General features: G+C 36.6%; 3 protein-coding genes across 3 annotated transcripts in view; 2 read left to right on the top strand and 1 right to left on the bottom strand.

The window, feature by feature from the left end:
* The window catches only part of LOC132549867 (death-associated inhibitor of apoptosis 2-like), a 6,143-nt gene extending 3,425 nt beyond the window's left edge, over positions 1 to 2,718 (top strand). Inside the window, exon 3 of the mRNA XM_060213835.1 lies at positions 1 to 2,718. This exon is cut by the window's left edge and continues 285 nt beyond it. The gene's annotated coding sequence lies outside the window, so the exon portion shown is untranslated.
* Positions 2,719 to 11,214: 8,496 nt separating this feature from the next.
* Positions 11,215 to 19,589, top strand: LOC132549863 (uncharacterized). The gene is made up of 3 exons (XM_060213832.1): positions 11,215 to 11,285; positions 15,897 to 16,575; positions 19,219 to 19,589. Exons 2-3 carry the CDS (start codon positions 15,921 to 15,923, stop codon positions 19,587 to 19,589), a joined length of 1,026 nt encoding a protein of 341 aa, XP_060069815.1. The 5' UTR covers positions 11,215 to 11,285; positions 15,897 to 15,920.
* Positions 19,590 to 43,433: 23,844 nt separating this feature from the next.
* On the bottom strand, positions 43,434 to 55,817 carry LOC132549860 (FACT complex subunit SSRP1-like). The gene is made up of 6 exons (XM_060213828.1): positions 55,716 to 55,817; positions 53,557 to 53,627; positions 53,271 to 53,340; positions 50,154 to 50,462; positions 46,277 to 46,360; positions 43,434 to 45,524 (listed from the first exon to the last, which is right to left on the bottom strand). Exons 1-6 carry the CDS (start codon positions 55,815 to 55,817, stop codon positions 45,354 to 45,356), a joined length of 807 nt encoding a protein of 268 aa, XP_060069811.1. The 3' UTR covers positions 43,434 to 45,353.
* Positions 55,818 to 72,089: the final 16,272 nt, after the last annotated feature.

Genomic DNA, 72,089 nt, shown 5'->3' with positions numbered 1-72,089 from the left:
TAAGAATATTTTCTCATATTTATTCAGGATGTTTGCTGTTTGTGACAACTTTGGGTTATTAATGGTCATTTTAGATGATAATCATGATTTTAAGCTCACCTAGTCCTTCAAAACCAGTGAGCTTAAAGCCATATAGCAGGCATCTACTATTCATCCATACCTCATCCATCTGTCAACTATTTTTTCCAAATTGCTGTTTGTTGTAAACGATTAAGCAGATTTTGACCATATTTTGTCAGAAGCATTCTTGGGGGTAAAGCAAGTAAATTTGGTATAAATGGTGAATCCCTAAGTGGCCTGAGGGGTAAGGCCCAAAAGGGGAAACAGAGTAAATGCTTTAAAAATCTTTTTCCTCCTGTAGGAAAGATTAAATTTGTCCCAAATTTGGTCTGGAACATTCTTGGGAAAAGGGGAATTAATTTTGTACAAACTGTGGGTCTTTGCCCCTAGGGGCAGGAGAGGCAGGGCCCAATAGGGTAATGAGCATATTAATTAAATTTATTCTTCTGTAGGAATGGTAGAATTCTGTCTCAATTTGAAATGAAGCATGAATGGTTTTGCTGACCCACTAAGGAAATTGTTTATGCTGTGTGCTGGAAATTTAGACTTAATAGTCCTTTAGTTTGGATGGAGCAGTTTCAGCCAAAGCCTGGTGAGCGATACAGGCCTTCAGGCCCAATGGGCCTCTTGCTTATATGTTGCTAGCATCTTCATGCCAGGCTTTGATTTGACTTTACAGTAGTTCACCTATGTTGCTTGACACTGAAAAAGTTTAGCAAATGTTTTGTAAAATGTCAGTTGTTTAATAGTTATCTTTGTTACTTACTAGTAGATTCATGTCAGATTTTCAAACAGTTTTGATTGGCAATTTTTGTTTTTTGACTCACCTGCTCGAATTGCAATAAGCTTGGCAGAAAGGTCTATCTGGCATAAACCTTTCCTTTCATACAACTTTTTCCTCAGTAACTAAAAGGCCAAGGGTACTGATATTGGGCCCTTAGCATTATATTAGGCTACTATGTTTCTCTTATGGTGTCCTACAAAGTTTGCTAAAAGAAATGACCTTGACCAGTCTTCAAAGTCACAGGGGTCAAATGTGTTAAAACGTTTAAACAATTTCTAATGAAATATAGAAAATCCTAGAATCATTATATTTGGCCAGTATGTTCCTTTTATGAAGTCTAAGAAAGTTTGCAAAACAGAAATGACCTTGCCCCATAGTCAAGGTAACAGGGGTCAAATGTGTTAAACCTTTAAATTGCATTTTCTGATGATCCAAAACATCTAGGATAGTGATATAATTCCAAAATAGGTTCTCAATGATGCCTGGTAATATTTGAGACCAGAAATGACCTTGACCCATATTCAAGGTCACAACAGTCAAATGTGTTAAACCTTTGAACAACTTCTGATTAAGCTAAAGGCTTAGGATCATAATATTTTTCCAAAACGTTCCCTTAATGGTGCCCACATAGTGTGTGAAAAAATAGCTTGACCCATAATGATATTTATGGTCATTGGGGTTAGATTTGGTAAAATAGTTAATCAACTTCTTCTGATTAGCCAAAAACCCATCATATTTGGCCATTAAAGGCTTATATACAAATGACTTATTTTGGACTACTAAGGGACAGAACCCATATGGAGTAATTTGTCATATTGCTTTAAGCATCTACTGTGGAACATATGCACAGATATTGTACAGTTGGTCATAATGATCCAGGTGAGTGATACAGGCCCTCTGGGCCTCTTGTTATGTTAACAGATACATGTATAGGATCAATGAAGTAGTAATGACAGTACAGATACGTATATTTTCAAATTTTCATATATCTTTTCCAGTAATTTGCAACCAATGACATATTTGACCAAACTGTCATTATTACCTATTAGATATATGATTGTGGCTTTCTTTATACCCCCATGCAATGAAGTTGGAGGAGGGAGGGGTTCTACTGGAATCATCTGTCTGTCTGACTGTCTGAAGACAAAAACACACTTTAGCTGGCATTCACTCAGTTTACAATGGAAATTTCTTGATGTGCCCCTTAAAATGACCTTGTGTTTTCCCCCCTTTCAGAGAGTTATATCCCTTTTATTTAAAAAATGAGCACAGTTTTTTCCCCGGATGTGTATGTTGAGAAATAGCCAATTTCAGAGCACTCATTCACAGAACAGTACAATTTAACATATTATACAGGCTTTTTCCTTGTTTTTTTTTTCCTCTGGTAATATAGGTTGTCATGGTAACAGGTAACTGTAAACAAGTTTTACTATAAATAGCCATTTCTCCTTGGTAATACAACTGATTTTGTTATTTGACTACGGTCAAACCAGTAGTTGGATACATAACATGTTTCAGAAATGATTATCATGGAAGCACAATCCCACTCTCTGATCGGTCAAAATTTAGATGATATCTGATTTTGACCAATATTTTGTATATAAGAGTATTAGGCTATGCAAAAAATTAATGTTCAAATTTTTGTTTTGTTTTTTCTTTCTTGTTTTTCCCTAGTTTTTTTGTGGAGTTTTTTTTATATAGAGGTCTTTACATCTCGGCAGTGGGGGGATGGGGGTAACATCATGCAAGATATCTGATTCATATTTAGCTGATAGATATCGACATGCAAATTTTTAAGTTTATTAAGAATTCACAATCAAGAAACATGGAAACTTCGTAACAATTGTGAATGGAGACTTATTTTCAAATGATGACAGTGATTTTTTTTTAATAATTTGTTAATTTCTTAATGTGTAATAATTACAATTGTTTGTTATATGTAATAATTGCAATTGTTTGCTATATGTAATAATTGCAATTGTTTGTTATATGTAATTGCAATTGTTTGTTATATGTAATAATTGCAATTGTTTGCTATATGTAATAATTGCAATTGTTTGTTATATGTAATTGCAATTGTTTGTTATATGTAATAATTACAATTGTTTGTAATAATTACAATTGTTTATTATATGTAATAATTACAATTGTTTGTTATATGTAATTACAATTGTTTGTAATATGTAATAATTACAATTGTTTGTTATATGTAATAATTACAATTGTTTGTAATAATTACAATTGTTTGTTATATGTAATTACAATTGTTTGTAATATGTAATAATTACAATTGTTTGTTATATGTAATAATTACAATTGTTTGTAATAATTAATTATGTTATTACAATTGTTTATTATATGTAATTATTACAATTGTTTGTTATATGTAATTAAAATTGTTTGTTATATGTAATTACAATTGTTTATTATATGTAATAAATACAATTGTTTGTTATATGTAATAAATACAATTGTTTATTATATGTAATTACAATTGTTTGTTATATGTAATCATTACAATTGTTTGTAATAATTACAATTGTTTATTATATGTTATTACAATTGTTTGTTATATATAATTACAATTGTTTGTTATATGTAATAAATACAATTGTTTGTTATATGTAATTACAATTGTTTGTTATATGTAATAATTACAATTATTTATTATATGTAATTACAATTGTTTGTTATATGTAATAATTACAATTGTTTGTAATAATTACAATTGTTTATTATATGTAATTACAATTGTTTGTTATATGTAATAAATACAATTGTTTATTATATGTAATTACAATTGTTTGTAATAATTACAATTGTTTGTAATAATTACAATTGTTTATTATATGTAATTACAATTGTTTGTTATATGTAATTACAATTGTTTGTTATATGTAATGATTACAATTGTTTGTAATAATTACAATTGTTTATTATATGTAATTACAATTGTTTGTAATATGTAATTACAATTGTTTGTTATATGTAATAATTACAATTGTTTGTAATAATTACAATTGTTTGTTATATGTAATAATTACAATTGTTTATTATATGTAATTACAATTGTTTGTTATATGTAATCATTACAATTGTTTGTAATAATTACAATTGTTTGTTATATGTAATAATTACAATTGTTTATTATATGTAATTACAATTGTTTGTTATATGTAATCATTACAATTGTTTGTAATAATTACAATTGTTTATTATATGTAATTACAATTGTTTGTTATATGTAATTACAATTGTTTGTTATATGTAATAATTACAATTGTTTGTAATATGTAATTAGATTGTTTGTTATAACATATGAATTGTAATCTTGTAACCCCAATTGATATTCCTTGTAACTTTGTATAATTTCAAGTGGCCATCTTTGATTATGACTAATTAAAGTTGGCTATTGCTGTTTTAGGTCACCTTAGAAGAAGTCTCAAGATGCCTTTATTGGATCGCCTTTCGTCCATCCCCATCTATCTGTAGACAATTGATACTTTCAACTTCTTTTTAAAAACCCTATACCAATTTAATGATATTTCACATGGCCAAACGTGATCAATATTGTGAATTATGTGGTCCCATTCCCCAAGGGCTTAAAATGTTGAACCAAAACGGGTCCAGTTGTGGCCTCCTTTCCAAGGACTTGTGGTAATGGACCAAAAGAGGTCAAATTGTGGTCCCCTTCCTCAAGGACTGAAGTACTGGGCCAAAAAGAGGTCAAATTTATTTTGTATCAGTAAGTTAGCTATAGGTGATAAACAAATGTACGAAACTTAGTTTTAAGCATCACTTGTCTCATTTGTTTGATATCATTGGAAGCAATAAAAACTGGTTTGGTTAGGATTCTGAGGAAAGAATGAGGAACATGTAATGTAGTTGAAGTCATCTTTACTAACTATGTGATTTCTGTGATTTAAGTCAGTTGACCACTTAGGTCCTTGGTCCTGTTGTCTTCAGAAATAATACCTGGTATGAAGCTTTCCTTGTAATATGTAGATTTCCTTTTATCCCTTGCTGTGCCTTTTTCAGTCCACTTCATGTTTGTAACAATACAAGGACCAGGTCTTACTTATATTAAGGTACATCAATATTTGTCCAGATTTACATACCGTATCAGCCTATCTTTTTATTTGTCATTTGTAGCTGAAGACTTTCAGGTGTGGTCCTAAACAGTAACATATTTACTGGTGACTTGATATTTAGTGATATTTGTTACACTCTAGCATTCCATGTGCTTATATAATATAAACCTGTGAAATAGCATTTTACGGTTGTGAATGTTTTTTTTTTTTTTTTTTGTTTTTAGTGGCTCAGATATTGGAGTAGTGCACTTTGCTACCCAAGGTGAACTACTTGTGTTTCTGAGGAAGCAGAGCTCACATAACCTCCATGTGTCATTGTGGTTTTGTCCTTGGAAGATTGAAAAAAATAACGTTATTTCATAGTTAGTTTTTTAATGTTAAACTCACATGAGATGAGCACGTATGATAAAATAATGTTAAAATCGTGTTGAAATTTAATGTTATTTTAACATTCAATGATCTATTTTAATGCTAAGATAAAGTAATGTTGAATTTTTTAACGTTTATTTAGTGTTAATCTAACTTTGAAAATATTTTAACATTATTGAACATTAAATCACGGACTTATATACACATGTGTATATAAGTCCGTGATTAAATTAACATTTTACTTAACATATCATATATGACAACTGACTACTTGTTTATGGGGATATCAATTGAAATGCAGTGTTTTAGAATCCGGAGTTAACTTTACAACAATTTCCTAATCTGGTAGTCGCAACTACCTTCACAACATCTATTTCCCGCTCAATCCAAAATGGCTGACAGTCAAACATTCGGTTCAAATGAAATTATTGAAATAACATTTAGTCACTTACCTTTCTTATTATCATTTGTGAATTTAAGTCGAAATTATTAAAAGTGTGACATTATTTCAGCTTACGGTATTCAAAGAACACAGGGATATATATATATATTTCTTTTTAATGTGTTGCATGTAAAATTGCATCCCCTATGCCCAGTAACGATATTCATGCGTGAACACAAACCCATTTGGATCGATAATACCACGGACTTATATACACATATGTGTATATAAGTCCGTGATAATACATATATGTAGGCAATATATTTTTCTAAATAGTTCGTAATGTTTCACTTGTAACCATTTACAGTCGAAATAAAAACACAAAACAACATTAAAACGGTCTTTTCCCTCCCCGATCCTGTATGTAGTGAATGTGTATCCTTAATACACTGGTGTGTGAGCGAAGCAGCGTATATCATTCATGTTCTCGTTATATGTTAACGCATGCGCAGGGATAATAAAGCAGACCACGTTGGTGTTATGTTGAACCTTTGATGGTGTTCGGTTTGTCTGTGGGTTTGATCCCGTTACCAGCACAGAACGGTGCTACACTGTAAATCGTCTAACTCTATTTAGAGACCTTACTTTCAAAGTTGAAATATAGTTCCGTATTAAAATGACAATAAATCGCCGTTTTCATAACATTATCTCTCTATACCCTCACTATAATCTTTTCACGTACTGCTCATTTGTTGTATTATTTGCGAGAAGACCACTATGTTTTAACTAAACGCTCTGTCGTTTCACTCTGCACCCCTGGAACATGTCATAGCAAAATTGAAGGTTCTATGTGCGACACCTTGTGGACCACACGAAAAGACTAGTTTGATCCTCTGTTGTACATCAGTCGAATCTCGAGGTCACATAACGGTATATTGTAGTAGCTTTGAGGTGGCGTGTCACTCCTTTATAGTCTTCAACAGGAGTGTATCAGCCTGTCATTGGTCAGTTTTTTTTCTCTTGGAACCAACAGAATTACTTAGCTTCCAGGGGTGCATGCAGAAAGCGAAAGTGGTCGTAACTCCTGAAGTATCGAGGATGATGTATCCTGATCTAGCATTTTTCAAACAATATTACAATTCCCATGCTATATGTTGTCCTTTAACATATGAACAAGCGAGGAATTCTTTCGTCTAGTCATCATCCGTTAAAATAGGAATACCATCGCCCATCATGCGAAACTTTATCAAGCCTATGTTTTTTTACTTGTTTTGATTTTGTGTACATAGACCCACCCCGAGATCTATCAGTCTCGTCTTTAAGTATGTCTGTCTAATGTGGAACATTTCATATTTTTGCAAACCCAACGTATACAAGATATTTTTATTCAAGAAGCCACCTAGAAAATTCTTCCAAATGTTGGCTGTATAAATACATTGTAGATCATTTTGACGTGCAATTCTATCTCACCAAATCTTGAACTTATGAGTGTAAAAATATCTTCACTAAGTATAAGTTACCATCCCATGTGTGAAGTATAGAAACAGATTGGTAAAATGGCATTCCAATGGCTCAACTGCAGTGTCCCCTATGCAGTAGTAATTACATCGAGGATGAAATCTAATTTTGTTGTGCCCAATCTGCGCGGAGCTCCGAACAAAATATATCAAACCTTATTATTTTCATCGTCCATCATTCAAATTAACTCAATTATTCTCATGTAGAAATGTATAATATATACAAGAAACAGACAGTGACAGAACCGTATGATATTACCTGTTCAGTGACAGAACCGTATATTACCTGTTCAGTGACAGAACCGTATGATATTCCCTGTTGAGTTCCAGGGATAATTATTCATCTCCACAAATTCTTAACGTTATTTTTACGCTTACTCAACTGTTCCGGTTGTTTTAATAATAATACATTTCGAATATAAGTTGAACCCCTTACGAGAAGTGCTACCGCTTTTTATTTTGTGGACAATTAACCTCAACAAAACGCCAACTTTGTAGACTCTTCATCACAACGTTTGTAAATTAACCTAAGCAAAACTCCTACTTGTAAACTCTTTTATCATCACACATTAGATTCTGACTTGGATTTACATTGCCAGTATTCTCGAAAAAGCAGGAAACGCTTACCATTTTGACACCTGGTCTTATTCGTCTATTTATAATGTTGTCCGTGTAATTCACCTTTGAACTGAATTGTTTTTATATGTGTAATATGAGCAGAATATATATCATACTCTCAATTGTGACGTCATCTTAGGATAAAATTTAGGATGACATCATTACCATTTGATAGCCCTTAATACCATAATAAACATCTGACGATCTGCTTAAGTTCTTTTAATATATTATCCTCACCGTTGTGTACGAAAGGAAAGTACTTTGCTTGTGATTTCAATTTTGCGATACTTACGTGTTCCTGGGGTACAGAGAGTGAAACTGATTGTAAACCCTGGAGTGTCGAGGATGACATTCTTATGCTGTTATTGACTATGCTAAATGATCATAGTCAATAAAAATGGTAATATCTGAAACAGTACAATAAATGGGAATATTGACATTAAATTATCATTTTAGAGACAGAAATTTTCGTTATGTTGCTATGTCTCAAACGGACTCACGTGTAGGACGAGACTGGAACGATAACTCTAGTGGGTGACAGTTTGGTATACAGTGACGTGACAAAAGTATTACAAAAAAACATGGCCAATTTTGGTACATTTCATTTGCGATTTTTGGACAGAAATAATTTGACTATCGCCATGAAACTCGGCAAGAACAAATTTTAGGGGGTGTAATTTTACTTGGCACCGGAATTTTGTGACGTCATGTTAAAAAAATCTGAAATAGCAAAATTATTAGGAATTCATCGATCCACCGTCGGACAAAAGAAAATTGAAACAACCGGAGATGTAGACAAGAGGCCCAAGGGGCCTTAACGGTCACCTGAGGAATATATGTCAATAATCTTGGGATTTTAAAATGTTGCAAAAATGTAACAACACTCGTGCAGGGCCGTGTGTAAAACATCTGTACCAAGTTTGAACATGATCCACCCAGTGGTTCTTGCGAGGAAGTCCAAAATGTCTTAGCCAAACAGAGGCCAGGGTGGCCATCTTGGATTTTGAATCACCCCAAAAAATTAAAACACTTGCCATAAGTTATAAGGTACAGGGTTAAGTTTATTGCACCCGCAGATGCTTAAAAAGAAAGAGCAAACAACACGAAATGCGTACGTGACAGCTACATAAGATACCCCACCGCTGGCTTATGGCTAAGTCTACTGCCTATACATTATTCGAAATGCCACAGAGGGACACTGACCCCCCAACCCCACAGACGAAAGAGACAAGAGTAGGAGAGAGAAGTGAGCCTACCAGCAGGTCAGTGCTAGCGCAGACTGAAGTTTACTGTCGATGTCCGGACTTAAATAGGCTTTACATAATAGAGTGAGATCAACCAATGAGAAGCCCCGTTACGTAAGGAAGGAAATTACCAACATGAAGGTAAAGGAAGTGAATAAATTTAGACGCCCGGATGACAGCACAAGCCATAGACTTCGATTAGGCTACACCAAACTCGGTCATAACATCAACCGTATTAAAAAGGAAGTCAGTCCATATTGTCCAAACTGTGGTGAACCGGAAACCATAGAACACATTCTGTTCGAATGCACCATCCATGACAACTTTAGATCAATTTTCCAAAACCAAATTGAGCATATAGACAATATGAAATTCGATTCCAAAACGGTACTCAACCCTCCAAAACAACATAGAAAATATGTATTCGACCAATTAACCTCAATTATGAGTCCACGTCCAGCATAGAATAAAAACACAAATAGGTACTACTTGTAGATCGTACAACCACTGCTTACTATAACTGGATAAACAGTGGACGTATTCGAATCTACATGTGCCCAATGGGTGTTCAGTAACCTATGGTAGGTAGGGAAACCAGGATACACAGCCCTCTGTAATTGACTTTACAGGGAGGTGTATTCAACACTGGACACAGGACTATAATTTCACCACCTCACACATACCAACAATACCCTTTAATACATGCCAATAACACACACCACATCCCTTAGCAGGGGACACTGTAGAAAAACAGTAAGACCCCCCCCCCTTTTTTTTTTTTTTAAGTAACCATACCCACAACACCACATACATACACAAAAACATCACCTACATAAATACAACATACACTGGGCCGAGACCCAAAGCCAACAACCTTTACAAAATCTCTTCCACTCTTCCTTCCACCTTCTAATATACAAATCCCTGCTCTAGTAGGGTAGACATGTAGACGATTATACACAGTAATCTACAGTCTCCCGAACGACATCGTTTGTATAATAATTCACATTAATTCTCACTAATCCCAAAAATCTACGCTAACCCAATTGCAGCACATTCTTTACATCACCCCATCACATCCACTCTCATAACTGAACTTAATAACACAGTTCCCCACTTTTAAAATCCACTCTAGACCAGCATGACTAACCTTGTCAAATGGTGGCTAGTAATCCCATCTACAAATAACAAACCTACACCAGCTAACAAGCTAAACCTATTTTCCAATTTCCGACTTTCCCATACGCTCTCTCCCGCTATCTTCTAAAACTTCTTGTCCTTCGGAAGGGACGTTAAACGGGGGTCCGGTGTACAGTGAGTCACGCCGTGCACGTTAAAGAACCTCTGCTAGTTTTCGAAAAAGAGAAGGCTAATTGCTAGCCGCCACAGAGCATAGGTTTATAATAGGGAAATATAAAGTGAGACTAGAGTAGGACTAGGCATTTCTGTGACAGTCCAAAATTTCCCCAGTTTTTTTTTTTTTTTTTTTTTTTTTTAGACGTTAGGGTATAGATTTAGTCAGATCTGTCCTCCCCATATTAGACCTGTTTGGTGATTACTAAAAAGCGAAATTGCACACCCTAATGCCTCGGCTCTACCAGCCCCCTCCCCCTTAGTGTCCTAGGCTCGGTTATAACCGGAACAAGGACGTTAAACTCAAAACAAACAAAAAACAGCACAAGCCAACGGTGTTAATATGAACAAATCCGATACACGATAATGCATTAACAGAACGTTACAATCAACGTAAGTACATAGTAGTTTATTTATATACAATATGCTTGCACTATCACATTCACACGCGACCGGTCATTCATTTACACCTTTAGTATTTCTATTAGCATTACTATCACTCATCAACCAGAAATACTCGTTAAAATTTAGTTCAATTATATTTGATGAAGGAAGGAAGATAAACACGACATTTGCATTTACTCGTATGACATTTACTCCAATTAGCGTTTAAGCCACAGGCTGTAGCCATCGGCGTCAACGATCGGCTTACTATATACAAACACCCGGAACTGGCCCGAACGGCCCGTGATATTTAGAGCATAACCATTTATGTATCAATCGAGTGGCGTTTGTCGACTGTCACAAGTCTAAACTACCCATATTCGCCATTGATTTTTTACCATATGACGACTACCTCGTCCAACTGAAGCCAGTTACTGGGACTACGAAACTGATGACTAATTGACGTTTGCCTCTCGCGATAAGGTAAGTAAATAGTTTTCCTCTCGTCTCCTAGGATTTATCGGCTATATATCACAGCACAATACAGAAAAGACTTCTGTACATACAACACGCACAGTTCTAGCGTCTTATGATCATGGTCAATGTGAAGGTGAGTATTATCGACATGGGGTTTCAATGATAAACAAGAGGACAATGACTCTGTACAGTGAACACATTATAGGGAGGTTTGTGTGGTACAACAGGACAGTGATTCTGTAAAGTAAACACTTTATAGGGAGGTTTGTGTGGTGTGGTACGACGGGACAGTGATTCTGTAAATTAAACACCTTATATGTAGGTTCCTGTGGTATAACAGGAATGTGACTCTGTACAGTAAATACACTTCATGGAGGTTTCTGTGTTATACAACAGAACAGTGACTCTTTACAATCAACACACGATAGGGAGGTTTGTGTAGTACAACAGGACAGTGACTTTGTACAATAAACACACGATAGGGAGGTTTGTGTAGTACAACAGGACAGTGACTTTGTACACTAAACACACGATAGGGAGGTTTGTTAGTACAACAGGACAGTGACTTTGTACACTAAACACTCGATAGGGAGGTTTGTGTAGTACAACAGGACAGTGACTTTGTACACTAAACACACGATAGGGAGGTTTGTGTGGTACAACAAGACAGTGACTTTGTACACTAAACACACGATAGGAAGGTTTGTTTGGTACAACAGGACAGTGACTTTGTACACTAAACACACGATAGGGAGGTTTGTGTGGTACAACAGGACAGTGACTTTGTACAGTAAACGATGTATAGAGAGGTTTGTGTGGTACGACGGGACAGTGATTCTGTAAAGTAAACACTTGATAGGGAGGTTTGTGTGGTACAACAGGACAGTGACTTTGTACACTAAACACACGATAGGAAGATTTGTTTGGTACAGCAGGACAGTGACTTTGTACACTAAACACACAATAGGGAGGTTTGTGTGGTACAACAGGACAGTGACTCTGTAGGGTAAACACCCTATAAGTAGGTTTGTTTGATAAAACAGGACAGTGACTCTGTACAACAGAGTATAACAGAACAGTGGCAATCTATAGTAAACACACTATAGGAAGTTTTGTGTGGTACAACAGGACAGTGAACACACTATACGTAGGTTTGTGTGGTAGAACAGGACAGGAACTCTATACACTAACATAATATCGGCAGGTTTGTGTGGTACAACAAGACGGTGACTCTCTGCAGTAAACACACTATGGGGAGGGGTGTGTGGTACAACAGGACAGTCTCTCTTTACAGGAAACACACTATAGTGAGGTTTGTGTGGTACAGTTGTGTTAACATATCTGGGATATCTATTTTCATATTTGCTACTATTATTATCACAAGCGAACGGGTGATAAGTATTTACATATTTGTGTATCAAAAATTCAACTTGATCTAAGAAATAGTTTTTAAAGTATCCAAATATTGGCTATGGTAAAAATATTGACCCTTTCCTCAACTCCTTCGGTATTTATGATATGCACTTGTGTGAAGTCAAAAGTTTCCCATGACTAACTTTTTGAGAGCTGTCCCTCATCTTAAAGGGGAGAATATAAATATTAAAAAACGAAAAAAAGGAACATGATAAGTCAATGTGCTCATTTTTCTCGTTTTCTTATGGCATGCTGTTGAACTTTTTTAGTGTTCTTGATGTATTTTAGAGCGGTTTTTTTTACTACGAAACATTGTCTTTTTCTAATCATTAATACTACATGATACTTCATGGTGCTAATCATCACCTGTATAATATTCTTATAATAAACAAGAAAAATATGTTTCCAGCATGAAATGTTGTTTTTTTCTTATTCAATATCACATAATTATCATTTAAAAAATCTAGCATTTCATTTAACTTCAAATGTAAATCTTCCATATTTCAGCTGACTGTTTCACCAGTACACATTATATACTACTGATTATAACCATGAAATAAAAACAATAGGTCAGTGAACTACTGTTTTTGCAATTTTGGGCTTGAGTTGTCTGTCTTGACCGAAACAAAAGTTAAAATTGATGCTTTTAGATCCTCTTTGGTTAACTTATTATAACCAATGACAATAGAAATTATTGAAATTTATGAAATATAATCAAATAACATTGCAAAATAGTCAATACGGAATGATCATTTGTGATATTCTAAACTGCCTAAAAATCATTATATACAAAGGCAAGAGTAAGTGTATATGCTATGATAAATACATTATAATTGTACTGATAATGGAGAATTACATAAACAAAATAGTATATATGACTCTTTGGAAAAATTCAGCAAAGGGAATACTGTATACAAAATACAATACACAACGCAATGAACGACACCGTTTCACCAAAATTCCATATTAGAACGATGGAAGACATTGAAGGACAATATTTTTTAGATATTTTTTAATAGAAGTAAATTGCATCTAAAATGTATCATTACATGCCATTATAATAATGCGTAATAATATCATAATACTCATGCTATGTCTATTGTCTATTGATACCAACCATGGAAATTAAACAATGGGAATTCTATGTACATGTTGCAGGATTCAGGATGAATTGCAAAACAATTGGTGAAAAAAAGTTAATTAGCGAGAAAATAGTATAATGCTTCACTTTATTATAGCCATGGCCCCATGGCCCCACTGCCCCATGCTTAATCTCCCCGCCGTTTTTTTTTCTATGTATTGAGGGACATAATTAAGTAAAGTGATAAAAAATTAAGTGAACAAACAGCAATTGAAAACAAAATATAAAGTGGCTTCACTTTACCATGGGCTTCACTTTATCATACTTCACCAGGCGTTGTCCAGTCGACTGAAGTCAAATCTCTGGATGCGTCAAAAATTCTAGCCAACACACATCTTTACATGTATTTAGACAAGTCGTTAGTCAGCATGTTTGTTGGATCTACAGGGCAAGCATGAAACACATGTCTGGTTCCTTTTATTGTTGGTTTTCTGTACATTCACAATATTGACTTGACTTTGACTCATTGTACAAATGGTCATGATCAATAATATATTGACAGTGATCATGGGAATAACTTTATTATATAACGTTCGACCGGTCATCGTAAGTCTCAGACAGAGGGGCCAGGATTTGAGCTTTGTTGCTATAGCGTGTACCTAATTCATGTAGACATGCTATGATTTTGTCCCTTTGCACTGTACTGTAGTCTGACAATGCTGACATGGTTTTATTTACGTTCATCATCTGCCATTCAAAGGGGAGCTTATGTAATGCATATTAGTAATTTCCATGCTTAAAACAAAACAAACCATTTCATTTTCCATTCCAGAGTGATGACTTTGAACATAAAGGAAATTCTTTTTAATCAACTAACCTCACTTCGCTTCCTTCCATGACAGAAGTTGAAGTTATCCCCTTGACAAGTAACTTCTGATTTAGAAACTTTCCAATACAGACTCTTTCCAACGCACAAATGTTCTTCTAGTGCATGGTGAAACATTTTAAATAAAAAGGTTACGACTATGGACACAGGCTTCAGAATTCAAGAGCAAATATTTCGGAAAGTAAAACAATGTCGACGTGTAGTCAGATCATCTAATTTAGTGTGTATTGGGATCAGTTGTTGTATAGTAAACATACAAATATAATGCAAATACTTTCTATATTAGTATCACTGTTTACTGTTTTCGGTTGTCACTTTTCTTTTGTGAATTTCTGTTTTATAGCCTTTGATTTCTTTACTCTTTGAATCATACATCTTACACTTTAGACCTATGGATTAAGTTGACCCTATTTGACCAGGCCTGATATTGATCAGTAACATACACTTCAAATTTGTGGATACCAATGTCATCTACCTATATCTTGGATAAGACGATAACGTTTCCTATCATTACCTTCATGTATACCTACAGATGTGACACCCCAGGAAATATACACACCAACATTCAGGGTCTTCATGTATACCTACAGTTAAAACACCCCTGGAAATATACACACCAACTTTCAGGGTCTACATGTATACATACAGTTAAAACATCCCTGGAAATATACACACCAACATTCAGGGTCTTCATGTATACCTACAGTTAAAACACCCCTGGAAATATACACACCAACTTTCAGAGTCTACATGTGTACATACAGTTAAACCACCCCTGGAAATATACACACCATCTTTCAGGGTCTACATGTGTACATACAGTTAAAACACCCCTGGAAATATACACACCAACATTTAGGGTCTACATGTATACCTACAGATGTAACACCCCAGGAAATAAACACATCAACATGGAGCTGACTTTCTATTTGGAATCATTCTCATTACAAAATCCATCTTTGTGTACAATATTTTTAGTTGCTAATGAACATTTTTGGTGCTATAGATATGGTTTCTGAAAACGGGGCAAATTATCAAAATTCTTGTTGATTTACATTTATAGGTCACTCTGACATCAACACCACAACCCCATCCCTATCCATGCAACCCCCACACCTTATATATTTATACATGGCTGTATTTATTTTGAACCATATTCTCAGTTCTCATGTTATCAGTTTTTGTTGCTACTTTGTTGTGTTTTTGTTTTAACAATAATATTGTATACATTTTACAGAGAATGTGATGAACAGTGGTAAAAATGAAGAAGACTGAAAGCAATATGGCGACCATTTCCCATCCATCGGAAACGGTTTCAGATCAAGCAGAAGCACAAATTATCATTATCTTTAGCGTGTGGCAGTTCATAATCATCGTACTAACATTGGGGATAGGAATTGTTGCTGTTGGACGAATAGTGAGAGTTGGCTGTAAGAACTGTTCTACCATTATCATCTATCTTCTTTGTGGGCTACTTCATGAACTGTATGCAATATACATACTACAAACAGCGAAGCATATTTCAGACACAATCACAATCAAAAGTCAACGGTGTGCTGACTTTTACTCCGTCTGTTTAGTCGCCATTGTTGTATCGATGTTGGCGGTTTTCCGCTCCACTCTTAAAGTAACTTTTCCAATTCAAAAGGCAAATGTATTCCGTAATATTGCTCTTATATACATGACTGTTGTTTTACCGTTACTGATAAAATTTAAATCACTAGGATTAACAAAAGACAATGGCCAAGTTCCTGCATTACAGCTGGAAACAGAACTTCTTTATGTGACGGTTTGTGAACGAGATCCGTATGATGACGGATTTGTGACTTTGCTAGAGTACAGCACTCTGTATATACCATTTGTGTGCTTGTATTGGAAACTCTACCGCGCACAAAAGTCGAAGTCAATTGATCAAGGTAAGTCGGCACAAGTATTATACAGATCCTAACCCAGATAACGTAGCAAAGAATACAGTCATTGGGGAATTTACATTCGAGTGTTTAGATATCCATGGTTTCATATCAAAAAGCGGATCAAGGTTACTATTTTATACATCTACATGATTCTGTCTTTTGATATCTAGTAGTCAATGACTTAAGGTCAATGTAAAGACTAGTCAGTATAAAACATAATAACGTCGCATAATTTGGTAAGAATGTTTCTTTTCTGGGACACAGTCACAAGAGTGTGGCTGGAATGTTGCATTTCTGGGACACATTCACAAGGGTTTTTTGAGAATGTTACTTGTCTGGAACACAATTATGAGAGCTCGGTAAGAATGTTTCTTATCTGGGGTACAGTCACAATTGTTTAGTGGGAGTGTTACTTGTCTGAGACACAATCACATGGGTTTTGTGAGAATGTTACTTGTCTAGAACACAGTCACACGGGTTTGGTCAAAATATGGGACAAAGTCACAAGAATTTGTAACGAAGGACACAGTCCGAATGTTTGGTAAGAATGTTCATTGTCTGCGCCAAAGTCGCAAAAGTTTGGAGTGAATTGTACTTGTCTGGGATACAATCACAAAAGTTTCGTAAGAATGTTGAAGGTCTGGACACAATCAAAAAGGGTTGGGAGATTGTTACTTGTCTAGGACAAAATCATAAATGTTTGGTGAGAATGTTACTTGTATGGGACACAATCAGAAGGTTTGGGTTAGATTGTTACGTGTCTGGCACACAATCGAAAAGTTTGGTAAAACTGTTACTTGTTTGGTACACAATTTTAGGGTTTGGTAAAAATGATTCTTGTCTGGGACACAAGCACAAGACTTTTTAGAGAATGTTACTTGTCTGGGGCACAATCACAAAGTTTAATTAGAATGTTGAAGGTCTGGGACACAAGCAAAATGGTTGAGTAAGATTGTTACTTGTCTAGTACACAGTTACAAAAGTATGGTGCGAATGTTACTTGTCTGGGACGCAATCAGAAGGGTTGGGTTAAATTGTTACTTATCTTGGACTCAATCACAGGGGTTTGATAAAAATGTTCTTTGCTTGGGATGCAGTCACAAGAGTTTGGTTAGAATGCTTCTTGTCTTGGACACAATCTGATATTTGGTAAAAAAAAATGTTCATTGTCTGGGACACAATCAAAAAGGATCTGGTAAGAGTTTTGTAAGAGTGTCAACAAGTGAATTGAAATAAATATCAATATGTATAAATATACAAATACATATAAATACACAAACTTAGCATTCTTCAGTCTATGAAAGGAATAACATATAAACCTGATATTGAATTATTAGGTCATTTGACCAAAAGGGTCAAGATAACCTATATCAAACATGCGTTGTGTGTAAACGTTTTCTTTAAAACCCTACTCCTTTTTTTATTGTTGGATGGAATTCTATCAAGTTGGGTTTGGTGTATCGTTTGGGAGGGTAATCATTTCTTAAATTCAGATTTCTTATTTGACCTCAAGGGGTCTAGTGACAGAGCCCAAAAGTGGGAGATTCGGAAGTAAGATTTAAAACCCTACTCTCCCTTTCTGCCTGGGTGGATTTCAACAAGCTTTGGCCTGATTCAGAAGTTTGATTCGACCCCTTGGGATTTCAGGTCAGGCCCCAAAAGGGGTCACAGGGATCAAATGTGTTAGAATCTTTAAATAACCTCCTCTCAATAAACAAAAGGCCAATGATGATGATATCAGGCTTGTAGTATGCTAAGATAAAGGGCTACCAACTTTGTTATTTGTATGGCATTAACCTACTTTCAAGGTCACAGTTATCCAATATGTTTAAATGACTTCTACTCATTAACTGAAAGGTCTAGGGTCTTGATATTGAGTGTGTGACTTGATTTTTCAACAGGCAATACGTCCGGAGTAATGACAGTTTTAATTGACGTGCATGTATAACGAATATGATTTTAAGTTTGCAGAAAATGTCTTGATGAACCAACAATGTCTTCTATGTAAGCTTTAGAGCAATTGCGCAATTTATTTTGGGCTTATTTTGCCTCTTTCCGTTAAGGTCCATGAGCCTCTTGTTTTCCTGTTTCTTGTTGAAATTATTCAATACCCCGTAGAATTGTTCACTGTCCTGGCGTGTTGACCGCTCGATAGGGTTTCTCAAATACCTAATTGCTGTGTACAGTATCCCGATGTTTTGACAAGGTTTCTGTTTCTCGCTCAAAAATGTGTTTGGTGGGTTCAGTATCAATAAGGTATTTTGCCTGATTTTGATAGACACAAATGCAATTATCATACTTTGTCATTTTATTATACAAATTTTCTTGAGCAACAGAAATACAAATTGTTCAGTTTGCGTAAATGCTTTGTCATATACATGTTTGTTTTATGAATATATTTTTCAAATGAATTCTGCATAGGAAGTGTGGAAAGATAAACTTTTCTCTGCATGGCAACATATGCATATATTCTCAAATGTATAAGTCAAAGTAGAACAACACCATAGTCGTCTAGGATATATTGTCGGGTCAAAATGAGCAGAGATATTTGTCCAGAATTTGTTAAAATCATTTGTTTTAACATATCATATATTTGAGTTAGAATTTAAATGCTGTTGTTAACTTTTGAAATGTCTATGTTTTCAGAAATGAAGTTCTCTGAGTTACAGTGCCTGCCGCCATGTCGGGAAGGCGATATACCGTACCTCTGTCGGACTTGTATACGAGTGAATCCGGTGTTGGCCGTGACTCTTGTCTATTACCTATTTTCCCTCCTGGTGGCGCGCCCATTCTATATTGCCTGCAGCATAGTATTTGGGACCATGTACAAGGATCTCCTCCCTAACATAACAATCACTGCCCTATGTACATTTGTATCAATTTACTGTACTTTTGATATCCATCTATTCCCCAAAAAATCCACACTGGTTATTCGGGACGGCGTCGCAGAGGTTTTGGTGGAGCCAGACAATGTTTACAAAATGGACACAAAGACTCAAAAACTCACAGATGTATAACAGACATATGACTTTAGTGCAAGTTACATTTGGGGTTACGAAATGTATGTTTAGACTGGAAATCGTTACGGAATTCAGCATACCACATGTATTAGAGTGAGTTACATTCCAAGAGTAGACATTAGTGAAGCTTCACAGTGGAAGAGGGGGGTGAAAGGAGAGGAGAAGGGAGTGAGGGAAGGAGATGAGGGTATGGTGTAACCAGAGGTTTACCACAAGACTTCAATGTTTCTCATGAAATAATCAAATGTGTATGCATATCGAGAGCATGTACAAATGTCAATAAAGCTGTGCCATACGTAATACATGTATTAGTTTAAATGATAATATCAAAACAATACTATCACATACAAGTTTCATACACAAACCACGCTAAAACACTATACAGACATTCGTAGTCCGTCATATGTCATACCCTTACCACACTGAAAACACAATACAGATATTCGTAGTCCGTCATATGTCATACCCTTACCACACTAAAAACACAATACAGATATTCGTAGTCCGTCATATGTCATACCCTTACCACACTGAAAACACAATACAGATATTCGTAGTCCGTCATATATCATACCCTTACCATACTGAAAACACAATACAGACATTCGTAGTCCGTCATATGTCATACCCTTACCACATTGAAAACACTATACAGACATTCGTAGTCCGTCATATGTCATACCCTTACCACACTGAAAACAATACAGATGTTCGTAGTCCGTCATATGTCATACCCTCACCACACTGAAAACACAATACAGATATTCGTAGTCCGTCATTTGTCATACCCTTACCACACTGAAAACACAATACAGACATTCGTAGTCCGTCATATGTCATACCCTTACCACACTGAAAACACTATACAGATATTCGTAGTCCGTCATATGTCATACCCTTACCACCCTGACGACTCACAACAAATATTCGTAGTCTGTCACATCATACCCTTACCTTTCTGATGATACAATACAGATATTCAAGTGTGGTAAGGGTATGATATCATGGAACACAAGTATTGTGTCATTAGAAGGGTAAAGGTATGATAGTCACGATAGTCACGTGGTCACCGAGTAAGTCGTGGTGTTTTTATGTTTCTACAAAATGTTGTCTCTTGTCTTGTAAAACAGAGTTATTTGGAAATATTTTGACGCAACATATTTATCGGGCAATATTGAACATTCGTAGCAGATTGGATTTTGAAAAAGAGTTGCTATTTCATGTGATATTTGAGATCTTTTTTCAAGTTCGTCATGCTACAGTGACCACTACAGTGACTACTACCTACACACCCACCTGTTCCTGATGAGTTGATCTTCACACAGGTAAACACTTACCTATGTGAACGTGGATTCAACACCCGATACATATGAATTCGTTGTTGACATTTTGTTTTGTTTCGATATTGTTGTGTACTGTGTGGACTATTACTCTTAAAAATACCGACCTACAGGACTACCAGCACAAGTCATAAGGTGAAAACTGACCGAAGAGGGAGTGAAGTGTTATTAAACAACATGGACAGTACCGGTGATAAACTTGGCCATATTAACCAGGTACCATTAACTCTTATGAAGAAAGAGGATATGATTTTCCATATGAACAAATTGAGGGAAGAAATAAGACAGGAAAACAAGGAGATGATAGAAAGACTTGAAGAGAAAGTATCTGTCCTAGAGGAAGAGAACGAGAAATTACAGGATACAGTGGGACAGTAAGAGTGTAGAGGCAGCGGAAAAGAGAAAAGTTCAGTTGACACGGCGAGAAAACGCATTGGAAGAACAAGGCCGAAAAAATTCTGTTCGAATTGTCAGTTTGGAAGGTGATCGCAATGAGAAGTCTGAGGCTTGCGTGAAGAAGTGTGCCAAGTTTTGCAGAGAGAACCTCAAGGTGGATATCAAGGTAACGGAATAGATATTGCCCATAAGCTTAGTCCGCGTTCTACCATTTGTAAATTAACGCGCAGGATGAAAAAGTTCGAAGTGCTAAAGGCCAGGAAAGAACTGAAAGGTAAGAAGATACACATCTTCGAGGACTTGACCAAGGAAAACCAGCAAATTCTAAAACGTGCGTACGAGCTGGAATGTGTTGAGAACTCCTGGTCGATTGATGGTAAACTTATTGTAAAGTTGAAAAACGGGAAGAAGCGAAGAATTTCTGATGACACTATTTTCACCAGTGCGTACTTGCTCAACGACACGATTTTCACGAGTTAATCACCGTGAGTGTTAAAGAAGTAGTGTGACGCCAATCTTCACTTCGTTATTGAGAAAGGGAATACAAATAAATGAAAATTAAAAAAAAAAGTATGAAAATCGGTCAAGTATTTGCCGAGATATACCAGCTTGAATTTTGCCGTTTTGCACCTGTTTGAAAAACAATCAACGCAACTTCCGGTTTTGCTAAATATAGAACCGGAAGTGTTGTGACGTAATATGAGCAACACATATCAATTTCAAGATGGAGAATAGCAGTATTACAGACAGTGAGAGCGATGCTTTGGAGAGTTTTTCTGACGATTCCGGCCAGATAGAACTGACTGACGACGAGTCTACCGGTCCTGCTGAGGCAAGAGACATTCAGCCTTATCAGTTTGACAAAACCTAAAATAAAAAAGAAAAAAAAAATGTTGCACACGTTTCTGAGTAAAGGTTGGGTTATGTCTTCACATAAATAATATTCTCATTGAAAGCATTTCAAGTGGATATGCTGTACAGAATTATATTGTACATTACAGTACCGTACCTAACATACAGTACAGCAACAAATATACTACCACATAATATATGTATATTATCGTTTGTAAAATATGCTATTGATATATATACATTAGCGATTAGGTACACGTACGATATGCCCATATAACATTTCTTTTCAATGGCATAAGAATATAGATATAGCATTTTGGTTGAAGTATTACATTTTAAGGGGACCCAGTATTTCTCAAGTTTGCTTTAGGGAACTGATCCCCGTATAAAATTATACTAAATTGTTTTTTTTTATATTAATTTCCATTTATCATGTTTATTTTATTAATTTTCATTGATTTTATTAATTGTCATGATTATTTAATAACGCAGTTTTTCATACTTGAAATTTAAGATTCCAATATTTATAATGATTTTGTCAAATAAGTACAAATGGGATTGGATGGATCCCCTACTATAAGTACCTGTAAATGTACTTTTTTACAGAAAAAAGGATTTCCCTAATGTCATGCTAATATTGTAAAATAATTTATCATTCTTACCCTGGAGCTTTCTCTTTTTGCATAAGCCCCCCTTGGCTTCTTCTCTGGAGAAGATAAAAAAACCTTCGTTTAGCTGATCATGATCCCTCTTAGGATATATGGACGGCACAGAACCGGGGTTGAGACGTCTCTTTGTGCTAAATCCTAAGCTCGCCTTCAAGTCATACTGCGCGTCGAAATATGAAGGTGTGAAATGGGCACTACAAATGGCACTGTGCCTCGAAGGCTCATCCCAGTCTGCGCTGGTCAGCTTCACAAACCTTTTCCATGCATTCCTAGTTCGACTATCCGATGGGAATGTGTGCACTGAAACGCCATCACCCGCAGTGTTACTACACCCAGCTACTACACAACGGCGGTCCTTGTGGCGAGAACTTGCCATATCCAAGGGATCTTTTTTCACCAAATGATCCTGATAATAATAGTCTTTACCGTTTAAACCTTGGAATAACGAAAATTACTCGGATTCCGGCAAATTTCGATCAGTGTTTACCTTGTTGTTGATAACAGTGAAGTCGAATCCAGCGCGTCTATGTTGCTCATACTACGTCACTTCCGGTGAAAATGGGGATTTCCCTAATTTTGCTATTTTAAAGGTTTGTTTTCGTACGGGCATTACATTTACACCAATTACTCTAAAACGATACGTCGGGAAAAAATCTTTGTTTTCCGTTATTTTGTAAGGTATTTCTGTGATTTTATTTCGGTTTTGTAACCATATTGCACTACTTCTTTAAGGACTGAAAGCTCATCGTACGTGAGTACTGCATGTACACCAGGGACTGCAATATTGCTTTCTCTCTTTTATTTTGTGCTTATAGATTTTCAATGCTGATTTTCCTAGATTTACATAATGTATGTTTTAATTAAATCGTTAATTACAACGAGCTTATGCTTACTGATTTTATTACTACCAGTTTATCAATGACTGTATTGTAATTACATTCATATATTGTAAAATTGCAAATATACATTGTATTTCGGGTAAGAACTTTCTTAAGCCCGCCTTATGAGATCGCTGAAAATCTCTTTTTATACACAATTCATTTTCATACTGGTAAAATAGTAGCGGCATTGTCTAATAATTGAACTGGTTATTTATTTATTTATTTATTTATCTATCTATTTACTGCGATTAAGATGTATAGTTCTTCCAATGCTCAGTATCTAAAATAATACAAGTACACACCGTTCCCACCGTAATGCATTACAGGTTTCTATTTGGCCATTGTAAATTCTATTAAAAGATACATACTTGGCTGCGTAGACAGCAGTTTTATTCATATCTAACTTGTCTTTAAACTGAAGTATACTGTTTTATTTTTTTCCTCTAACGAGAGGTTGAGTTTCATATGTACATTGTATGTATTGCACACTACCCAGAGTTGTCGGTCCTTGCACTCACGTATACAGTAAGGATCGACAACTCTGGATAGAAGGTGGAGAGGTAGCGCTGTTAGGTAGTTCTTTACTATATATGTACATAGGCATAGCTACCTACACATAAATTTTACCGTACATGTTTCATTAAATTTTTTCCATGTTTTTCTGTTCTATTTATCAATTATAAATTTTGAATTTCTGCGTCAAAATCGCGAATGTTTCCAATCATCGTTCAGAGAGATAATTTCAATGCGGATTTTATAGAGGCCAGATACTCAGTACCCGTGTCCGTATCCGTATTTAGTGTTCGCAAAAAGTTCGACAACTTCCTCATTGCAAACTTCCTAGGCTAAGATGGATAACTTTGTCGTCCGCTACAAGTCAGAACCTAGGGCAGACGAAAACAGTCAAGCCGGTAGCAGGGTCTGCGATGCATCTTCGACAGTTGACAGTCCTCGGGCTAGGCGTGATTGTAACAGTACGTGATAAGGCGGTAGGAGTTAGCTCCCTTGATCGGAACTCTCTAACTTGGATGGGTGCGTTAGTTGGTAAAACCTGCGGGTACCGAGACCATGCGGTTGGGTCTCTGCGAGGATTCCTGTTTGTTTTCTGCGTTGCGAGTAAGCCCAAGGAGTTTTCACGGTGAAGTTGAAGTTCAAGTGTGTAGATTCTGCGTGCGATATATCCAATAAACAAAGCTTCAACAGTAATTCACAAAGACTCGTTGGCTTACTTACGTGGGAGTTGCGGCCCCTTGACCTTAACCAGTTTGCGAAAACTGCAGTGCACGTCACCTATATTGGTCTCCGTGCTACTGTCGTTACAGTGATGTTAAGCCTAATCAAAACAACCCCCTTACCCTGATTTGGGAATTTGGCAGTCACAAGTAGGCCTAGTGTCCGCCGAGACTAAAGTGTCCCTGATTCTTATTTCCCGTCTGAGTTCAGTTGTAAACCATGGTTTGTCACTAGGTCTAATAGTAATATATTTAGTGGGGATACAGTCGTGGGCAAATTCAATGTATTTTTTGGTAAATATCAAGCACATCTCATCACATGAAGTAGCGTTATTGAATAGGTCCTGCCAGTCCGTCTGTTCTAATAATCTGTTAAATTTCGGAAAATCTGCATTGTTATAACACCAAATCATTCTTTTAAAATTTTAAGTTCGATATGCATTAAGCTTAATTTCAACTACGGTAGCGTCATGGTCGGAAATGGCTCTGTCCAGTTTAATAACATCTGAGAAGCTAAATATACTGATCTCGCTCACTAATACAATATCTAAGAGCGAGGCTCGGATATGACTTACACGTGTAGGTTCGTGGATCACATTAGAAAGTTGATACAAGCTAACAAGGTCATTCAGTCAATGTCGAGTTTCGAATAGTAAGTCAACGTTTAAATCACCAACAATGATTACATCTAGTGCTTTTTTCTATGGAGTTTTTAAACTGGTCCCAAAAAGGATTTACACATTCATTGGGTCTGTAAACAGTACAAAGAAGATATGAAGCGTTACAAAAAAAGACTTCAACCCAGATAGCCTCACCGAACGGAAATTCTAGGTCGAGACGACGAGCAGAAAGTATATGTGAAATATAAACAACGACACCTCCCCCTGGAGAGTGTTCACGGTCTTTACGGAAAGGATTCGTTTGGAAACCACTAAGTGCTATGTCATCATCCGAAATACTGTCATTTAGGTGGGATTCGGTAATACACACGATGTGGAATTCGTCTGCGATATTCTCAAGGTGAGTTAACTTATTTCTGAGACTGCGAATGTTTAAGTGAAAAATTGACAGTTCATCTGTCGATAATCCATACATATTAGAAGTAGCAAATATAGGATGAGAATAAAGTGAATATTACGGAAATAACATTGTAAAATGCTGAACACTAATTGATAAAATAGGGATTTAAACGAAACTAGTAGTATATCATATAGTTGATTCAATTCATCACTTAAGAGCTTTAAATTTATTTTTTTTTTTTTTTGTAAAATAAAAGAGTATGTATAATTATGGTGAGTACTCGTGTAAAATGTACCGATCGCCACCCTGTGAGCTACTATGTCACTACCCATTATCAAAAATAGTCATGCGCACATACGCACGTGTGAATCATTCACTTCATCAGTACTGAATGGTCTGGGAATGTCAAAATAAAGATAGAAGATAGGAGGTGAGAAAGGAAAGAAGACTAATAAACTAAAAAACAAATTGGAAAAACATATAAGGTTAAAATAAAACTAGGAGGTTGCTGTTACTTGAAAACAGATTTACATTTAAAAGGGGACACTAGAATAACTGACTGGATTCGAAATATAATTTTAACTTATAAAGACATTTTAAACAATCAAAGTATTTTAAGCATGTACAATGACACAAAATAGGATCAGAAACTAAACATATATACAGGTAAGCGGGAACTTTTTTGTTATCAATATATTTACATATGTTACTACCGTAGATCAAGGTTGACCCGATGATTGGTACAGGAGCACTACGGATGGTATAGATCTGGGGTGAGTGGGTAAGGGATGGGAATAAGTGTGGATAGGGGTGGGGGCTGTACATCAATCGATATAGTATAGTATGGACAAGGGAGTGGGGACTATCCATCGATCGATACAGTATAGTGCCAGGGAGGGTGGAGGGGGCTATACATCAATCGATACGGTAAAGTATGGACACGGGAGGGTGGAGGGGGCTATACATCAATCAATACAGTACAGTATGGGCAAAGGAGGGTGGAGGGGACTATACATCAATCGATACAGTATAGTATGGGCAAGGGAGGGTGGAGGGGGCTATACATCAGTAGATACAGTATAGTATGGGCGAGAGGGTGGAGGGGAATATACATCAGTAGATACAGTATAGTATGTACTAGAGAGGGTGGAGGGGACTATACATCAGTAGATTCAGTATAGTATGGGCAAGGGAGGGGACTATACATAACTAGATATAGTAAAGTATGGGCAAGGGAGGGTGGAGGGGACTATACATCAGTAGATACAGTATAGTATGTACTAGAGAGGGTGGAGGGGACTATACATCATTAGATACAGTATAGTATGGGCAAGGGAGGGTGGAGGGGACTATACATCAATCGATACAGTATAGTATGGGCAAGGGAGGGTGGAGGGGACTATACATCAATCGATACAGTATAGTATGGGCAAGGGAGGGTGGAGGGGACTATACATCAATCGATACAGTATAGTATGGGCAAGGGAGGGGACTATACATCAATCTATACAGTATAGTATGGACAAGGGAGGGTGGAGGGGGCTATACATCAATCTATACAGCATAGTATGGGCAAGGGAGGAGACTATACATCAATCGATACAGTATAGTATGGACAAGGGAGGGTGGAGGGGGCTATACATCAATCTATACAGTATAATATGTACTAGAGAGGGTGGAGGGGACTATACATCAATCGATACAGTATAGTATGGGCAAGGGAGGGTGGAGGGGACTATACATTAATCGATACGGTAAAGTATGGACACGGGAGGGTGGAGAGGGCTATACATCAGTAGATACAGTATAGTATGGGCAAGGGAGGGTGGGGGGGACTATACATCAATCGATACAGTATAGTATGGGCAAGGGAGGGTGGAGGGGACTATACATCAATCGATACAGTATAGTATGTTCAAGGGTAGGGGGTGGGGTCTATGCCTCATTCGTTTCAGTATAGTTTTTACGATACAGTATAGTATGGGCAAGGGAGGGTGGAGGGGACTATACATCAGTAGATACAGTATAGTATGGGCAAGGGAGGGTGGAGGGGACTATACATCAGTAGATACAGTATAGTATGGGCAAGGGAGGGTGGAGGGGACTATACATCAGTAGATACAGTATAGTATGGGCAAGGGAGGGGACTATACATCAGTAGATACAGTAAAGTATGGGCAAGGGAGGGTGGAGGGGACTATACATCAATCGATACGGTAAAGTATGGGCAAGGGAGGGTGGAGGGGACTATACATCAATCGATACAGTATAGTATGGGCAAGGGAGGGTGGAGGGGACTATACATCAATCGATACAGTATAGTATGGGCAAGGGAGGGTGGAGGGGACTATACATTAATCGATACGGTAAAGTATGGACACGGGAGGGTGGAGAGGGCTATACATCAGTAGATACAGTATAGTATGGGCAAGGGAGGGTGGGGGGGACTATACATCAATCGATACAGTATAGTATGGGCAAGGGAGGGTGGAGGGGACTATACATCAATCGATACAGTATATTATGGGCTAAGGGAGGGTGGAGGGGACTATACATCAGTCAATACAGTATAGTATGGGCAAGGGAGGGGACTATACATCAATCTATACAGTATAGTATGGACAAGGGAGGGTGGAGGGGACTATACATCAATCTATACAGCATAGTATGGGCAAGGGAGGGTGGAGGGGACTATACATTAATCGATACTGGAGAGGGCTATACATCAGTAGATACAGTATAGTATGTACTTGAGAGGGAGGAGGGGGCTATATATCAATCGATACAGTATAGTATGGGCAAGGGAGGGTGGAGGGGACTATGCATCAATCGATACAGTAAAGTATGGACACGGGAGGGTGGAGAGGGCTATACATCAGTAGATACAGTATAGTATGTACTTGAGAGGGAGGAGGGGGCTATATATCAATCGATACAGTATAGTATGGGCAAGGGAGGGTGGAGGGGACTATGCATCAATCGATACAGTATAGTATGGGCAAGGGAGGGTGGAGGGGACTATACATCAATCGATACAGTAAAGTATGGACACGGGAGGGTGGAGAGGGTTATACATCAGTAGATACAATATAGTATGGGCAAGGGAGGGTGGAGAGGGCTATACATCAGTAGATACAGTATAGTATGTACTAGAGAGGGAGGAGGGGTCTCTACATCAATCAATACAGTATAGTATGGGCAAGGGAGGGTGGATGGGACTATACATCAATCAATACAGTATAGTATGGGCAAGGGAGGGTGGAGAGGGCTATACATCAGTAGATACAGTATAGTATGTACTAGAGAGGGAGGAGGGGGCTAAACATCAATCAATACAGTATAGTATGGGCAGGGGAGGATGGAGGGGACTATACATCAATCGATACAGTATAGTATTGGCAAGGGAGGGTGGAGGGGGCTATACATCAATCGATACAGTATAGTATGTACGATACAGTATAGTATGGGCTAGGGAAGGTGTAGTGGCAATACATCAATCTATACAGTATGCACATTGTGTATGTATTTTAGGTGAAACTGCTGGTATAATAGCTCTATGAACTACACCCAATATTGGAGGATGATCGAGGGAGGAGGCTACGAATGTCGTAGTGTCTACATCAATCAGATTCAATACTGAATGTACATATAGTACATGAAGGGGAGATAATCAATATCAATACCTTGTGATACCGGATGAACATTGGGCGGGGGTTGCGGGGGTTGGGGGGGGGGGGGGGAGGTGTTGTTACCGGACGGTGTGTATGTACAGTACTAGTGCATCAATCAATAAAGTAAGGTATAAACACGGACTTAGGATAAGTATGACTTGTTTGTATTACAACATGATTGTAGATTAAAAAGTTCGTACGATCGATGATTATTTCCGAGGTACCAACGGAAATATAGAAATACGTGGGATCATGCTGATGATGCTGCGACTCGCGTAAAACGAATTCAATGTACTGAAAGTACTGCATTACAGTTTATGCAGAGGCATTGCGGAGAGTTGGGATGATGGTATGGAGATGGTTGATGTTTTTGATGAGAATCTTTTCAGAGTCTCTAAAGATCCTCCCATCACTGGTCCAGTAAGAGTCGATGGTTTTAGCCCATTTAGCTCGACCTAGATCCTTTACTGTTGCTTGTCTGGATTTGGTTAAATCTTCGGTGATGAAGAGCTTAGAGGGGTTATTCTTTAATATTTTTTTTGTTTTTGTACACAGAGTTTTTCAGATTCCAACTATTGAATCGGCAAATAATTTGGTGATTTCCATCTGGGTTGGGTTGACATGAGACCTCTGGATATCTTCAGGTCGGAGATTAACATTTAGTTTGGATTTACAAATGTCAATAATGACTGTGTCAGTGAAGGTCTGTTGATTTCCGGTTAACCAGACATTGTGAAAACGAAGGCTATTCTTCCTGCCGTATTGTTCGAGTTCCTCAACTTGAGATGTGAGGGAATCAACCTTGCTCTCAAGAGTCGAACACTTAGTGGAGAGGGAAACATTAGACTGTTTAAGTTCACTGATTTCAGCGGCCTGGTCATGTATTGTCTGTTGAAGTGGTAAGATCATGTCCGCCATTGTATCACAAACAATAGATTGGAATGTTTCCCGGAGATGAGGTACGCACGCCTCTGCCCATGCAGGTGCTATGTCGGAAACAAATGAAGGACTAGATAAGGTTGAATGTATCAGTCTAGTTAGGTCAATTGTCTTGCCTTTACCTACGTCAAGCTGGAGAGAAGGGCCCTCCTCTCCACCCGAGAAGGAATTTCTCCTTCTGTGGGCTGGGCGATCGGACATTCCGGGGGACACAGTGTCGGGAGATTTCCGCTTGCTAGAACCTGCCGGGGTACTGGGCTCAGACATAGTGAAGATAATAAATTTGAATGTTCAAAGAGAAACTTTTCTCGTAGTCTATAAAATTGTAAGTGGCAAACATGTAGTGACACGTAAACAAGACGGCCGAACGGTCGAACAAAGAACAGTAGCTGGTCGGTTACAACAGACGGGAATTCTCTTCATGTGAGTGTACACAGGGCACAAATTTTCATATTAACGGACACTTCAGCATAATGGCAAAATGTCAGACTGGTACCCACCGTAAATGACACGCACAGGTATATAAAAACAACATTTCTTGGTAGAGTCGTTCAAAAGTGAACAGTGCAGATCGCCATCTTATGACGTCACCCAGTAAAGCAGTTCGAAATAAAACTCGATGAACATTGAAAACTTGAACAAATGCCTTTTTAATTAATTCTAATATTCGATACATGGCCATTTGATGTCACTTTATAAATTTTATTCATATGGATATAGAGACTTATAGCCTGCGTCCATTATATATCTTATTAAATCTTATTAAAATGTCAACTTCCCGTCTCCGATATTGGAAACTTTGGAAAGCTGGCCAAGATACAAGCCCATGGATTAACATATCAAAAGAAAAGCTTGTCAAAAGGACTAAACAATTCTATATATTTGAAAACAAAACAGAACCGAAAAATGTGCACACTAAAACGATGTTCGAGTCTAAGGACAAAACGTCTAGTGTAGATACAAAGTAGTTATTATTTGGTCAGAAATTACCACGAGAGAATTTTTTTTCTTTTGTCAAATCGTCTTTCTGTACAGTTTAATTGCTTGTAGCATCTATCATTTAAGTGTTGGCGATTAACAAGGGTCTTGATGGATTGTATTGTTGAACAGCAGTATTGGCTTTCTATTGCATAATATCTCCATCCCAAAGAAACACCATGCTTTACATAACCCTACCTAGTAACAGTTCATTGGAATATTTCCTCAATAATACTTTGACCGCTACCATTACCCGATTATCACAATTTCTTGACCTCAATGGCTCTTGGGAAATCGGTTTAGCCGAAATTAGATATCCTCATTCTTGGTTTAAAGTGAACTAAGGCGAATTGTGGTTAGAAATGATCGTCGGTGGTAGAGAAAACGTCGCATCAGTGCAGTTCAATCCAGGAGCTTCGGCGTGAAAAAGGTTTTTATCCGACAGTGAAAAGCCTTTGGTCTGACTTTCATATGACCTCAGGCGGCTTTCGTACTTTGGAATATCTGTGGAGAGCAAAAGGAATTGTATCGCACGACGACATGTTCAGAATAATCGTTTGGCAGGGGCTTCACCAGATTTTAAACTGACCACACTGTACATTGGCACCGTTGGAGAAAACTATTATGTACAGATTTGTTAGTCTGGACATATATATTTTCATTTCCAGCTGAATAAAAAAAATGATGCTTGACTAAATAGCCCCTTTAAATCAAGCCGGAGATGGGGGTGACGTTTTTAGATGAGTTAAAATAAAGCGAGGACACGGATTAGGGGGTATTCTTAAAGGTATTGTGACAGAATGGTAATTAACCAAGTATCACTATATGTTACGCATATAAATATTAATATGCGGTAAATAAAAAATAAATCTAATACCTAAATCTTTATTAGAAATGTGTAAATGCTTCTGGATAGTTGTTATCCATCGTGATTGAGGAAAGTGCTGAAATATTATCAGTAACATGTAGGGAGAGTTTCTACTGTGCCATGCTTTGTTTTGACCGGAAGTGACGCATTAACTGTGTGCACACTTGTAGAAATTATTTATAGAATTGATATGACTGCAGTGTTTTCAATGTGTTTACGGGAAGACTTTTGTAAATCAAGCAAGTATAAATTACAGTAGTAGAAGTAATGTAGTTATTCTTTATAAATTTGTCCTTGTTATGGGATCTCGGTATTCCGATGGAAAAACCGATATTAGAACATCAGCACGTGTAAACCGACCCGCGTCTGTTGGTCTTTTCCAACCGGATTCAGTTTGACAGTAGTTTTCAGCTAGTAAAGGTGTGTGTTGTATGTTTGCTGTGTTTGTACTATCCGCCGGGTAGCTTGGCGAATTCCTAGGCCCGATGCGGTCTGTCTTTTGTCCTGTGAAATGTCGGGGGTGGTATTACTGATAATATATTATTTAAGATCTATCGAGAAGTTCTTTTTAATGATTTAATATTTTACAATAATAATTATGGTAAACGTACTAGGACAGTAGCCGGACAATTCGTTCTATTAGGGATGGGCGGGTGGTATTTTTATCACTGGGTAATTTCTAATTCCCGGTCTGTGGTTACCTTATCAAGTGCTTGACCGAAGAATGTTGATCTATTTTACACTAGGCTTAGTAGTGAGAAAGATATATTGAGAATTATGTATTATGATAGAATATTTGTATTTAACTTAGTAAAAACGCGTTTGTACTAAAAGTGCATTTTTGTTAGTAAGAATAAGAAGTCTATTTTTGTGAGAAGGAATAAGAAGTCTGGAATATATAAATGCTAGTTTTTTTTTCTTATTTTATCTAAGTATGTAAATGTTTGTTCTGGAAGTGTGTAGTGACCAGACCTAGAGTGCATGTGTATTTTCCCTAACTTGTATATGTAAATATTTTGTCTATTTTAATGTAAGCTTTAATCCTTCTCATTAATGCGTTAATTTTCTGTCAGGAAAGCTAATATAATAGTAATAATATTGTTCGTCTTACTTGAAAACATGGAGTTGTAGAAATTAACTATTTAAGTGTGAAAGATTTTGTTAGTCTGGTAGAACTATTTTTCTTCTCATATGGAATGCATTGTCTAATTAAAAATTGAACTTTACACACTCTTCTGGTTTTCTTTACAGCTGAGCTACATATCTAAACATGACTTGTTCAAGGAACCATAGGATAGTCTGATGCTATTGGATCATTCTTCATTAGTTATTGTGATTACTTAGTTATCTGATTATACTGAATTGGATGACAAGAAAAGTCCAGGTCAAAGTGATGTCAATATCAGTTTGAATTAAAACGGGAAAGCAGTTTACCAAGAAATATAACAATTTAACTGGATAACTTGGGAGTTACTGATAGGAACATAACTTAGTCCTGAATGCAGATGGAATGAACATCAAACCCTGATGAAGACTAATCGTTATTTATCTATTTATTGTGACAGCCTACACGCTACCATGTTGAATTGATCTGAGATTGGGTCCAGATCACTATAGTGTCATAGTATCTTCAGGTCGGCCGCTCCTCTAATAAGATCGGGAATGAAAGCCGTGGCGGCCGTAACAAATTCTGGTGTTAAGATTTTGGGCGAACAGGCATGCATTTGGCGCAAGATTTTTTGAGTGGTGAGGATATTAAAACGTCGACTAGAAAACAAGTTTCCGAAGCAAACACCGACTCAAACTCAAAGCTTTGCAAAGTCTCGGACCTCCGGGAAGAACGAAAACGCGAGGAAAACATGACAGAGGGATATTTTCGATGCATGATCCCCCACCTCCAAAAACTAAACTATATTTATGCATCATTTTCAAGGAAATTTTCGTTATTGGTTTGCTTCGCCAGACGTGCAGCAAATTTGATTGAAATTTGAAAAAAAAATGCATGAAATCGGAATTAGGTCTGTTTGTACCTCCCACTCATAAAAGAGACGACTATTGGCATCAGATAGGATCGTAGCTGCAGTAAAAGACAGCGGACCTTATGAATTTAACATTTCCGGAGCCGGAAAATACCTTCCTATACGTCAAAGCACAAATAGTACGACGGTTTCAGCACAAATTTATGGTTGCATAACCCTTTTCGGATGTCAGCGTGAGTCTGAACGAAAAACTCGTTTCTTCACCGAACAAAAAGTATGCTTATGGAGCTTACATGAAAACTCTCTTGTGCTTTGGTCCGGCTGCCAAAGAATCTCAGTTGACGGGAAGTATGTGGTATAAAGACACGATTACTAAAATGGACACTATCGGAGCCGAAAATCACGGTTACACCGAAAGGAAATTACTGACAGCGACAAGCAATACAGTCGAACTGATAGGCAGATAACATTAGGATTCGTTTGTTCAAGAGAGATACTTAATCAACAACGTAGCTATTAGGATAACGTTAACCAGAAGTAAGGGTTCATTTTGTCTGATGCGGGAAGGCGATGAGTTGAAAGTGGTCATACAAGACATTTACCTGAACGTGAGGCAACACTAGATTACCGGATACATAGACGAAGAAAGTATTACGATCCGTTTGAATTACCCCCCCTTTCACGACGCTTTCGTTAACTTTTTCAACAAAGAGTGTCTAACGTGGACCTATAACCCAATTCTAATACAACAACTCAACTCTCTAAAAAGTTTAAAGGACTTGCCAAATTTCCCCATTTAAGCCCCATCCCTCTGGCCCTGAGGGCCAGGACACACCATTTATACAAAAAATGTTCCCTTTGTCCAAGAGAGGCTTCTGACCAAATTTTGTCAAAATCCCCTCAGACGTCCATGGCTAGTAGCATTTTGTAGAAAAAGCTGAGAGATGGAACAGACATTCCACGTCGCAGTATCTATTGTTGCTCACTTGCCTTCAGGCAAGGTGAGCTAAAAAAAACTAGTAGAAAATGAAAAGTCCCTACATCTTACCCACCCCAAATTCTCATTTACTATCAATATCCGTCTTCTGATATTCTGCATTTTGAAGCTCGTTTGTACCTATCGAACAAACCACTTTTGACATTTTGGTCATGTATACTCTTCTATGAAAGAATATCACATTTCCTTGAGCAGTATAATGATAGAGGGTCAGAATGCGTTACTACTTTACAATGTGCTTAGTTCTGGTGACTACTGAATGAGAAGTATTGTTGATTACATTGCTCATAATAAGTTAGAAGAATAATCTGTTGATTTGGAGTGGAGGGTCACATGATGTCTCAATTATTCCGGTTACAGAGCTTGTGTACAAATTTTATGTACTTTTTCAATTAAACAAATATCATAGAATGTAAACTATTCATGGTTTAATTGTCAGTCAATGTGTTTGGCCTACTTAAAAGTTGGATTTCACAATTATATCAGAGTACAGACTATCTAGGCAAACCTATTAATTGTTTAGGACTACAACAAATGTGGAATAAATGATTGATTTCAATTCATTTGTCATATGTCTAGATTAAGATAATTTGACAGAAAATAATACAATTTAAACACTTTCAATAAGGTTAAAATCTGAGCAAAATGACCTCTGATATACTTCACCAATACTTTAACAAATGAGCAAAGGGGGAAATATCCCTCACCTATTTATTTCTAACTCTAACTGATACATGTATATTCTAGCACAAAATGTTTTACAACATCTCATTATGTTAAGCAATACCAGAAGAATCTTGATGCTCACTTTCATAATCAGTCCTTTTATCTGATGGATCATTCCCAGTTCTTTTCTCCTCTTTGTTTATCAACAGGCAAATAAATAATATGGTAACACCAACAAGGCAATTCAGTGAAGTATGAAAGTAAGGAAGGTGATTAAGCTTAAGTTTTTGTGATGAATGAAAATCAAATGTAGTTCAAAGTGACCTACTTGTTATACACAACACATCACCTCTCAGAGGTGAATCCACACCTCAAGTATGAAGTTCAAGTGACAAGAACAAAATTGAGCTCAAAACTGACATATCTCAAAGGTCAAATGTGGGTCAGAGTGACCTACTATTTATACATGACACATCGCCTCAAGTGTGATGTTCCTGTGACAAGTAGTGTGGGAGTTAGAACACACAGAAGCTTGTTTCTATGATGTACGGTAAAAGTTAAAATGTAGTTCAAAATAACCTTCTTTTAATACATGACACTCTCCAAGGTAAACCTGTACTTTGTATTTGAAGGTCCAGTGACAAAAAGTATAATCGATAGTGCTCAGAGCAGATGGCGGGTACTCCAACATTGTTAGAGGTTTTACACAACGAGAAACTTATGACAGGAAAGAAAAAAATTCCAAGTGTGGTAAGCTGGATTGTCAGTGTTGCTTAATTGAAATCGCCAGTTATCCTGTCCTGATTCTACCAAAGAAAATATGTCAGAGCATAGATTTGTTAGACTCAAGTGCTAATCATTAGATACAAAGGTGGGGTCAACATTTAGCCCCTACAGATTTCTATAATTTTTTCGTCATATGTAGACACAACTACCTATAAATATCTTGATGGTGTAGATGTGTTATGGTCCCGTCATCAGGTGGATCCTCCTTCCTCGGTTGTTTCGGCGCTGTCCACGACAACCTCCAGAAGTGCGCCGACTGGGTTGATCAGGTCCCAGCCCGGAACCACTTGGCTATCCGCTAGTGACACAGGTGGCGTTTTACTTGATGTTATTAAATGTTCATATGCCACCTCCTACAATGTTATATCTCCGATGTTTCTCGAGATCTCTGATGTTTGATCCACTTCTCTCTCTTCCTCCATAACCACAATGAAGCCATCTCAGCTTCTTTACAGAGACAGCTTATGAGCTGCCGCCTGTCTGCACCAATGATGCCTATGACCCGCATAGCCCTCCACATCGACTGGCCCACAAATCCTCTGCTACCCACCTCTACTGGAAAGCACCATACTTTCCATCGTCTGTGTTGGCAGTCCTCCACTAGATCCTGATACTTATTCTTCTTGCGCTCATAGGCTTCATCCATTTTTTCTTCCCATGGCACAGTAAGTTCCACCAGGACAGCCTGTTTAGTGGACAAAGACCGGATGACGATGTCTGGCCTTTGATTTGTAACTGCTACCTCTGGTGGAAACTGCATACGACCGTTCAGGTCTGCTTTCAGCTGCCAATCCCCTGCTGTTTCTAGTAGCCCAGTCACTTCAACGGTCCCTCCTGTGGTAGGCTCTCCTGCCCGGACAAAGTTTATAAATTTCAGCTTTCCCTTGCCCCTTTTTGGTTTCCTCATGCACTTTTCCATGGCATCTGCAATGACGGACAAAACCTTATCATGTCGCCAGGTGTATCGTCCATCTGTCAAGGCGACTGAGCAAGAAGAAAGGATGTGGTCCAAGTTACCTGGTCTCCCGCAAAGCTTGCAGCTTGGATCATCTGACAGCCCCCACGTTGCCAGGTTTGTTGGACTCGGCAAGACATCGTATACTGACTTGAGCTTAAATTGTAGCCTCTGTGGTTCAGTATACCAAATGTCTTTCCATGTCAGCTTCATCCAAGTTCATCCAACTTCCTTGTTTCTTCATGCCAACCGCCTTGACCATACGAGACTGCTCTTCCATGGCTCGTACTTCCCTCTCGATCATGTGTCGTCGGTCTACAGTTGAGGCTGGTCCCCATCTAGCTGTTGGTGTTGCTCCTAATCCTGTTCTTCCCACAGCTACACTGCCAACAATGTCTGCGTGTCGAAGACGCGACTCTGCATCTTTCACTGTCTGTGATGCCGACCACTTCTTCCCTGCTCTGTTGTTGAACTTCGCTGCTCGTACCTTTTCATCTTTGCTGTCTCTAAGCATGAGGAATTGTCTGACCTTGGTGACCATAAATTCCTCTGTTATTGACGTCAGCGGCAACTGGAGCTTTGTTCCTCAGCTATATAACCCCACACTGCAGAAGCTTCGAGGGACTGATAGCCATCTCCCGAGACAACTGCTTGCCTTGCGCTCCATCACTTCCACTTTTGTCAATGGTACGTCGTACACCAATAGAGGCCATAGTACACGAGGTAGAATTCCATGCTGATAGATCCAGGCCTTGTATTTTCCTGGCAGACCACATCTGTCTATTGACACTAGCCACTTCTCCAGCTGTTCCAATGTATCATTGACATTCTTAGTATCATCAAAATACTTTCCCAGACATTTGACTGGTTTCTCGGAGACTGTTGGAATAATGTCCTCTCCAATCTTGAAAACCTCTCTGCTTACTTTCCCTTTCCTTAATACCATGCTCCTGGACTTTCCTGGCTTGAATCTCATCCGAGTCCAGCTGATGATATCCTTTATTTCCTCGAGAGTCCATTTTGCCTCCATCACTGTCTTGGTACTGATGGTCATGTCGTCCATGAATGCTCTCAACGGCGGTTGCTGCACACCTCCTTTCATCCATGGCCCTCTACTCATCTTCTCGACTGACTTCACCATTAGGGTCACAGCTTCTGAAAACAGGATAACTGACACAGTGCAACCTGTAACTATCCCCACCTCCAAGCGCTGCCACGATGTTGTAAAATCTCGTAGGGTGAACCTTAACTGAAGTCTGTCAAAGTAATCTTCCAACAGATGTCTGGTCTTCTCCGGAACATGGTAACGCTCGAGGGTCAGCTGGACTAGCTTATGAGGCATCGACCCATATGCGTTGGCTAAATCCAACCAGATCACTGCCAGCCCTCCCTTCTGTTTCCTTGCTTCCCGAATAATCTGTGATAGGACGCTTGTGTGTTCGACACATCCCGACACGCCTGGGACTCCTCCTTTCTGCACCGATATGTCTATATGGTCAGCATGTATTTTGCCAATATTGCAAGGAAAATCTTCCCCTCGATGTTTAGTAGGGAGTCCGAAACTGGTTGAGTAACTCAGAATTCTCTTCTTTTGGTATGAAGCATCCTTCCGCTTGGTGCCAGGTATCAGCTAAACGTCCTCTTCTCCATACAATTCTCGGGTACTTTCAGAGTCTAACTGTCAGTCTGCTACAGTTCTTATAAACTTTATAGGTCACTCCATTTGGCCCTGGAGATGATCCTGCCCTGGCCTTCCTGATGATTTCCCTCACTTCCTTGAGTTTCGGTTCAGACTCGTCGAATGGTTGCTCCGGTTCTTCAGGGCGGATTAGCTTCTCATAGTCAGATAGATCCTCGTTTCTCATTGGGTCGCTATGCATGTCCATCAAGTGATCCTCCACATCTTCCTTTCTAGCTGTCAACGTTCCTGATCCTTTCTTACCCAGCAAACGTGATGTGAACTGAAAGGGGTTGGCTGTAAATCGTGCTCTTGCCCTAGCCCTTTCTTTCCTCCGTCTTATACTCCTCTCGGCCCTTCTCAAGATTTTAAGCTTCTCTCGAGCTCCAGATCTCAGTTCTGCCAATGCTGACTTTTCCTCATCTGATGCTAACCTGTATTGCCTTGCCAATTGTCTCAGATCTTTCCTCAGTTTTGCAATCTCTTGTTGTCTCCTGCTCTTATTGACTGATCTTCCTTGCTGTTTTTGTTCTTCCAGTCCAAACCTATCGAGTCCTACGTTGTATATGATAGCTGACATTCCCTCTACCTTCCTGTCTACCCCTCCTGCTGATGATGCAGCCAGAATGGCATCCACGTCTTCGTCAAACTTCTTCAATTCTGCCTTGCTGTTACTTGGTGGCCACTTGATCTTTCCTTTCCTGCCGCTATGATCCGGTCCCTGTCTAGTTTGTTCTATGACCGGTGCTTGTTGCCCATGATCTTCCTCTAAGACCTCACTGGGTGTGTCCTCTTCATTGTCTGGCTCATGGACGCTGTAGTCGCTGTGGTTTGAGTCCTGGACTACCTCCTCCTCCGTCTCATCAGGTTGCCCTGTGCGTTGTGCCAGCCGCAGAATCGGTGCACATCCCATTTTGGTCATGTGGATCTTCAATCCCCTTTCGTTCTTCCACAACTGCATGTGCTTCCGGTGTTCAAGCTCAATGTCCTTGGTCGGTCCGGTGTTGTATCCCTTGAATCCTCAAGATAAGGTCGCTCATCCTCCCCCGCTCTCGCGCGACCTCGAGGGTATCTCAATACGTATCTGTCTATAGTGAATAAATAAGGTTCTTCCTCGCGAAAGATGTCTTTTGGCCTGCTAAGCCTCCAGACCCTTGGATGAAAATAACCTACAACCGCATAAATGATTAGTCCTTATAACTACTTATAGTCATACTGGACCTCCTTGTATAACACCAGGTTGAGTGACAAAGGTACCCTAACAAAATGATAAACACTTGCTACATGAGAATTTTAAATGAAAATAATCATATACCAGCCTAAAGTACATATAATATCCGTTATTTTGATACCATATATGTTCTATTGGCATAAAAAATGTAAGCATATTGATAACTTTGATTTAAATAAAAATGCAAAGTTTTCACAAAATAAAGAATATATCAAAGTTTGTCAAGTTCATATTGTATAGTTGCAATCTCAGTCTTTAAAAAAAAAACTTTCTACGTATATATGCTCTCTATTGAATAAATTTTAAGTGATTTCAAAACCGGTTAAATATTATTTTAGCAATTTAAACATGCTTATTGCATAATTCGCCATAATCATGAAGATTTAATTTTCATTGTTTTTTTGTGTCAAATACTGCTATATTTTCCAGTTTTGTGTAGTACCAAAGCACATTACGTATTTTGTATTTGTTTTAAATATTCAGTAGAACTTAACATGGTGTTTTCTGCACTAGAAATCTATCCTCTAAAGAACTGAAAAATTAGTTTGCATTATAAAAACTTAACAATGATTCAATAATCAGTATTACTAACAACATGTTATCATCATTCCACTTTTCTTCGTTTATCATTAAACATAACAATGATGGATATAATTCAGTTAGATATTTTAATTGATAATTAATAAATGAGGCCAGAAATGATAACCTTGTCTGACACCTGAATGTGCAAGAATCTTAATTTCCTGAAACATATAAAGGTATTACTATAAAGTATTCATACCATTTTTGCTAAGTATCTAGAAACAATTACATAGATAAAATTACCCTTGTGTCGGACATTCTGTATTAAAATCAAATTGCTGCAAATCCCCCATCAAGTTTATTAATAATCATGCCAGACGTGTGCATAAGTCGTGGTTGCAAAACCAGGTTGAAAGATTTATCTCAAGGAGCCCGAGCTCAAGTAAGACATGTATATTTCCCCCAGTATAACTGGCTGCACCAGCCACTGACTGCTGAGATCATTAGCGTAACAGAAGAAAGCATACCATGTGGAAAGTGCTACAAGCGGTACCTCAAGCAAAGGCCATTGCAGTCTGAATTGTATGAACCTTCTGATATGAGCACTCCAGATGACCTGGCGAATGATGCAGATGATGCTTACACTGATTTCATGTCATCCAACCAACTACCACTAATCTCTGTTGAGAAATTATTTTATTGTGGCATTTCACATAAAAGATGTGTCGTGTGGAAAAGAGGGCACTGGACTATACCCCAGCGTGCCGGGACAAACTTGATATTTTTCCATTTTTTATAGTGTCTTAAAAGCATGGAGCCAGACCATTGTGCCCCGTTTCCTTGGTCCGAGACACATAACCGGCGAGGACGCGAAGTGCCACAACACTGCCTTTACAAGATGTTTCTACGGGGACAAAGTAACTGTAATTCTTGATGGTACCTATATTTATGTCCAAAAAAATGCTGATCGCCCCTTTCAAAGATCCTCATACTGTGGGCAAAAGAAGCGCAACTATGGAAAATTCATGAGCATTTTCTTTCCAGATGGTTATGTACTAGACACTATTGGACCTGTTGATGACAATGAATATGATGCAAATATCTTGGAACAGTTGAGAACCTGACCTTGTAGCTCAGTGAAGATGACAATGTGATTGTTGACCGGAGGTTCAGGGATGTGTTGGAGCTGCTGCGAGGTTCAGGGTTTTCTGTGTACATGCCTTCCTATCGTCTGTCAGGTCAGAGACAGCATGATACACTTACTGCCAACGAGGACCGCCAGTGTACTAAGTCAAGATGGGTTGTGGAGAGCTACCATGGTCGACTGAAACAGTGGAAACTGTTCAGAGAACAACTCAGCTCAAACTACTTCCTTAGTGTCATAGAGGAACTGGTTAAAGTAGCTACTGCTTCCTTGAATGCTGTACATGGACCAGTTTATATGTCCACACCAGAGAGGGACTTGAAGGACTGTCTCCTTGCTGAGCGAATGCAATCCTGTTTGGCTCTGCCCAACACTTTGGCCTAAGGGGTTGCAGATGAACCTGACCTTTCTAGGTGCAACAAGGCTAACTTGGTGAAACTTATTGCCTGTTTGATAGAGTTTTCAGTGCTGGATATGGAATATTTAGAAACAATTACCTGCGGATCATACCGATTGAAAGTAGCACCCATTTGACTCCTGCTGGAGACTTTGAAGTTTGGGTCTATCAGCATGATGAAAATCTTCTCCAAGGCCAAATCCATTCAAGGCACAAACCACAGTCAAAATACAATGTTTGGATTGCGTTTGACAGAAATGATCAAGATGACCCTGTCAAAGATTACTACTGTGTCTGTACAGCGGGCAAGCGAACCGTTGAAATGTGTGCACATGTTGCGTGCATTTTGTATTCCTTGAGCCATGTTCAGCACTAAGATCAAACTAACCCAGTCCATGCAATACTCAAGTTCAAACAAGCAATCACTTGAGCATTTCTTCTATACTAAAACGCCATGTAATGTGCTGCAAACTGCAACTGTTCGATCTCTTATTAGCTTATCAAAGTGCCACAAATTATGGATCGGAACTAACAAAGGCAAAACCCCTCACTACTACTGTACATAATCTATCTTATAAGGTCACTTTATTGACCTTCATCAAAAGATTTGTATAAAGCTAATAACTAAATCTTCAAATTGATAAACTTGCACAAAAATGTCTTTATTTTAACAAATTCATTTGTCTGACCTTGAACAGAGGTCAAATTCAGCAATGTTAACCAAACTGATAAAAATTGACATGAACAACCACCTTGTCAAATAGCAACACCTACAGACTTTCATTCATTTAGCTGTCACTTTTTATCGAAAATGAAAAAAATCAGTGTTTCTTGGATTTTTTAAGCACATGTGTAAAATGACACATTTACCAGTTTTCATTTTTTCCAAGAATTCTCCTTTTGAAAGATATCATCTGTGGCAAACTTTTAAGCAAGTATGAGAAATAGACTGGTTTTGGAAGTATGAAAATTGAAGTGTCCAAAACAGTACTTTTCTCAAAAGCAATGGCTTTTTATATGAATTTTGGCTGCATTTTTCAACATAAAAGAAATGTTTCTCCTGAAATAGTGTAATATGTGGTATCAAAATGTTGGTTGGTACAATGTGCACACATTAATGACATAATTTTTTTGGAATTGCACCATAATAATGCACTAGAAGGAATTACATAACAACTACTTTAACACCCACCAAGGTGTTAGTCAAGGAGCTATCATTTTATAGGAAATCAATTCCGATACTTACTTTTCTGTACTTAAGCCAATGCTAATGTCAAATTGCCATATATATTGACCACACCTTTCATTCTAATACTAAGAAAGATATTATAGACATTTCATGGTGTTAATGTATGTGTGATATTCAGAAGGTTTCAATACACAAGAAAACAATATATTTTTTGAAAATACTACAAAAAAGTAATTTTCATATTTTTTTAACAAACTTTTTTCTACTTCGGCACAACATTAAAATTTAAGGTAAAAAAGCAGGCAAAGTTAACCAGTCCTACAGGAACTGATTTATTGACTTTTCAATTAAACGCCTAAACACTCATTACAACAAAAACTGCTGCTCAAATTATCAGCCAGGTTACAAAGTGTAGGGAAATCATGACAACTACATGTATGATGACATCAATCTCTAAGGTAAGAAAAAACTAATTTTCTATTTATTTAACATCAATACAAACTACAGCAATTCATTACAACACACATCATAGTAATAATATTGATACTCCATCTCCTCCTATACTAGCTGACAGCGAATATAAGAAAATTGTTAGCTGTAATGTTGTCAGAGCTACAACATTAAAGCTACATACAATTGAACACAATTACTAGGTTTAAGGTATTACTCAAGCATTTCTACCCGTTTCATACACGAGTCACTCTGTCTTAGTAGACTCCTTGCATCAGTGTACTTACCTACAGTATCAATTGTTTGAAGTAAATGGTACACACAGATTTTAATCTGACAAAAACATTATGAATGCTAAACTGTGAACAAAAAAAGCATCCAGAATACTGGAAGTGAAAAAACTTATTGTTGGAAAGAGTGTGTATAATATATACTTGCACAATACATACATTCCATGTGTATTATAATTTTTTTGTAAATAATAATGAAGAGATTACACAAAGCTTTTAGTGTGATGTTTGTACATTGTATGCATTTTGAAAAGGAGAGGTGATCAGAATATGTTTGCAAATTTGTTTGAATCATTACATAAGGGATCACACTTGTTATAAGACAATTTGAATGATGTTGATGCATGAATATTAAAGTGTGTGATCCCATATATGTAAACAGAAGATAGGTTTAAAGCTTAATGGCATAACAGGTAAGAATGTTCATCATTGATATATTTACTGCTGAAGCACTAGTATTGCACATTTTATATAAAAGAACTAAATGTATTTGCAAATGAATTTAGTTAACAGGATATAAGCAATTATTTTCACACTAGTCTACACAAATATCCAGGTTTCCAAGCTTTATCCATACAAAAATATGATTGCGCATAGATGCAGTTTCAACAAATATTGCAAAATATGGGATTCTAAGTGTCCATAATGATAGCATTTACAGCACTGTGAGTCTCAGTGGCCATAGCAACAGCACTCGCCTCTGTGGCAGCTTTGTCAGCTGTAGAACTTCCTTCTCGCTCATGGTATTCCTTTACCTCCCGATCATATCGTTCTTTCTCCTGTTCATACAAGTCATAGAATACCTGTAATCATGAACAAATAAGTATTTATCATAACCGGTAAAATGGTACTCATTTCAACTTTGGTGTCAGATCAAAGACAACTTAGTTACACAACATCAGTAACTTTACAGAGAAAAGTTTTAAGCATTTAATTATTTAGTATGTGTATAGTATCTAAATTTGACCTCTTCAATTACTGTCAGCATACTTCAATTACTCTTTCTCCTTCTAACATGTCTTTTAAGCCTCCCTTGAGAGGCAATGACAGTACCAGTATCATTGCGCAGTGTTTGAGGAAAGTGACTCATTTTGATTCCATAACGAACAGAATAGATTTAGTGCAGTATTCCCAGTGACATATTGCTGATTATTGTCTATTATCCTAATGAAACAATCACATTCCTTGAATTCACTGAATGTTTGTTTCATGGGTTTATTTGCTGTGAACAACCAGCATCATCTGGGGCAACTCCTCTAAGTAGCTGGTAGACGCTTATCTGAACAACAGACAGGGGCTGTTGCATGACACCCAGAGCAATTAGGGTAAAGTGTCCTGCCCATGAACACAATCAACATATACCAGTCAGTTTCTCATATTCCTATGAAACACAAACTGCCAAACACAGGGATTGTCAAACTTTAACCATGGATCTTTACCTGAGGATGTGTAGGACAATTAATTCTCTACAACATAAGGCATAATTGCCCTCAAAGCCTTGGAAAGAAAGATATTGGTGTTCCTAAAACAACAACTCACCCTAACAACAACTCACCCTTTTTTGTTCCAGGTTAAGACTGTTCCACAAGTGAGCTAATCTTTTAGTTAACTCATGATTGGAAATTTCCTCTTTGTTTTCCTGTGATAATCAATTATAAGAATTGTATTAACTGTATATAAATACATTTACATAATCTGTATGTCTATTATTACAAATATATAGATATACACCAACAACCAACTGATGCTATCCTTCAAGCATTTCACTTCCCCCACCATCTCCTTTTCCCAATTACAGCATCCATAATTTTCATTTTTAATGTTTCAAATGCACAGAAATAAAGATGTGTTGCCTACAAAAACATTATCATGCTGAAATGTTGGTCAGTGTCTGTGGTTCATCATAACAGCTGTTCAGTGTGTGAGAGTACAAGAAAAGCTTCAACCGAGACAACTGTTTTGTATGCAAGAGTTCATGGACAGTTTGAACCATGAGAGCTGTTCTGTGTATGAGTACAAGGAAAGTTTACACCATGACAGCTGTTCTGTGTATGAAAGTACAAGGAAAGTTTACACCATGACAGCTGTTCTGTGTGTAAGAGTACAAGGAAAGTTTAGACCATTACAGCTGTTCTGTGTATGAGAGTACAAGGAAAGTTTACACCATGACAGCTGTTCTGTGTGTGAGAGTACAAGGAAAGTTTACTCTATGACAGCTGTTCTGTGTGAGTAAAAGGAAAGTTTACACCATGACAGCTGTTCTGTATGCGAGAGTACACAGAATGTTTACACGATGACAGCTGTTCAGTATGCAAGAGTACAAGGAAAGTTTACACCATGACAGCTGTTCTGTATGTGTGAGTACATTGAAAGTTTGAATCATGACCCATGTTCTGTGTGCCGGAGACATGGAAAGTATACACCATGACAGCTGTTGTGCATGCAAGAGCACAAGAAAAGTTTACACCATGACCACTGTTCTGTAAGCGAGAGTACAAGGAAAGTTCACACCTTGACAACTCTTCTGTGTGCAAGAATACAAGGAAAATTTACTCCATGACAGCTGTTCTGTATGTGAGAGTACACAGAATGTTTACATGACAGCTGTTCTATATGCGAGATTACATGGAAAGTTTACACGATGACAGCTGTTAAGTATGCAAGAGTACATGGAAAGTTTGAACCATGACAGCTGTTCTGTATTTGAGAGTACACAGAATGTTTACATGACGACAGCTGTTCTGTTTGCGAGATTACATGGAAAGTTTCCACGATGACAGCTGTTCAGTATGCGAGAGTACATGGAAAGTTTGAACCATGACAGCTGTTCTGTATGTGAGAGTACATGGAAAGTTTGAACCATGACAGCTGTTCAGTATGCGAGAGTACATGGAAAGTTTGAACCATGACAGCTGTTCTGTATGTGAGAGTTCATGGAAGGTTTGAACCATGACAGCTGTTCTGTATGTGAGAGTACATGGACAGTTTTAACCATGACAGCTGTTCTATATGTGAGAGTACAAGGAAAGTTTGAACCAAGACAGGTGTTCTGTATGTGAGAGTTCATGGAAGGTTTCAACCATGACAGCTGTTCTGTATGTGAGAGTACATGGACAGTTTTAACCATGACAGCTGTTCTATATGTGTGAGTACATAGAAAGTTTGAACCAAGACAGCTGTTCTGTATGTGAGAATACATGGACAGTTTTAACCATGACAGCTGTTCTGTATGTGTGAGTAAATTGAAAGTTTGAATCATGACCCCTGTTCTGTGTGCCGGAGACATGGAAAGTATATACCATGACAGCTGTTCTGCATGCAAGAGCACAAGAAAAGTTTACACCATGACCACTGTTCTGTAAGCGAGAGCACAAGGAAAGTTCACACCTTGACAACTCTTCTGTGTGCAAGACTACAAGGAAAATTTACACCATGACAGCTGTTCTGTATGTGTGAGTAAAGGAAAGATTACACCATGACAGCTGTTCTGTGTGTGTGAGCACAAGGAAAGTTCACACCTTGACAACTCTTCTGTGTGCAAGACTACAAGGAAAATTTACACCATGACAGCTGTTCTGTGTATGGGTACAAGGAAAGTTTACAGAATGACAGCTGTTCTGTGTGTGAGTACACAGAAAGTTTACACCATGACAGCTGTTCTGTGTGTGTGAGTAAAGGAAAGATTACACCATGACAGCTGTTCTGTGTGTGTGAGTACATAGAAAGTTTATTCCATGACAGCTGTTCTGTGTGTGAGTACACAGAAAGTTTACACCATGACAGCTGTTCTGTGTGTGTGAGTACGTAGAAAGTTTACACCATGACAGCTGTTCTGTGTGTGTGAGTACATAGGAAGTTTACTCCATGACAGCTGTTCTGTGTGTGAGTACACAGAAAGTTTACTACATGACAGCTGTTCTGTGTGTGAGTACACAGAAAGTTTATTCCATGACAACTGTTCTGTGTATGGGTACAAGGAAAGTTTACAGAATGACAGCTGTTCTGTGTGTGAGTACACAGAAAGTTTACACCATGACAGCTGTTCTGTGTGTGTGAGTAAAGGAAAGATTACACCATGACAGCTGTTCTGTGTGTGTGAGTACATAGAAAGTTTACTCCATGACAGCTGTTCTGTATGTGAGTACAAGGAACGTATACACTATGCCAGCTGTTCTGTGTGTGTGAGAACATAGAAAGTTTAAAACATGACAACTGTTCTGTGTGTGAGAGTAGATGGAAAATTTGAAACATCACAGCTGTTCTGTATGTGAGAGTACACTGAAAGTTTAAAACATGACAACTGTTCTGAGTGTGAGATAACAAGGAAATTTTGAACCAAGACAACTGTTCTGTGTGCAAGAGTACATTGGAAGTTTGAACCATGACAACTGTTCTGTGTTCCAGAGTACATAGAAAGTTTGAACCAAGACAGGTCTTCTGTATGTGAGAGTACAAGGAAAGATTGAACCAAGACAGCTGTTCTGTGTGCAAGAGTACATGGAAAGTTTGAACCATGACAGCTGATCTGTATGTGAGATTACATGGAAAGTTTGAACCATGACAGCTGATCTGTATGTGAGATTACATGGAAAGTTTGAACCATGACAGCTGATCTGTATGTGAGATTACATGGAAAGTTTGAACCATGAGAGCTGTTGTGTATGTGAGAATACACTGAAAGTTTTAAACATGTCAACTGTTCTGTGTTTGAGAGTACAAGGAAAGTTTGAAACATCACATCGGTTCTGTGTGTGAGATTACAAGGAAAGTTTGAAACATCACAGCTGCTCTGTGTGTGAGATTACAAGGAAAGTTTTAATCATGACAGCTGTTCTGTGTGTGAGATTACAAGGAAAGTTTTAACCATGACAGCTGTTCTGTGTGTGAGAATACAAGGAAAGTTTTAACCATGACAGCTGTTCTGTGTGTGAGAATACAAGGAAAGTTTGAACCAAGACAACTGTTCTGTGTGTGTTAGTACAAGGAACGTTTACACTATGACAGCTGTTCTGTGTTACAGTGTACAAGGAAAGTTTGAACCATGACAGCTGTTCTGTGTACAGTGTACAAGAAAAATTGAACACCCTGACAGCGGTTCTGTGTGTGAGAATACAAGGAAAGTTTAAACCATGACAGCTTTTCTGTATGCGATAGTACAGGGAAATTATGAACCATGATATGTGTTCTGTTTGCAAGAATACATGAAAAAGTTGAAACTAATTATAATTATGGAAAGTCACAATATTATATGATGATGATTCAAGTACATATATATCTGCATATTTTCAATTTTATATATTGTTAACCTTCAATGTTCAAACAATTGCATTTTTAAGTACTTAAATTTCCTCTTTACAAAATATGTAATACAAATTCTGGGTCATTTGCCTAATTGGGATAATTCTGGCTGCAATGATAGTCTGCTGTCTGACCTTGAAGTAAGTCTCCTGGACAGTTGTTCTCTGCTGCTGACAGAACATAAGGAAGGCATTTGCTGGTTTTTTAGGAGCACTTGGGTCCTTTTCCTTGTCAGCCTTTCCCTTCTTTGACTTTGCAGAAGATGTTGCTGTAGGACTACCATGGGATCCTACTTCGGCCATTCCATGGGCAGCCAGGATTGGATTTATTGAAGATAAAATCTCAGCCACTGGACGCTCCTGTTTGATCTTCGGTGGGTTTGTTTCCGGAATGAGCTCACCTCCATTTTTTGTCGGTCGAATCCTTTTGAAAATCTGATCCTCCTTAATGAAAATATTTCAATAATAATTTGCTTTGAAATGATTCCTTTGCTCATTTTATATTATACAGGCATCAAGACCTTAGAAATTCCTGTTAATTGCAGCAATTTACAGGACTCAGATATTTGAGTCCTGGACCAATGTTTTCCTTGTGAGGCTCTGCATAACTATGTGGTCAAACTATATCACTTAGTCATGGGATTCATCATAATGTTGGAAATTGTGTTCTGGACTCACATTTAACACTCCGACAAAAGGGGCTGTGTTGGATTGTCATATAATCAAATTCTGCTGGGACCCTGTTTTTGTTTGCAGAACTTGCAGAACTTAATTTGAAAAAACACTAGAGGTAAAATATTTTAAATACCTGTACTTATTTCCCTGTAATAAGCTCACACCTCCTCACAAAGGAGGTTAGAAGAACTGTTTTTGCAAAAGTAAATTCTCTTCACCAAGGATGTCTTCAGTTCCAACAGAAGGATTTTCAAGAATTTGCTCTACTTAAACTATTCCGCTTTGCCCCTCCAACCCCAAGGTCCAGAAGCCAAGCATAGCTCAATGATTTGAAAGAATTTGCCCCGTTTCCTCTATTTGGTCATGCCCATCCCACCCTAGTGGGACCCAAGATCCAGCGTTTATAAAAAACTGAATCCCTTTCACCCATGCATGCTTCAGGCAAAATTGGGACAACATTGTGGTATTTCTACAGAAGAAGAAAGATTTTAAACAATCTGCTCAATTCCCCTACTGGGCCCCACTTTTTTACCCTCACCCAAGAGGGCAGAAACCCAAGATTATTCAAAACTAATTCTTCTTCATAAAAGGATCCTTCAGACCAAAACCCAATTATTCCTACAGAATGCGAAGGATTGTCATGAATTTTCTAAATTTCCCCTATTAGATCCCATAAATAAATTGATTCCCCCACCCAAGAATGCTCCAGACTAAATTTGGACAAAATGCAATCATTCCTAATGATGGAGAATAATTTTGAAGAGTTGTTCTTTTTCCCTTGTTGGGCCCAGCTGCTTCTGCCACTATGGGCTGAATCAAAACATTTATACAATAATGAACCTCCTTCAAGAAAGCATGCTTCTGACCAAATCTGGACAATATCCTGCAATTCCTGAAGAACAAGATAGATATTTAAGAAAATAATACATTTTTTTCCACGGGGCCCTGCTCCTCTAGCTCCAGACCCACAGCTCATACGATACTTCTTTCCCTTCACCGAAGCATGCTTCTGACCTAATTTTGATAATATCATGCTATACTTGAAGAATGATTGGGCCCTGCACTTAAGCCACAGAGGGACTAGATCCATGGTTAATGCAAAAATTAATACCCCTTCCGCTAAGAATGCTTCAGACCAAGTTTGGTTAAAATCTGCTCAGGCTTTTACGACCAGTAGTGATTTATTGTTTTTGTTTTTAATCTGAAAATGTACATACAGTGAAACCACACCTAACGACCACCTTAAAATTATGACCATCCTGCTAACATGGGCACTTTTTTTAGACTCGCTTCAGTATCACGACCACCCTGCTATTCCGTATTATGACTACATCTTACAGTCTTAACGACCACTAATTAACGGTAATTGACCTCACAATTATGACCAAGCGGTGACCAGTGATTAAAGTTTACCTAATGGGCAGAGAACTGGGAGCATGTGTGTTGATCTTGACCATTGTTTTCGTCACGGGTTACCGGCCCTGTCACCAGGTGGCGTTACACAAAGTAAACATCAGTAGCAGATCAACTTGGCCTACCCTTGTGAAACGGTGTGCCAGACATGTTTTAATAGTGATCTACTGTTTGTTAATTATGCATTGATAGATCTGTAAGTAAGCTGTAAAACGTCTTAGAAGCCCTGCATACCAATTGTGAATTATGTCATTTTTTCAGCTGATATTCCTTCGCTCATACACACACTCTTTGTTAAGGAATTTTAAACTGTTTTTGTTGCTAAATTTCACTTTCAACATTGTCTGACCAATCACACAAACATGTATCTATTCCAAATTTTTTACGACATATTTTCACTGTAACAACACTCAGATGAACTTTATTATCCAATGACGACACCATGTAAATGAAACTAGCTATCGCTAAAAAGGACTGTATGGAAGAGGAGGATGTCCAGATCCTTCTTCATGACAGTGTACACTGGACTCTTTTTCTTAAAGTAAAATGACAAATGTGTTGCACTGAGTGATACACTAAAAGAGTTAATGTGTTTGCAAATTTATGTGAAAAATGAAGCTATGAAAGACTTTATAGTGACTTCATTCCTGTTGTTACAAATGTGTTTTATTGTATAATATATTGACTGAGTTAATGTGTTTGTAAATTTACGTGAAAAATTTGAAAAATTAACATTAAATTCAAATTGAACTTAGTATTGATTTACAATATTAAATATACATGTATATTATGATATAAACTAAGGAATATTAATTGACAAGACAACATATATGTATATATATATTGTCTTGTCAATTAACCAATTTTATCTGTTTTACATGCATTTCATAAAATTCAACATTTTATATACAGTTTAACAAACTTCAAGTTATCATTGTTAAATAGTATACATGTACATTACTTAATAGTACATAAACAGTCTTTATTTTAAACAAACTTACGTTTCTTAGCAGTCAATCTGATCTATCTCACTATTAAGACCACTTTTGTCCAGTCCCCAAAGTGGTCTTAATAGTTAGGTTTTACTGTATTTACAATACACATTACATGACCACCTGTGCTTTCTTGACAAATCTTTAACAAAAGAATCAGATACCAACTTACCTCCCACATGAGGGGCACTTGCGTCTCCTGATAAGAGTCGCCATACTCATCTAACTTGCTGGCTAAATATCTAAAACAATAATGTCAACACTTTGAATATCAATTACAATTATGAAGAAAATGTCATATGTATAATAAATTAACAAAAACAAAATATAACATTTCATGAATAGGTTACCTTGATCAAAATAAATATTAATTTACTGCAAATTATATTTCAATCAAACTGTTCTTTCACTTTTGTATATACACAATGTATTACCATTTCATTATCCATTTATTTTACCTTCTTTCTCTCTTCCATCTCTTGATAAGTTTCTTCACATGCTGAATCCTGTTCACAACTTTTTCATTTGCCTGCAATGATTACAAGAAAAAGAAAATAAATAATTAAGAAAATAAAAAAAGGACAACTGCAAATTTTTGAGCATGAATGTTTCAAAAGGGTACTATTAATTTGAACAATTTTCAGCTTTTCTGCTGGGGATGAGAAATTTTTTATAGATAAGTGTGAGATATGTTTTTTAAATTTTCTAAATACTTGAGTACAAATAAGTATATTTTCTAACTGAAACATAAATATATAGTTTGGACATGCAGATACAGACAGAATAGTTCTATACACTCATATTTTAAAGTGTTTGTTACAAAGTACCACACATGACCAGCCTTAGTATATAGACATTCATTAAATATATATTATTTATGCAAACATACAAATTAAATGGATGACACTTTTTGTCTTGGCAATGAATCATCTAAAATCTCATACCGTCAGAATGGAAATTTTATTTTTCATTACTTCTCTATTCAGTTATTTTTCTACCTTGTTTTAACAGCAGAGAGTGCCTTAATAAATTGGGAAAATATAGTTCATTTTGGGAAAATAACTCGCATTTTAGTGAGGGGAAACAGCCTTTTTGTCAGCTGCAAAACAGGTATTACTTCCATCTTCTATCATTTTGTAAACAAAAAATATATACTCAGGTAAATCTGAAGTGTTTTGTTTATTACAAAGGAGACCTATCTATACTAGCCTGTAGGGATCTGGACCTGTCACATAAATGTATATATCCATAATTTTGTTGCCTAAGGAACACCACTCACCACTCTCGGAGGTGTGAAACGTTACGACAGAAAAGACTGATTAATGCTGGGTCCAGTGTTATTTCAAAATTACTTTCTTACCACTTTGTTCTCCTTTCTTCAAATTTTTTCAGGACAAAGGAAATATTTCAACACTGGATACAGTACTTACATACAGACAGATTATTTACCTGTACTGTTATGATATACGCCATTTTAATTTGTGCATTTGAATTTTAATTGAATTTGTGAAATTATTCAACCAGTACTATATTATGTGTGTTCATTTCAAAGGCAAATTTGGATACTTGTTCTTTATACAATTTTTTGCACATCAAATATCCTCCCAGATATAAAATAGTCAATCAATCTGTTCTTGGAAGCCAGTATTTTGTTGTCACCTATCAAGTGAATAAAAATCAACCATGAATAATTGGTCACGTCTCTTTGCATATTTCTTCCCTGTGAAACATGCATATCTTAAATCGTGAAAACAATGATTTTAAAATTATCACTTTTGATGACTGCTTTTGATCTGAATAGGTCGACGACCTTAATGACCATTCATGTGTTGACAGGCCGTTAAGATAGAAGTAATAGTAATTCTAATTTGAATCAACAGGTGAGTTGTTGACCTGTTACCTTATTTTTCATGTTTGTAGTGTGAAAGAAAGTACATTAAGAAATGTGAATTATTTGAGATTACAAGCAATAAACACTTTAATCTGTACCCTTTAGAAAAGGTGCACACATAGGCACCCTCCGTTTTCTTGACACAATTGTTTCCATTGAAAAGTCATTTCCGTTCTTATTGATGATTTTAGGAAAATAGTGCACTTCTGGGATAATGTTAGACTAACTCAAGTGTCTCTGTCAGTGATGTGACCAGAAACGGAAGTGTAGACACGTTTCGATACACATGTCTGTCATTTTAGGCGAGCTTATTTGAGGTCGTACTTATGGATATCTTTTAAAAAGGGCATTTCAATCAGTAACGAAGTTATTTGGTTGTAACTCATCGATGTAGCAATGCTACCGAGATACGATTAATAAAGGGTCCGAAACTAATGCGCAAAATATACCCTCCCTACATGATCTGATTATTTCATATCTTGTGTACAAATGTGTACTGACTAATGTAAACAGTAGTCAAACAATATATCCATTTGAAGGTTCATCTCGTGGTTTTTAAACTTTTATTATGGAATGGAATATCCAAGTTATTGTTGAACATGGACAGTGAAACAGCTAAAAGTTAGACAGGAAAGAGACAACAAATTCTTCGAAATTGATTAACCCAAAATCATCATGTTTCACGCTGTTTTAACTCAGTGTTTAGAAACAGCGTAAAGAAAATACCTGTTGCAGTTGTTCACATTTCTTCCTTAGTGAAAAATACTTCTTCAGAAACGCATTTTCATTCGCTAGCACCGCTAGCTGCGCTTCAAGACCTTCCGACATTTTGATATAGGGGAGACCACTCCAATATGACTCGGTTATATAGTTACAGTCCGGCACGGCCTGGATTTCCATGCACAGTCCGCCACCGCCCGGTACCATCCGGGAACCATGTATTGGTCGCCCGGGCTTTCAATATAATAATCAAGATATGGAGCAAAATCTGTCCGAGTCATTGGTATAAGAAATCAGTGATGTCGCTACAATTCGCCTTACATCTTGTTATTTGCAATACCAGGTCCGCCCGGGTTTTTATTTCTATTCACGTATTGTTAAATCTTTTTACTATACGTGCATGTATATAAAAATAAAATCACAATCCAGATATGATAAAATATTTTAAATTGACCGAATCATTACCATTTGAAATCATCGACATTGCAACAATGCGCTCGCATTTTGTTATTTCTAAAGCCGGAGCCACCCGGGCTTTTATTTCAATTCAAGTATTGTTTTAAACAAATGCCTTACATACGTATATATGAATAAAATTGATATCTTTATCCAGAAATGATGAAAAAATATTTTGAAATGACAACGTTTTGCTACTTGAAATCATAGTATCGTAACAATGCGTTCGCATCTTTTTATTTGTAATGCCGGTGTCATATCATATTTGTATCCCCATCAGAAAAGGATCCGTGGATCGCTTTTCCCCCATAAGAAAAGGATCCCCCCTATAGTATTTTGATCCCCCTTGTGAATTTTATTTTAAACTTTATAGCTTTATAAATAAAATGAGATATGATAGGTAACTGTGTCTGGGACTTGGTACCTGGATTACCTGTACAGGTGTGATAGCAAAAGCTGAAGAGGTCAAGCTCCAGATTACCCTGTACAGGGGCTTAAATGATGACTGCATACATAATTACTCTATATATAACCTGTCCCAAATATACTTCATGGAAAATAAGTTTATGTATGTGTGGCAGTGTCAATTTTACTTTTATCTATTTATATATATTTTTATAAATGTACTTGTCCAACCGGTTTGTTTTGTCAGTGTATGTTCTAAGAATTTCTCACCCGTGTTTTGTTATGTAAATGTCTTGTCACGTGATTACATGCTTGTTCGTGCACCTGTATGTTCTGTATCGTTATTCACGCGCTGGACAGAGACATGGACAGTCGCAATTATATGTAGCTACGTACGGATGACTGTGGTGGCAAAAATACATTTTAAAATAGTAAGTATTTGAAATATCATTTAATTATTTTAAATGATAATGTTAGTTAACTTTTACAGCATTAGTATTTTCGTATTTATTGAAATATTTGAAGAAATTGAAATATCTCTTTGTGGTTTTTTCATTATTCCTTTTGTAATGGGAATAGTAATTTTTGCAGAATTATCTTAAAGAAATTTATTACAAATATAGTTAATTACGTTTTGTTGTTTTTCTTTCAACAGAACCATAGATCATTTTATTGTAAAAAAGGATGTTATCTCTTGAGACCCCTGTCAGATTGATAGGGTAGGTATATTATGTATATATATTATTTAACTATTAACTACATCTGTGTAATACAAATGGTAAATCCTAAAGTTTATCATGTGTTGGCATTGGATATATATATTTTGATGAATTCGTAAAGTTTAGTGTAACCGTTACGGGAAATATAAATATGTGTAAAAAGTAAAGTTGACTCCATGTCCAGTGTATAACATACAGTGCGTAGTTTGTAATATGTCTTATACATGAACTTATGTTTTATTTGTGTTATTGTAGGGTCTTTTGGTGCGTCTAAATAAATGTATGAAAAGAATGAATCCAGCGTTATTTTATAAAACACTGTAGCATTGGAACCCGGCTACATATGCATGCATGTAGACTTCTGCATATATATGCGCAAAGGGAAAATTAACAGTTGACCTAAAAGGATGTATTTTGATGAAAGAGAGATTTTAGGGTCAATAATTATAAACAAAGAGACATACAATAAGAAAGTAGTATCTAGATACTATTCTGATAGCTATCATATATTGATCCCCACTTTATATCTCATCATATACCTCTAGATGCTATTCTGATGGCTATCATATATTGATCCCCCCTTATATATCATCATACCCCCCTGGATACTATTCTGATAGCTATCATATATTGATCCCCACTTTATATCTCATCATACCCCCCTAGATACTATTCTGATAGCTATCATATATTGATCCCCCTTTAAATCTCATCATACCCCCACTAGATACTATTCTGATAGCTATCATATATTGATACCCCTTTAAATCTCATCATACCCCCCTGAATACTATTCTGATAGCTATCATATATTGATCCCCCCTTATATCTCATCATACCCCCCTAGATACTATTCTGATAGCTATCATATATTGATCCCCCTTTATATCTCATCATACCCCCAAGATACTATTCTGATAGCTATCATATATTGATCCCCCTTTAAATCTCATCATACCCCCCTGAATACTATTCTGATAGCTATCATATATTGATCCCCCCTTATATCTCATCATACCCCCATGAATACTATTCTGATAGCTGTCATATATTGATCCCCCCTTATATCTCATCGTACCCCCCCTGGATATATTCTGATAGCTATCATATATTGATCCCCACTTTATATCTCGTCATACCCCCTGGATACTATTCTGATAGCTATCATATATTGATCCCCTCTTTATATCTCATCATACCCCCCTGGATACTATTCTGATGGCTATCATATATTGATCCCCTTTATATCTCATCATACCCCCCTAGATACTATTCTGATAGCTATCATATATTGATCCCCCTTTATATCTCATCATACCCCACTAGATACTATTCTGATGGCTATCATATATTGATCCCCCATTTAAATCTCATCATACCCCCCTGAATACTATTCTGATAGCTATCATATATTGATCCCCCCTTATATCTCATCATACCCCCATGGATACTATTCTGATAGCTGTCATATATTGATCCCCCCTTATATCTCATCATACCCCCACTAGATACTATTCTGATGGCTATCATATATTGATCCCCCTTTATATCTCATCATACCCCCCTGGATACTATTCTGATAGCTATCATATATTGATCCCCCCTTATATCTCATCATACCCCCATGAATACTATTCTGATAGCTATCATATATTGATCCCCCTTTAAATCTCATCATACCCCCCTAGATACTATTCTGATAGCTATCATATATTGATCCCCCTTTATATCTCATCATACCCCCCCCCTAGATATATTCTGATAGCTATCATATATTGATCCCCCTTTAAATCTCATCATACCCCCCTGAATACTATTCTGATAGCTATCATATATTGATCCCCCCTTATATCTCATCAGACCCCCATGAATACTATTCTGATAGCTGTCATATATTGATCCCCCCTTATATCTCATCGTACCCCCCTGGATATATTCTGATAGCTATCATATATTGATCCCCACTTTATATCTCGTCATATCCCCCTGGATACTATTCTGATAGATATCATATATTGATCCCCTCTTTATATCTCATCATACCCCCCTGGATACTATTCTGATGGCTATCATATATTGATCCCCTTTATATCTCATCATACCCCCTGGATACTATTCTGATAGCTATCATATATTGATCCCCCCTTATATCTCATCATACCCCCATGGATACTATTCTGATAGCTGTCATATATTGATCCCCCCCTTATATCTCATCATACCCCCACTAGATACTATTCTGATGGCTATCATATATTGATCCCCCTTTATATCTCATCATACCCCCCTGGATACTATTCTGATGGCTATCATATATTGATCCCCCTTTATATCTCATCATCATATACCTCTAGATGCTATTCTGATGGCTATCATATATTGATCCCCTTTATATCTCATCATACCCCCCTGAATACTATTCTGATAGCTATCATATATTGATCCCCCCTTATATCTCATCATACCCCCCTAGATACTATTCTGATGGCTATCATATATTGATCCCCCCTTTATATCTCATCATACCCCTCAAGATACCATTCTGATGGCTATCATATATTGATCCCCCTTTATATCTCATCATACCCCCTGGATACTATTCTGATAGCTATCATATATTGATCCCTCTTTATATCTCATCATACCCCCATGAATACTATTCTGATAGCTGTCATATATTGATCCCCCCTTATATCTCATCGTACCCCCCTGGATATATTCTGATAGCTATCATATATTGATCCCCACTTTATATCTCGTCATACCCCCCTGGATACTATTCTGATAGCTATCATATATTGATCCCCTCTTTATATCTCATCATACCCCCCTGGATACTATTCTGATGGCTATCATATATTGATCCCCTTTATATCTCATCATACCCCCCTGAATACTATTCTGATAGCTATCATATATTGATCCCCCCTTATATCTCATCATACCCCCATGGATACTATTCTGATAGCTGTCATATATTGATCCCCCCCTTATATCTCATCATACCCCCACTAGATACTATTCTGATAGCTATCATATATTGATCCCCCTTTATATCTCATCATACCCCCCTGGATACTATTCTGATGGCTATCATATATTGATCCCCCTTTATATCTCATCATCATATACCTCTAGATGCTATTCTGATGGCTATCATATATTGATCCCCCTTTATATCTCATCATACCCCACCCCAACCTCTCTAGATATATGTACTATAGTTTTTTTACTTGTATGAAACATGTTCCTATATGTTATAAATATCAATATCCTTTTAAGATGCATATCTATAAACTCATATTTTTAACTATTAAAAAAAGAAACCAGTTTATCCTAGATGTTTGTCTTTTGAAGTCTCATGCAGCATGCCGATACATTAAGTCAATAAGTAGTGAATTAATTACATAAATTAAGAATACGTAATAGTCATAATTTTAGTGTTCATTAGTGTTTGGCTTTTTATCTAAAAGATCATTATATATATATATATATATATTGAAAAAAACTTGATTTGACGAGATGCGAGTAAATTATAAATAAAAATGACAATTGAAGTAGACGTTGAGTCAGTAACTTTTACTTTAATTACCTTATACGGCCCTAATTCAGACAACCCAGATTTTTTCAATAACTTGTTAGAAACTATAGAGTATTTTGGTAATGAGAAAATAGTGGTATGCGGTGATTTTAATTTAGTTCTAAATGCTGAGATTGACTATGATAAGACTTACAAAAACACTCATAATCCCCAAGCACGAGATAAACTTTTAGAAATAATAGAGCACAAAAACCTTATTGATATTTACAGACAGTACTACCCCAATCAAAGACGATATACTTGGAGAAAGAAAAACCCACTGAAGCAGTCTAGACTAGACTTCTTTATTATTTCAGACTCCCTTTTAACTAGTATAAAAAGGGCAACTATCGAACCAGGTTACAGGTCTGACCACTCCTTTCCGAACATTTCTCTTCAGTTCAATGATTTTAAAAAAGGTAAAGGGCTATGGAAATTTAACAACTCATTGCTATATGATCAAGAATATGCAGAACTGGTTAAGAATGTCATTTTAGAAACAAAAAAAGAATACTGTGTACCAATTTATAATCTTGAAAATTTAGAATTTATTTCGGATACAGATTTGCAACTACTTATAAATGACCAACTGTTTTAGAGGTTCTTTTAATGAATATAAGAGGTAAGAGTATTTCCTATTCATCATACAGGAAAAAACAGAAATATGAGAGAAAATGAATTAAAAGATAGCATACAGGTTTTAGAAAATGAGGATAATATTGATATAAACCAGATAGAATCTAAGAAAAGAGAATTAGAGCAGATTAGAATACTTCGAATGAAAGGCAGTTTAGTGAGATCTAGAGCACAATGGATAGAGGAAGGGGAAAAACCAACAAGCTATTTTTTTGGATTAGAAAATAGAAACTTTACATCAAAAATAATTCCGAAAGTTCAAACAGATGAAGGAGACATAATTATAAAACAGGAAGAGATTTTAGAAACAGTAAAATTGTTTTATGAGAATCTATATGAAGAAGGAAATATTACAGACATTAATTTAAATGAATATCTAAATTTTAACAGTATTCCTAAACTCTCTGAAACAGAAGCTGAAAATTTAGAAGGTTTAATCACATTAGAAGAAGTCAGTAAATGTTTAAAGAATATGAAAAACAACAAAAGTCCTGGGTCAGATGGGTTTACTGCAGAATTTAAAATTTTTTTTTGGAATAAGATAGGTGTTTATGTTGTCAGGTCTTTAAATTATGGGTATTCACATAGAGAACTTTCAGTTACTCAGAGACAAGCAGTGATCACCTGCCTTCCTAAAGGGAATAAGCCTAGACATTTTATTAAAAACTGGCGTCCAATATCCTTATTAAATGTTACATACAAAATAGCATCAGGGGTTATTTCTAATAGAATTAAGTCAGTTTTAGACAAGCTAATTAATATGGATCAAACTGGTTTTATATTGGGACGCTATATAGGAGAAAACACTAGACTACTATATGATTTAATGCAATATGCAGAAGAAAATGATGTACCAGGTATGATTTTAATGGTAGACTTTGAAAAAGCGTTTGACTCTGTCTTTTGGAAGTTTATTGAAAAGGTTTTAATCTATTTTGGATTCAAAAATGATATTATTGTATGGTTTAAAACACTACATAAAAATGTATCAGCTTAAAATTAACCAGGGAGGTAACTTTGATGTCAATCCTCATGCTATGCCAAAACTTAATTATGACAAGAAAATAGTAAAGCTAAAAGCACTTATAAATACATGGAAAAGAAGAAATCTTACACCAATAGGTAAAATACACATAATAAAATCCCTTTTAATTTCTCAGCTCAACCACCTCTTTATAGCTTTACCAAATCCTGATGAAAAAACATTTAAGACAATTGAATCTGTCATATTTGAATTTTTGTGGAGTAGTAAAATAGACAAAATCAAGAGAAATGTAGTGATGCAAGACCTTATAAATGGTGGTTTAAAAATGATAAATATAAGAGCTTTTGCAGATGCATTAAAACTAAGTTGGGTAAGGAGGCTTTATCATAGAGCAGGTAAGTGGTCTGCAATATTACAGACTAATGTAAACATTGACATCCTACTGAATATTGGAGGTGAGTATATACAAAACTGCAAAAATGAAATCAAAAATAAATTTTGGAAAGATGTTTTCAGAGTATGGTACAAACTACAAACAACAATTGAAATGTGTACAGGAAAGGAAAAATCAGTTTTGGAAATACCTATATGGTTTAATAGAAATATCACGCTATCTGGAAAATCATTTTTTTATAAGCAATGGTATAGAAAAGGGATAAGAACAATAGCAGACTTACTAGAAGCTGGTAATACTAATAATTTTCTTAGTTTTCAAGACTTTCAGAGAATATACAATGTGACAACTAACTTTTTGAACTATCAAGGTATCATTTCTGCAGTTAAAAAATTCCTAAGAGATAATCCACCTTTGAAGAATGACTCTCAACGGCCTGTCATACCATTATATATAAAGATGTTTTTCGAGCATTTAAAAGGTTCAAAAATATTTTATAATATTTTAAATATAACTCGGACAGAGCCAACTGGTAAAGCTAAATGGGGAGAGCAGTTTGATTTAACAAATAGTGATTGGGAAATTTTCTACAAAATGCCATTTCAAATTACAAAAAACACCAAACTTCAATGGCTCCAGTATAGGATCTCTCATCACATTCTGACAACTAATAGTAGGCTTTTTAAGGCAAAACTTGTGTCCAGTCCACTTTGTAATCTATGCAACTCAGAAAGAGAATCGATCACTCATCTCCTTTGGGAATGTCAGGAAGTGCAAAACTTTTTACAATCATTTGAAACACTAACAGATTCTTTATTAATACCATTCTCAGTCAACAAAAGGTCTTTTATACTTGGAATTAAAAGGAACAATAGCTGTAGCTTTAGAGTTGACAATGAAGTAATTCTTATGATTAAACATTATATATATAAAACAAGATGCCTCCATGCTACTCTCAATATCAACGCCATTGTAAAGATTATACAAAATCACTATTCTGTTCAAAAATATATTTCAAATAGCAAAAACACGTCTTACAAACAAAATTTCACAAATGATTGGAAAAAATGGGAAAATCTTATCCAATTGAATATTTAAATAATTATAATACTTTTTATCCTTGACAGTGCTGCCATATCTTTGTTTCACTGTCTTTAGCTAAAACTTTGTTTCAACATCCCATGCACTTCTTATGTCATTCCCCCATCCCCATCCCCTATCTTCCTATTTCTGTTTTCATCGCTTTGTCTGTTTCTTTAATTGTAGAGAATGATTCAGTGAGAGAGAGCAATCTATGTATAATGTTAATTATTGATATTTCCTCTATGCTATCATTTAGTCTGGCTGTACTATGCTCTGTGTAATCTTTGACAACAAGGGCAGATAACAAAGAATCATCACCAGCTATTCACACCTCAATTCTTTTTTTATGTTTTTTTTAACGTGAATTACACTTTGTTTCAAACAAGCAGAAGTTGCAACATGGAAAGGCTGTTATGTGGGGCGTATCTCGCTACTCCCAATCCATGCTTGCACTTCTGGTTTGGGATTACACTATTGAAAACATATAATTTTGAATAAAGTTTGGGGATTAGGTGTGAATAGATGATGATGAGGCAAAACACTAATAATAATAAACAGCTCTGTTGTTGATCAGTGTATGATGTGATAATGAGGATGAAAGGTTGATGATGAAGTGGTGATGATGATATGATGATTACAATGCTGAATATGTGTTACTGCTGATGATGATATGATAGTGATGATGATGATGACGATATGGTGATGATCATGATAATGAAGTGATGATGATACGATTATCATGATGATAACTATGATGATGATGACGATGATGATGATGATGATGATGATGATGATGATGATGATGACAGCAGTCATTGAGTTTGTATTATTATTGGGGCGTGTGGATGAAACACAGTAGTACATTGTATGTCATGTCAGCAAAGAGGAAAGAGTAGGAAATAATGAGTGCATGTTTTGAGTGAGTGTACATGGGTGTAGTGTGATGTGTGCTAGGGTGTGTATGTGTATGTGAGTCTAGTATATATCGTGTGTTGCATACCTTTGTAAAATCTTGAAAAACAAAATAAAAAAAAAATTAATAAATAAAAATGATTTTTGACAAAAGAAGAAAGACGTTACATTTTGCACTAGCGCTTTCACTGTATTAGATCTTCAGGTGCATAGTATTATATGCACTATGCACCTGAAGATCTAATGAAAGCGCTAGTGCAAAATGTAACGTCTTTCTTCTTTTGTCAAAAATCATTTTTATTTATATATATTTATATATATATGATTATCTTAATAATTGATGTCATATGATTCTTTATCAAATAGGTATGTTGATCAGTACCCATGTAAATTCATAGATTTTTTTTTGTACATCCCGTGTTTTAAATATACTAAAGAGGTTATTGTAGACCAATTAAAACTTTAAACATTTTTTTAAAATGTGAATATTGTATAATAAATCACCAAATTTAAATAAAATAAATCACAAAATACACTATATCAGCCAAACACTACATATGAAATAATTATTTTTTAGCAATTTCAAATTTGAGTTCTTTTTTCCAAAATTAAATTTTATGAAGTATTGATTTTATTTCTATGAAAGATAAACTTAAGTACACTATAAACTAAATATACTTGATAGAACTGTACAATCTGCTAGTAAGTTTCAGCATCCATGTTGAGTAATCGAACACAAAATACCGTATGATGTGAAAGACATTCCAAGTACATTTCAGGGTACATTTTTTTGAAGATTTCTGCCACCCCAATATATTGAACCTGCCTCTGTGTCTGTCCTGTTATTGCTAAAACAACATCACATCACCTTACCTATAGTAATCTATTGCAGTAGGTGTAAGGAAAGGTGACACTTATTAGTACATAACTTCTGAGACACTAAATAATATACATGTACATAATTATGAAAAAAACAAAAGGTCTTATTTGTTAAATAATTACATGTAGGTAGAAAAATTATGAGTTGATGGATGGAAATATTTAGAACTAAACAAAAAGGACCCAAATTGATAATTTAATTGTGTAATAAACATTACCAATTCTGAAGTTTTTGGAAACTTGAACAGAAAAAGGTAAAGAAATAACATGAGTGTGGTTTTTTTCATGTGTCAGATTCAAATATACCAAATAGTTGTTGGTAGTAGTTGTATGTTCATTCTAATATACATGTTTCTTGATATTTTTATTATATGAATATCTTTTAATTGTAAACATATTTAGTTATTTCAAATTTCTATTAAATCAAATATTAATTAAAGGCCTATGTTTGGGCAAATATCAGTTATTTTTTCATAAAAACAATGGCGTTTTTTACATAAAATTAAATTCCTAATGATCCAACACACGTATATGTATAGCATGCCTTGTTTTTTTCAATTAGATAACTGTTAAGCAATTTATTTGCAAGTTTTAATATTCATGCAAATATGAATATATTAATTTTAAAGTGGAAAATGTATATTAAACACAGCTTTTATGTAAAATGATGACCTCAATCAATCTGTAATGGAATTTATCCACCGGTAACTTTAATTGATCACACGGTATATCTGCCATGTGTACATGGGTGCTCACTCAGGTTTGACCCCTCTACCCTTAATCCTCTTATGTAATTGACTGGTTGGCCAGGTGTAATTAACAACTTCACAAATTACATCACACCTATCATCATATTTTCACTACCTTAAATATATGCATATATGCACCGTTAATATAACTTTTCTTAAGGGGGATCAAAATATTATAGGGGGATCATTTTCTGATGGCCAGAAAAGTGATCCGGATCCTTTTCTGATGGGGGATCCAAATATGATATGACACCGGGACCACCCGTGCTTTTATTTCTATTCATGTATCGTAAAAATACAATAGACGAAAATGTGTTGGATTGAACTCAATTCTATCCAATAGCTATCGAATATTTTTTTAAAGTAATTTCAATTTGTGTTCGATTAATTCAGGTCTACGTCAAATGTTCCCTAAAGTGTTGCGTCTACCTCACATGTTTTCTACAAGTGTCGCGTGTGCCTCAAATCTTCTCTCAGGGTGTTGCCTCCGCCTCACATGTGCTCTCACAACGTTGCGTCTGCGTCACTTGATTAATCGACGTGTTGAATCTACCTCACATGTTCTGCCAAAGTATTGTTTCTTCCTCAAATCTTCTGTCAAAGTGTTGCCGCCACCTCACATGTTCTTTTGAAGTGTTGCGTTCGCCTCAAATGTTCTCCCAAAGTGTTTCAGCTGACTCACATTTTCAAAGTGTTGTGTCAGACTCACATGTTCTCTCAAATTGTATCGCCTGCCTTACATGTTCTCTCGAAACGCCACGTATGCTTCCCATGTTCTCTCAAAATGTTGCGTCCGCCTCAAATCTTCTCTCAAGGTGTTGCCTCCGCCACACATGTTCACTCAAATTGTTTTGCCTGCCTTACTTGTTCTCTCGAAATGCCACGCATGCTTCTCATGTTCTCTCAAAGTGTTGCGTCTACCTCAAATCTTCCGTCAAAGTGTTGTGTCTGCCTCACATGTTCTTTCAAAATGTTGCGTCCGCCTCAAATGTTCTCTCCAAGTGTTGCGTGTGCCTCAAATCTTCTGTCAAGGTGTTGCATCTGCCTCACATGTTCTTTCAAAATATTGCGTCCGCCTCAAATGTTCTCTCCAAGTGTTGCGTGTGCCTCAAATCTTCTGTCAAGGTGTTGCATCTGCCTCACATGTTCTTTTGAAGTGTTGCGTTCGCTTCAAATGTTCTCCCAAAGTGTTTCGGCTGACTCACATTTTCAAAGTGTTGTGTCAGACTCACATGTTCTCTCAAATTGTATCGCCTGCCTTACATGTTCTCTCGAAACGCCACGTATGCTTCCCATGTTCTCTCAAAATGTGTTGCCTCCGCCTCACATGTTCTCTCTAAATGTTATGTTTGCCTCAAATGTTCTCCCAAAGTGTTGCTACTACCTCACATATACTCTAAAAATGTTGCCCTGCCTCACATATACTCTCAAAGTGTTGCCCTGCCTCACAAATACTCTGAAGGTGTTGGCCTGCCTCACATATACTCTCAAAGTGTTTCCCTGCCTGATATGTTTTCTCAAATTGTTTCATCTGCGTCACATGTTTTCTCAAATTGTTTCATCTGCGTCACATGTTTTCTCAAATTGTTTTATCTGCGTCACATGTTTTTTCAAAGTGTTTTTTTCCGCATGTTCTCTCTCTCTAATAGAGACATAGATGGATTATGTAATATGTGTGTAATGTGTGTCTCTCTCCATCCCACACAGATATTATCGAAACATCTCAAGTGTGTCTATCTCCTTCCCACTCAGACACAGGTTTTATCAAAGAAAGTAATGTCTGTCTATCTGAATCCCACACACAGACAACGACATTATCAAAACAAGTTATTAGTGTCTATCTCCATCCCACGCAGACAGACATTATCAAGACAAGTAATGAGTGTCTCTCCATCACATACATATATGATAAAAAACAATTAATGTGTGTCTATTTCCTCCCGCACAAACACAAATATTATCAAAACAAGTAATATGTGTCTCTCTCCATCCCACACAGATGTTATCAAACACAACTAATGTGTCTTTATCTCCGTTCTACACACCGGAACTGATATTTTGGAAACACGTAAGGTGTCCTTCTCTCCCTCCCAAACACAGACACAGATATTATCAAAACAAGTAATGTATGTCTATCTCCCTCTCGCACAGAGACACAGATATTATCTAAACAAGTAATGTGTGTTTATCTCCATCCCTCACAGATATTATCAAAACAAGTCATGTGTTTTTATCTCCCCCACACACAGGGACATATATTATCGGAAAAGGTAATATGTGTCTACCTCACTTTCACACACAAATACAGATATAATCAAAACAAGAATTGAAAGTCTATCTCCATCCCTCACAGATATTTTCAAAACACGTCATGTGTTTTTATCTCCATCCCACACACTGGAACATATATTATCGGAAAAAGTAATATGTGTTAATCTCCCTCCCACACACAGACCCTGGTATTATCAAAACAAGTAATGTGTGGCTATCTCCCTCTCACACACAGAAACAGAAATTATTAAAAGAAGTGATGTGTGTCTATCTCCCTCCCACACACAGACCCTGGTATTATCAAAACAAGTAATGTATGTCTATCTCCCTCTCACGCAGAGACACAGATATTATTTAAACAAGTAATGTGTGTTTATCTCCATCCCTCACAGAAATTATCAAAACAAGTCGTGTGTTTTTATCTCCATCCCACACACAGGGACATATATTATCGGAAGAGGTAATATGTGTCTAGCTCACTTTCACACACAAATACAGATATAATCAAAACAAGAAATGAAAGTCTATCTCCATCCCAAACAGATATTATCAAAACCAAGTAATGTGTGTCTACATCCATCCCACACAGATACAGGTTTTATCAAAACAAGTACTGTGTATATCTCCACCCCACATAGATATTATCAAATCAAGTATTGTGTATCTCTTTCCATCAAACACATATATGATCAAAAACAAGTAATGTTTGTTTATCTCCGTCCAATACAGACACAGATATTATCAAAACAAGTATTATGTGTTTTTATCTCCATCCCAAACAGACGAACATATACTATCAAAACCACAAATACAGATATAATCAAAACAAGAAATGAAAGTCTATCTCCATCCTAAACAGATATTATCAAAACCAAGTAATGTGTGTCTACATCCATCCCACACAGATACAGGTTTTATCAAAACAAGTACTGTGTATATCTCCACCCCACATAGATATTATCAAATCAAGTATTGTGTATCTCTTTCCATCAAACACATATATGATCAAAAACAAGTAATGTTTGTCTATCTCTGTCCAATACAGACACAGATATTATCAAAACAAGTATCATGTGTTTTTATCTCCATCCCAAACAAACGAACATATACTATCGAAACACACAAGGTGCGTCTATCTCACATTCACACACAAATGCAGATATTATCAAAACAAGTAATTTGTGTCAATCTCTCTCCAACACACAGACCCTGGTATTATCAAAACAAGTAATGTGTGTCTATCTACCTCTCACACAGAGACACAGATATTATCAAAACAAGTGATGCGTGTCTATCTCCCTCCCACACACAGACCCTGGTATTATCAAAACAAGTAATGTATGTCTATCTCCCTCTCACACAGAGACACAGATATTATCTAAACAAGTAATGTGTGTTTATCTCCATCCCTCACAGATATTATCAAAACAAGTCATGTGTTTTTATCTCCATCCCACACACTGGAACATATATTATCGGAAAAGTAATATGTGTCTATCTCACTTTCACACACAAATACAGATATTATAACAACTAGAAATGAAAGTCTATCTCCATCCTAAACAGATATTATCAAAACCAAGTAATGTTTGTCTACATCCATCCCACACAGATACAGGTTTTATCAAAACAAGTACTGTGTATATCTCCACCCCACATAGATATTATCAAATCAAGTATTGTGTATCTCTTTCCATCAAACACATATATGATCAAAAACAAGTAATGTTTGTTTATCTCCGTCCAATACAGACACAGATATTATCAAAGCAAGTATCATGTGTTTTTATCTCCATCCCAAACAAACGAACATATACTATCGAAACACACAAGGTGCGTCTATCTCACTTTCACACACAAATACAGATATTATCAAAACAAGTAATTTGTGTCAATCTCTCTCCAACACACAGACCCTGGTATTATCAAAACAAGTAATGTGTGTCTATCTCCCTCTCACACAGAGACACAGATATTATCAAAACAAGTGATGCGTGTCTATCTTCCTCCCACGCACAGACCCTGGTATTATCAAAACAAGTAATGTATGTCTATCTCCCTCTCACACAGAGACACAGATATTATCTAAACAAGTAATGTGTGTTTATCTCCATCCCTCACAGATATTATCAAAACAAGTCATGTGTTTTTATCTCCATCCCACACACTGGAACATATATTATCGGAAAAAAGTAATATGTGTCTATCTCACTTTCACACACAAATACAGATATTATAACAACTAGAAATGAAAGTCTATCTCCATCCTAAACAGATATTATCAAAACCAAGTAATGTTTGTCTACATCCATCCCACACAGATACAGGTTTTATCAAAACAAGTACTGTGTATATCTCCACCCCACATAGATATTATCAAATCAAGTATTGTGTATCTCTTTCCATCAAACACATATATGATCAAAAACAAGTAATGTTTGTCTATCTCTGTCCAATACAGACACAGATATTATCAAAACAAGTATCATGTGTTTTTATCTCCATCCCAAACAAACGAACATATACTATCGAAACACACAAGGTGCGTTTATCTCACATTCACACACAAATACAGATATTATCAAAACAAGTAATTTGTGTTAATCTCTCTCCAACACACAGACCCTGGTATTATCAAAACAAGTAATGTGTGTCTATCTCCCTCTCACACAGAGACACAGATATTATCAAAACAAGTGATGTGTGTCTATCTCCCTCCCACGCACAGACCCTGGTATTATCAAAACAAGTAATGTATGTCTATCTCCCTCTCACACAGAGACACAGATATTATCTAAACAAGTAATGTGTGTTTATCTCCATCCCTCACAGATATTATCAAAACAAGTCATGTGTTTTTATCTCCATCCCACACACTGGAACATATATTATCGGAAAAAAGTAATATGTGTCTATCTCACTTTCACACACAAATACAGATATTATAACAACTAGAAATGAAAGTCTATCTCCATCCTAAACAGATATTATCAAAACCAAGTAATGTTTGTCTACATCCATCCCACACAGATACAGGTTTTATCAAAACAAGTACTGTGTATATCTCCACCCCACATAGATATTATCAAATCAAGTATTGTGTATCTCTTTCCATCAAACACATATATGATCAAAAACAAGTAATGTTTGTCTATCTCTGTCCAATACAGACACAGATATTATCAAAACAAGTATCATGTGTTTTTATCTCCATCCCAAACAAACGAACATATACTATCGAAACACACAAGGTGCGTCTATCTCACATTCACACACAAATACAGATATTATCAAAACAAGTAATTTGTGTC

Source organism: Ylistrum balloti, unplaced genomic scaffold, assembly GCF_031769215.1.
Source record: "Ylistrum balloti isolate Yb309-2 unplaced genomic scaffold, AGI_CSIRO_Ybal_v1 Utg370080, whole genome shotgun sequence".
Classification (NCBI taxonomy): domain Eukaryota; kingdom Metazoa; phylum Mollusca; class Bivalvia; order Pectinida; family Pectinidae; genus Ylistrum; species Ylistrum balloti.
The sequence above is the reverse complement of the archived record's forward strand: the minus strand, read 5'-3'. Positions and strand labels throughout refer to the sequence as shown.

What these genes read in the sequence shown, in the direction of transcription:
- LOC132549863 (XM_060213832.1), top strand. Translation starts at nt 15,921, where the DNA reads ATGAAGAAGACTGAAAGCAATATGGCGACCATTTCCCATCCATCGGAA. An exon ending in GTCGAAGTCAATTGATCAAG is followed by an intron (nt 16,576 to 19,218) that starts GTAAGTCGGCAC and finishes CTATGTTTTCAG; the next exon opens with AAATGAAGTTCTCTGAGTTA.
- LOC132549860 (XM_060213828.1), bottom strand. Translation starts at nt 55,817, where the DNA reads ATGTCGGAAGGTCTTGAAGCGCAGCTAGCGGTGCTAGCGAATGAAAAT. An exon ending in AATGTGAACAACTGCAACAG is followed by an intron (nt 53,628 to 55,715) that starts GTATTTTCTTTA and finishes TAATCATTGCAG; the next exon opens with GCAAATGAAAAAGTTGTGAA. An exon ending in AGATGGAAGAGAGAAAGAAG is followed by an intron (nt 53,341 to 53,556) that starts GTAAAATAAATG and finishes TTATTGTTTTAG; the next exon opens with ATATTTAGCCAGCAAGTTAG.